This window comes from Balaenoptera musculus, chromosome 2, assembly GCF_009873245.2.
Source record: "Balaenoptera musculus isolate JJ_BM4_2016_0621 chromosome 2, mBalMus1.pri.v3, whole genome shotgun sequence".
NCBI lineage: Eukaryota > Metazoa > Chordata > Mammalia > Artiodactyla > Balaenopteridae > Balaenoptera > Balaenoptera musculus.
Window position 1 is genome coordinate 81,815,772 of NC_045786.1, and position 60,948 is coordinate 81,876,719.

General features: G+C 45.2%; 1 protein-coding gene across 1 annotated transcript; it reads left to right on the forward strand.

Annotated features, from left to right (window-relative positions):
* The first annotated feature begins 20,925 nt into the window (after positions 1–20,925).
* Positions 20,926–60,653, forward strand: TNFAIP8L3 (TNF alpha induced protein 8 like 3). Its single transcript, XM_036843834.1, has 2 exons — positions 20,926–21,120; positions 59,027–60,653. Exons 1-2 carry the CDS (start codon positions 21,069–21,071, stop codon positions 59,587–59,589), a joined length of 615 nt encoding a protein of 204 aa, XP_036699729.1. The 5' UTR covers positions 20,926–21,068; the 3' UTR covers positions 59,590–60,653.
* Positions 60,654–60,948: the final 295 nt, after the last annotated feature.

Genomic DNA, 60,948 nt, shown 5'->3' on the forward strand with positions numbered 1-60,948 from the left:
GAAACGTCAGTGATGGACTATTGGGTGGGTGAGAAATACGTTTTTATTGTGTTTAGCCACTTAAACTTCAGGGTTATTTGTTATTGCACTTAGCCTTTGCTGCCTAATGCAGAATGCATACAGGTTTTTAAGATATCTGCCAAAGAATAGATAATCTTTTTCAGCCTGGGGAGTTTTGTCACAATAATAGGCTACATGGATTGCAGCCTTATTAAGTGTCAGATAAGGTGATAAGCACTTTGCAAACATTACCTCATTCAATCCTCTTGACGACCCAGCAGGGTAAATATTTTACTATCATTGTCTCATTTCACAGATGAAGAAACTAAAGCTTACAGACATTAATAACTTGGAGGTAAGAGGGTCAGGATTTGAATCCAGGTCTTTTGACTAATGGATCCTGGATCTTAATCACACTGAGGTCCTGCCTCCTAAGCCCAGGTTTTGAGGTCAGAAAAACTGGATTTCAGGTTCAATGTGTTAGTTACCTAGATCAACAAAACATCTAGATGACTGACTTACTTCCAGTCTTTATTAAGACCAGTGGTTCTCAACCACTGGTGATTTTGCTCCCCCAGGGGACATTTGACAATATCTGGAGAAATTTGGGGCTGTCACAGCTAGGGAGGTACTAATGGAATCTAGTTGGTAGAAGACAAGGATGCTGCTAAAACATCATATAATGCACAGGGTAGTTCCCTGCAACAGAGAACTATCTGGCCTAAAATATCATAGTGCCAAGGCTGAGAAACCCTGACCTAGACGTCTTGTATCTTTTATTAACAGAGCCCAAAATGTCCAGAATAAATCCACATTCATGCTTGGCATAAGAAGTATGCTTGAAAACTCTGCTTTCTGCCTTAATACCTAAAAGCAGGAAAGGCAGTAGTCAACAAGTGGCTTTTGGTGCTCAGTGGCCAAGGCTCATTGTGGGAGAGAGTCCAGCCCAAAGAAGACTAGCCACAGAGAAAGAATTTGGCTTGGCAAGACCTCAGGAACAATATATGGTGGCAGAATAGAAATTCTCTTGAAAGAATGCCAAACCTTTTTGGTTTCCTAGTAACATAATTTTCCTGAGATTTCTCTTATATTTGAATTTGCAGCATCTCCATACCTATTTTAAATCAAGGCAACAAAAGAATTTTTGTAATGACATAATAGAATCAGAGCTTCTTGGGGAGGGAGGGAAACCTAAAAGACATCTGGCCCACCCCCTACCCACATATCTGGTATATGATGCCTCTGTTTCAACATTATATGATTACGAGGAGGGGATGTCACCAGGATCCCATTCCGTTTCCAGAATTCTCTGTTAGAAAGTTCTCCTTCCCAGGCGCAGAAACCTGCTTCTCTGAACTCGGCTTGTTGCCTCTAATTCAATCTGTTGTTGGAGGTTGGGGTTTGCAGGAATGGATACAAGGGGACAAAAGGGGATGGAAATTGTCCTTCAGTGAAAGTTTACTGAGTCCCAAGTGCTGTGCTCTGTGCTTTACACACATTATTTCTAATCCTCCAACAATGTCTCACAGCAACCTCAGGTTAATGCCCATGCACAGCCTCCCACCCCTGCCTGTTGTCTCTGTTCCAGTAGAAACATCATGAGATCTATTTTCATATGGAAACATCCCTTTGGCACTCTGTTCATTCATTCATTCATTCAGCACATATTTACTGGGCACCTACTATGTGGCAAACTTGTACCAGATACTGGGGGTACAACCTTGAGCAGGTTGGCTTTTCAGGACAGCAGGGCTGCCACATTCTGTCAGCAAGGGAAGCAATCTAGGTGACTATATTGTTATTATCTGCAGCAAAAAAAAGTCCCTAGGCTGGCACCCTATAAGGTAGCCTATGACTTGAGGGACTCATCCCAGAGGTAGTGATGTCTAACTGGGAGGTTAAGCTGAGATACAGAGGGCTTCACCAGGTGATGGGGATGGAGAGTGTTACAGGCAGATGGAGTAGCCTATGCGAATACCATGAGTGCACGCAGTGCACTGAAAACAGGTGTGTGAGGCTAGAATGAAGAGCAAGGACTTGGGAGAGGTGAGAGCAGTGTTGGAGAGGTGGGCCCAGATTGGGGTGGGCCCTCCAGATCGTGTAAAGGATTTGGGTCTTTAACTGAAGGGCAGTGAGGACCACTAAGCAGAGGAACAACCAGACTGACTTCAACTTCCAGGAAGCCAGTCTTGAAGGCCGTGTGGAGAATGGACCAGAAGGGGCAGAGGGACCGGGAGTCCGGGCGGGAAGCCGTGCAGCTGTTCTGTGTCTTACAGTGGGGACGGTGGGGTGGGGCTTGAGAGAAGTAACTGTGGTGGCGGACGGGGTGGAAGACTTTAGCCATGGCCCATCATCTCATCAGCTCACCTCCAGAAGTCACCCCAAGTAAACAGATACTCCAAGTTAAAACAGGGTGTTGGCTCTGCACCTGTAGCTAGGAAACAAGCCCCCAGTCCCACCCCCTTCCACCAGCAGATCATTCCCAAAGTCCCCCACCCCCGGATTCTATCCAGTCTGGAGAAATGGGGATATTTAGGGTAGACAGAACTTGGTATCTGGACATGGGAAACAGAGAGGGAGGAGAAGAAAGGATGACTCTGATCTCCTGCTTGAGCAGCAGGAAGACAGGAGGCAGAAGAAGGAACATGTTCAGTGGGGTGTGGGGAGGATTCACTGGGGCCAGGTCCAGCTGGGGCCACCAGTGTGTAGTTTTAAGTACAAAGAGAAGATTTCGGAGCCCCAGAAGACTCAGGGTGTGAGAGAAGACAGAGGACAAAGAGGTGAGCCTGACAGAAGACTGAACTCTCCTTTGATCTCCTCAAAGTCTTCAGGGACGTCTGCAAACCTCACAAGATGCTTGCCATGATAGGTGTCCCACGGAAACTAGAGTGTGGCTGATTGCCACATCAGGGTAGATGAGAGAGAAAACAGGATGCAGGAGCCAGAAGCTGAGGGGACCACAAGACCATCACACCCAGGGCTTCATCAAGCTGTGGAAATAGGTAGGATGATGGTGGGGGAGGATGCCTAATGATGTCTAGAATGCAAAGAGAAGGAGCTCCCTAATTCACAACTGAGTTCTGTACATCCAGGCCTTTGGTACAAGGGTTCATTGGCAGCAGAAAAGAGCTCCATTGTATTACCATCATCCCCTCAAAAAAAGTTTGCAAATATCACCAGAGGGAATAAACCCTTATTAGTGGAATTTTGGGTACTGCGGCAGGTTATTGGGGCCACACTTGGTGGCAGGGAGGATTTTGGCACCTTCCAAATCACACTCCCTGCCAGCAGCTTACTCCTCCCTTGTGCCCCAAGGTGCCACCTGAAGAAATTATCTCCCCGAAGCACCCCTGGGGACGACCAGACCCTCTCCGGCTGGTCAGGAGCCTCACCAGCAATCCCTGTGGAAGTGGGGAGACCCTAATGAAACAGCAACAGAAAACAAATTATACTGAGATGTCTCTAAATGAACCAAGGGAAATTGTGTACAATTCTATGCTTTTGCCATTACTCCGAGAAATAGGGGGTCGACTTTCCCTACGATTTTTACATCTGGAGACTGAATGAAAACAGACTTAAACAATTGCACAGAAGCTTCAGAATCTCCTGAAAATCTCTCAAAAAACAATGTGAGGTAAATGTGGAAGTTTTCAAAAAAACAAAAAACAAAACAGTTTACTGAAAAATAATTTGCAGTTTGAATGTTCTATGAAAAAATTTTCATATCATCTACATTTTCATTTCAGGCTCATTTTGTTGAAATAACATTGTCTTTAATTTTTATTTTGTTTTGTTTTTAAGCATACAGGTAAGCAAGAAGAAGGCTCTGTTCTGCCTACTAGTAGAGTTTTTTGGGTAATTGTCTTCCATGTACCCTACTTCTCCCCCCACCCCCAATCTAGCTACCTAAGATTGAGAGGGTCTCATTTCTCACTAAGCAGGCACAAGACCAAACCTCACAGGTAATAGGTGCTCAAAAAGAACATACAGATCTGAATGGAATTGTGGGGAAAGGCAGCAGCGTGGGCTTTTCCTCAGGAAAACAGGGACAGGAGGCAGCCATCTCAAAAGGTCCTCTCTTTGGGGTGCCCGTGACAGCAGGGACTGAGCCATAATTAGCTTTGTGTTCCCAATCCTTGGTACCCAGAAGGCGAATGCTTGATGTAAGAGGCCAGGCATTAGGGCCAGGAAAAAGAACATTTATGCATCAGGGGAAGTACTACAAATGCAGACATTTTTCTCTTTGCAATCAGGGAACTCCAGGCCAGAGGGGCAGCATCGTTTTGGATACTGGCATAGCAGAGCCATCACTGGTGAGGAATGGCAGGAGAGTTTCCAGGATCTTCATTCTTGGTGGGCAAACAGTGCGGGAAAGATATATGGATCAGCTCCTCCATGCCTGGAGCTGCAGAACTATCCCTGCTACATACAATTCTCAATTCAAAACCTCTTTCTGAATACATTCAACTCTTATTGTTTTAATGCTTGATTTGGGTTTCAACCAAAACTTCACCACTTACCAGCTGTGTGACCTTCAGCAAATGATTTAGCCTTTCTGAGCCTCCATTTTCTCATCTGTAAAATGGGGATAAAATTTAGTAATACCTATCTCATCGGGAAATCTTGACACATGTAAAGCACAGTGCCTAGCACACACCAAGCACTCAGTGAATTTTCCAAGGGTAGGCGAGGCTTACCCAGGGTGAGCCTTGGACAAAATCACAATGTGGAAGGTGTTTGTCCGCAAGCCCTCTCATAGCTCTTTTCCCCAGCAGTGATTCTGTGCCAACAGGCCAGCCTCAGAAATGGGGTGGCAGGACTGGCTAGGAACATAGTGGGTGGCACAGAAGCCTATACGAGGCAGGGCTGGGGTTAAGAAGAACCAACCTGCAAGGTGGCCTGCTCCCACCCTGGTTTCAGGGGTGGGGGAATAGGGGGTGGCCAAGTGAAGGTTGTAGGGACCATGGTGGGGGTAGGGTACAGGAGCCTGCAGAGGGATGGTACTTGCCAATGCAGAGGGGAGGGGTGGGGTTACAGTTCCCCAATTCAACTGGGGAATTGAATTCCCCAATTCCCAGGGGAATTGGCAGGAAGTTTCTAAGGCCTCCTCCAGGTAAACTGGAGCTCTGGATGAAGCTCCCTGGCTCTCTGGGAGAGAGGCTGCAGCTTGGCGAGTGCTGTCTACCAGGGTTTACCCCAAGCCTTCTAGGCACTCGGACAAGGAATGAGGAGTAAATGCTCCTGCCCACCTCCCTCTCTGTCCTCCTCACTGACCAATTCCCCACACCTCCCCCAGCCTCCAGTCTCCTTGATGGTCCTACAGCACACCCTGTGCCCCTCTGCCTGGGATGCCCTTCCCCATGTCGCTAGCTCACTAGCTGGTTCACTGTATACAGCTTCTGTCCAATTGTCACTTCAACCAAGAGAACTTTGCTGTCTGCCCATTTGAAATATCACACACATCTTTCCCCATTCCTATCACGCTCTGGCCCCTTATTTTCTTCACAGCGCTCATTGCCATCCGACCCATGACACATTTATTGGTGAACTTGTCTACCTCCTATACCATAATGAATGCCCCATGATGGCAGGGACCGTGCTCACTCCAGTATCCCCAGAGTCCAGTCAAATGTCTAACACCTGAGCATGTAGCTGCTCAATAAAAACTGGATGAATGAATGAATGAGTGGGTGAACTGCCAATCCCCATCTGCTGGTAGGTAAAGGTCACTAACATACTGAATTGGCTCCAGAACTGACCAGGATTGAGTACATATGGCCTAATGAATGTCGTATGTACCAGTTACTGGTGCCTTGGGAACAGGGAGGAGGCGCTGAGCATAGCGAAGGCAGCAGCTCAGCTTGGGGCTTCCCTATACCTGCTTCAAGTATTCATCCAGGGACGTTTTTATTGAGAGGCTCTTGTACACTGAAAGCTTCCTCTTGATTCAGTGGCCTGAATCCCTGATGGTGGGACTTCAGGCACCATGGCCAGCAGGGGAGAAAGTGTCTAGTTACTTGGCTCCCCCAAATGCATGTCACCTCATGCCTACTTAAAGGCTAACTCCAATAGCAACCAAAGGGTCATTTATGCAGACACGCCACTAAAGAGATGAGAGAATTTAAGTCATAGTTTCCATGGCATTACCCAGATAAATGACAGCATGTGGCTAGGGCTTGGATGGAGTTCTTGCCCACAGGCCGGGCTTACTTTTCTCTGGTGGTTAAAATCACTGGCTGGCAAAGGACGCAGCAAGCAGGGTATCATTACTGAACAATTCTTGACGCAAAATGCAAGAAGGTCCAGGACCCACCCAGAAGCCCATGGTCACGACGCTTGCCTGATCTCGTGGCTGAATCCATTGAGAGGAATTATTTTGGTACCAAGAACACATTTCTTCAGGGTCCATCCGTATGTGAGGAGAAATGGCAAATGCCTCTCTATGTGACAGTGCCCAGAAACAAGCAGGCTCTCACACTGGTGCGTGTGACAGAAACCTCACCCACAGGTGTGGCCAACATCTGAGAGGTTTTCCAGGGAACCTCCTTGAAGAAGTAATGATATTCTCCTGTGGAGGGTGGGGTGTGGTGGTGATAACATGGAAGGGGAAAAAGAAAACAAAACACCCATTCTGAAAGTGTGGGCTCAGAAAGTGGGGACTGTGTAAGAGGCTGTCCCTTGGGGGCATGTCACTGCTTCCTCTCCTGCAGCAGCTCAGCCTTCCCTGCCTGCTGCACCCCAGGGCCCTGGATCCCTTCTCCACCATGACAAGTTGCAACAAAGCCCCATCCCCACAAAAGAGATTCATCTGCACTTGAACAGTGTTTGATTTATGCCCAGAGAAGTATTCTAACTTATGTGCACCTCAAAGCTGTCATCAATCCCACCATAACTGGAAAGGGCATGGAGTCCGAACCTTAGCTCTCTCACTTAGCTGTGTGACTGGGACAAGTTTATTAACCTCTCTGAGCCTCAGTTTTTTCATTTGCAACATAAGATAACCTTATGTTCATGGCGCTATCAGGATTAAACATGATTAAATGCACTTATGTAAGTAAAGGATCTAGAAAATGCCTGGGAGCTAGTGGATGCTCAATAAATATACTTTCCCTGTCGAAATGCCTCACTGTTTAGCTTACTAAATGATGTTATATTACTCTGTAGTGGATTATTATTTCTTTTAACTTGTGGTCTAGATGGCCCCTTTTAGCTTCTTGTATTTTTGTTTTAGATACGTTTGATATGTAAGATATGTTTAGTTTTTAATAAAGTTATAATAAAGCTATATGTTGGAACTAGCTCAATCTACACTAGCTCAATCTAATAACACTCTCAAATACTAGAGTGATTTGAGGGACATTCATTCCCACGTTAATCCATTTATACTCCACCTTGTTCCAAAAGTATTTTGAGGGGCTAACAAAAATAGATATAGCAGGATACAAAGAGATAAGATTAGTTGTTACAGGTTGGTCACAGAGTTAGTCCTGAGCTTCCTAGAAGCCAAAGCAAAGAGGGAAAGCTGAGCAATAATAAGATGCATAGTGTTTGCAAGATACCAATTGCTTCCAGTAAACACAATTTTTCCTGCACTAAGCTCTAAGTGAACTCTGTCCCATCCTCAACAGTATCTCTACAGAACAGCTGCCTCTGATCCTGCCTGATGGTACAAATCAGGGCACCACACCTGAGGGCTACTCAATGATCCAAACAAGGTGGGTTTCTGTAGGTCTGGCTTGATCCACAGATGGGATTTTACTCACAGGAATCAAATGAAATGCATATCTCTTTCAGTTACTGTAGATGCATAACAAAATTATGACTTAAATTTTTAAGATGACTTAAAAATATTTTATTTTGCTTACAATTTTGTGGGCCAGAAATTTGGGCAGGCTACAACACAGCTTGTTTCTGCTCCACAATGTTGGGGACTCACCTAGTGGCAACTCAAAAGCTGGCAGATGGAGGCATCTTCACTTACAATGTCTGGTGGTTGATTTGGCTGTTGGCTGGAACAGGAGGGCTCACACATGGTCTCTTCACATGGCTAACGCTTCCTTGCATGGAGTCCTCAACATAGCTGGAATTCTTACATGCCAGTTCAGGGCTCTGAAGGTGAGTGTCCCAGAGAGCCAGACAGAAGCTATATACTTTGCATACTTCTTGCCTACCTCAGAAGTATACAAAGTCCCTTTCACTGCATTCAGCTGGTTACAAACAAGTCACAGGCCCACCCAGATTTTGGGGAGAGGACAAAGACCCCACTTCTTGGTAGGAGACCTGTCAAGGTCACATTGCAGAAAAGTATGTGGATGGGAGATATTGTTGCTGCCATCTTTAAAAAATACAATATGCTATAATATCCTTTATGCAATCACCCATAAATACTGTATCTGCAGCCAAGCCTTTGATAAGAATTAAGTAGATCTAGGATTAAGGGCTTAGAGGGTGTCTTTCTGATGCCAAACACCAAGCAAGGAGGTCTCGGCTTGGTCTAAATTGTATAGAGCAGGTTTGAGAGTCACAGTGACCATACACTGAAGGGATCAACAGATCTGGGTCCCCATGTGTATTATTCTGCTCAGGCCCCATAACAAAGTACCATAGACTGGGTGCTTAAACAACAGAAATTCTATTTACTGTTAGTGAGAAGTCTATGACTTCTATGATCAAAGTGCCAGAAGTCTATGATCAAAGTGCCAGCATGGTCAGGTTCTGGTGAGAGTTCTCTTCTTGGGTTGCAGATGGCCACCTTCTCACTATGTGTCCACATGACCCCTTCCTTATGTGAGCACAGGGAGAGAAAGAGGTGGTGGGGAGAGAGAAACAGAGAGAGGGAAAGCTCTCTGGTATCTCTTCCTATAAAGACGCTCATCCCATTATAAGGGCCCCACCTTTATGACCTCATCTAACCCTAATCACCTCCCAAAGAACTCATCTCCAAATACCATCACACTGGGGCTTAGGGCGTCAACATACGAATGGGGGCACAAACATCCAGTTCAGAACACCATGGCTACAGATATGCCAGCATTCAGTGGAAAATGATGTCAATTCCTGAATATTTCCAAATATCCAAAATCTTTAATCAAGTAGACAAATCACCCACACATGTGAATTTTTCACTTTCTTTCCAATTTAGTCTTATAGCTAAAACTCAAGCCAGAGACTATGACACAGATATAAATAGAGCATCATTATATATAATTTGGAAAGGATTTCACTGGTGTACATCTGTAAGCAGTTCAGGAACACTTTCAAGCTGTGTTTACATGATATCAAACATCTGGATGAAAACTGCAAAAAAATAATCAATTTGGATTGGAAACAAAACAGAAGTACAAATCTCAGTACACTGGCCCTTGGAATACTGAACACAAAGACGATCCCCATACCCCAAGAATGAGATAATGGTGCACAAGAAGGGCAGTTGGAATGACCAAGGAGGGAAAGGGGCTTCTGTGGGAAGGCAGACTTTAAAAAGAGAACTCCATTATGCAAACAGGAGATGAGAAGGGATAAAACCGAACACTGTGAAAAACATGAAGAATACAAATCTCAAAGAATCAAACTGTGGGAACCAGGAGCTTTGAAGCTTGAAAGCAATAATTTTAGCTCAACTGAAAACCCAGTTAAATCCTAGCTATCAGGGAAAGGGGCATCCAAGAAACTCAAGCTTCTAGAGAGCCAGTGAATTATTCCTTTCAGCGTCCCAACCTATTTTTACTCCTTCAGGCAGAAACCTTTCTAAAATGTTGTACTTATTTCCCAGGCCTCCAGGAGAGAATACACTATCCCCAGATCACCACTATAGCCCTCAGTGTGGCAATAATTATGTCACATACCCTCATCCCAATGGGCCCTGCTAGATGAGCCCAGGGCCCCGATACTTTAGTTCTTGTCTCTGCCTTTTCAACGTTCTTCTATTTTCTCTTTCCATCATGTCTCGGCCTTTTTGCTTGACATGTGATTTAGGATAGCTTCCTGAGACATGGACCCTGAGATAAGGATTTAAGGATTTAACAAGTTTTTTGTTAGGGTGGTAATTCCAGGAAGCTCCAGCAGGGGGTTGGGAGAGTGACAGGAAAGGGAAAGCAGCCCATACAGGTGCACAGATTACAGGTGGAACTTACTTACCCTTGTGGGCAGCTGGGGCCTCTACAAGACTGTGTAGAGCTGTCCCACACAAGGGGTGGAAACCTAGATTTTATTCCCAAATTCTGTCCACCATTCTTTGAAGGCTGCTGCCATTAGCTCTCCGGCACTCCCAGAAGCCTGCAGGTGTTTGCAGTTGAGAAGCCACCAGGACACAGGGGAAGGTGAGTACCCCTGGGATGTGGGCGAGGACAGAAGCTCCTCCACTCTGGCTCCAGTGCTGCCTGGAGTGGCTGCTCCACCCCTCCCTCTTGTCCTCACACCTGACAGAATTTGAAAAGCTAGACTATGAGTGAGAGTCTAAGGGACTCTCCTCTGACTAAAAGATAGCTTTTACTTTTCTGATAGCTCAAGGGTTTTTACTTTCTGACTTCTCCTGGTTCTTGGTTATATTCTTAAAAGGTGCTGTAAGACAACTGATAATCAAAAAAAATTCTGGCCATTCAAAAATATCCAACCAAATTAATTTCTGAAGCAAAGTAAGAGTCTACAAAGAGTAGCTTGTACTGGGCAAACTCTCTAGAGGTGAAAATTGCCTTGCTCGTGCTACCTCAAGTAATAGGAAGTGGCCAGACCTCAGAGTTGGTGTCGAAGGTGGGGCCACCACCCCAAGAAGAACACATGAGTGCAAATGGGGAAACTGAGGCAAGACCAAAGCACATTGGTTTATACAGTCTGTGGGACAGATCCAAGGGAGAAACTGGGGGTCAGTTAATAAGCAGGGACCCAGGGTATGCTGAATGCCGGGTTACAAACAAGACTCATCCCCCTCCTCATCTTGTGGGGGGAAAGGGAATTGGTCAGGACAGGCTCAGGCATTAGCAGGGAAGTGCGGGATATGTTCAAGGCATGCAGGATGACAAGCTGAAGGTCCTCAGAACTGGCATCTGAAGAGGACTGGGGCACGCAGCCCTGACTTATTTAAACTCACACATTGAGTTCATGAACAGCCAGGACAAAAATCCAGGTGTCTTCACTCCAACATGCCAGAAATTACCCAACACTTAGTGGTCCAGAGGCAAAGCCAAGAAGAAGATGTGGGTTCCAGGAACACCAGGGCATGCTGACCCAAAGTTCCCTAGAGGATAATTCTGGGGACAAGGGCCTGAGGCCAAGCCAGAGAGTCAAAACCTCCAACTATCACAGCACAGCATCCAGGCTGGCAGGAAGGAGACAGGCCTTGTGCTAGGGGAAGGCAGTGGGAGGAGCCCACACATCAGGGATGGAGCTGCAGCAAACAGAGAGCCAGAGAAATTAAGGCAGGAAGCAGGGAGAGATTGAAATGGGATGGACTGGGATAAACCCATCACTGTTTTGATACATAGTCAAGGCTCTCCTGTGCATAGGGAACAGAGAAGGATGGTAAAGACACAAGCTCTCAGATGAAAAAGAGTGATGGTTGAGGGAGCCTGAGCTCTGGCTTGGGTGTAGGGAGATTTGGGCAATGCTGGAGAAGTGCTGCTGCAGCAATCAAGATACGGGTGAAGAGCTGGGAGGAGGGAGACTGTGGATCTGGAAAGGAAAGGGTAAAATCAAGAAACTTGTATAAGAAATAGCATTAGAATTTGATAGAACGGTGAACGCCAAAGTGGAAGTAAGACCCAAAAAAATCACAGAACTAATACGAAGGCTACAAGTCTGGGGAACTGGGAGGCTGTTGGCACCTTGGGTAACTATGGAGATTTTGGAACGATGTGATTATTTGGAACTGAGAGTTAGCATTGCTCTGACCCACCCTCCACTCTATCTAGGAGAGGAGAACATGATGCAGTTCAGATCCTGGTGTCCAAGGCTGCCCTCTTTCCTCTGGGCCACTCCCCATTCCTGCTAACTCTTGCAGCACTATCACCTGGACTAAGGAAGGAGGCGGGTGTCCCCCACACTTGTTTTCTGGGACAGAAATCCAATAGTTGATCCTTGGACTTATCAACTTCATCAAGAGAAATGAAAGTGTGAGCTACAGGAATGTGAAGGGTGAACTGAGTTCTTGGATTCTTAAGTATGTGACTTGACAAAATCCACGTTGGAAGAAAGTAACACAAAATTTGGAAGGATAGAAGAATATAATTAAGCCAACTGGAAATATGGTGTCAATGTGTCTGTCTGGGCGTAGGATTAGTTCATTTGAACAAGGTCATTGTGACTCAAATATTATATTGTAATGATGTTATCCTGAAAGAGCTTCAATAAATCTAACCACTCATGAATGTCTAGATAACACAAATTTGGAAAGATTTAAACACCAGCTAAGATTGATACCGACAGCCAAAAGAGAAAATTGTTGAAACACTGGAAATTCCCATGGGTTGATACGTGTTAATGGTTTGACCTAAAATAAATGTTATATTCTTGGCTATGGGAGGATTTCCCATCTATGCCATAGTGTTTGAGGTGTTAAGATGATCACATCCACAATCAAGAGGCCAGGGAAGTAATCTGGATAGTCCCAGGAGTCCTGCCAAGAGATGACATTAATTTATGGCTTTCCTCAGAGAATGATCAAAGGTTTATAGCAACCAGGAATCAGATCCAGTGTTTGAAAGATTCCTCCCTTGGAAGTGTTGATGGCTTCAATTGGGCAGATTGGCTTTGAACACAAAAGAGAGGGACCAATTAAAGGACAATGCCAAGAGAAGACTTGGTGGGAAAGAAAATGTTGGCTTGAGAAGAGAGAAGAATGGAAAGTCTGAAAATCCAGAAAAGAAGGGGAGTGGAGGAGAAAGGAGGGAAAGGGAGGGAACTGAAGGAAGTTGTTGATGAGATAAAGAAATTAAAAAGAGGGGTTGGTCAAGTCCTGCTTTTGATAATTCCATTCCAAGTGGAGATGGGCTACTAAAACTCCTGGTAAGCAGGAGTTGAAAAGAGGGGAAAGATCGGCATTGGGGGAGAGATTTGGGAACCGAAGGCAGAAGCAGATGGAAAACTGGATGTAGTGAAGGAGAGTAAACAGTAAACTCATACTGCCATGCTCCCATAAAGGATCACGGGAGCTCCTTTATGGGAGCATGGCGGTATGATAAGTATCCTGAACTCACGCCTGAGACCTGGGTTCTAGCCCCACTTCTGCCCCTAATGTTGGGCAAGCCACTCCATCTTTCTGAACCTGTTTCTTTGTATCTAAAGTGATGGGATTAGTGACCTCGAGCATTCCTTCCCTTTTCTACAGCCCTTGATTCAACATAGACATTATGAAATCAGAGACTTACATAAATGGAATATTCCAGATTGGAGCATGTATTTAGCTTTTCTAAGTAAAAAATGCTTTGAAGGGAGGAAAAAAAGGTTCCAGTAACACTTGGCGAGCAGTATTTGTTCTGTAAAATAACTAGCGAGTAAGCATTATTGAACTAGGTTGTCACATAATCATAAGAGAATTAAAAAAAAAAAAAGATTTAGGAGACTCAATTTTCCGTCCTATAGATCAAAAGAGTGATTAATATAATCCACAAGTGGATAGTTAATAAAGATATATGCAGGAAGAGAGAGCCAACATGAAATGAAAAGAGTGCTGATCTCGGGTCAGGAGCCTTGAGTTCTAATCCCAACTCTGAAAATATATAATTTTCAAAAGAGTAACACAGGGAACTAACTACAGAGGTGACAGAAAAGCTGAGAAGCCAGAGGACAGTAAGGCAACCTAGATATTAGCAACAGCAGGAAGCCACTGCCACCCTGGGCTGGAGGGACACAAGGGAGGAGGTGCTGTTACTGGAACCCAGAAGCAGTGGTCACCTGATGGAAGCTGGAACTACAGTGGGTCCATCTGGAAGGAGTTGGAGCCATGGAGGAGATGCAGCCACTATCACAGAACTGAGGGATAGAGGGTTGAAGAGAGTATCCTGGCTCTCCCTTGCCCTGCCCTCCAATCTTCTGCCAGTACCTCACATTGGCTGGATCCAGCTGGCACCTAGCTTACAGGATGGCAAACGCAGCCTGCAAGGGTCAGCCCTTCCTCCATACAAAGCAGAGAAAGGGCACGGATGGATCTGAGGACCAGCAGGCCGAGACTGGCCCTAGATCCAAATTCTGCTTTCTTATAACATCTGTCTATCAGTTCTGTATCAGCCTTGAGTCTAGGTCTTCACACATTTGAGGACATCCATCTGGTCATGTCTTGTTTACTTTCTTTCCCAAGCCTGACACTCAAACCTCCTTATACAGAATATTCTCCAAACCTCCTTCACTGTTCTGGTTCCCCTCCTCTGGGAGCTCCCTGGTATGTCTCCTTAAAATGTGGCACCAGATGTTCACAAGACCCCTGGTGTCCATAATACCAGCTCAAATACGGAGGACTATTCCTGCCCTTCTTGTAGCAATGCAGCTGTTATTCCTCTGTGGACTCGTGGAATTCACGGACAGTCAAGACCCATATACCTTTTCCATGTGATTCCAAGTCTTCCCTGACCTGTCCTAGCAGGGCAGCTACACATTTGATAAGCACAACCAAATTCATCCTCTAAAGCACTGATTTAAAAAAAGCAAAAAAAAAAAAAACAAACAAAAAACAGATTAGACCAGAGCCAAGACAGAGCTCTGTGTCACTCCACTGGAGACCTCCCTCCAAGTTAACTCAGAACCATGAATCAAGGCTCACTGGGTAGGGCTGTTCAACCAGTTCTAGATCTACCTAACAGCAAGGGAATTATGTTAAGACTTCAAATTCTTTTTTTTCTTTTTTTAACATCTTTATTGGAGTATAACTGCTTTACAATGGTGTGTTAGTTTCTGCTGTATAACAAAGTGAATCAGCTATATGTATACCTATATCCCCATAACCCCTCCCTCTTGCGCCTCCCTCCCACCCTCCCTAACCCACCCCTCTAGGTGGACACTGATCTCCCTGTGCTATGCAGCTGCTTCCCACTAGCTATCTATTATTACGTTTGGTAGTGTATATATGTCAATGCTACTCTTTCACTTCGTCCCAGCTTACCCTTCCCCCTCCCCGAGACCTCAAGTCCATTCTCTATGTAAGACTTCATCAAATTCTTTACTTAAATCACAACATGTAATATCTGTGGCAGTCAGTTCCCTTCACTTTGCACCTGAAGCACAGAGGATGCTTAACTAATACTTGTTGCCTCGAAGTTGAATAAAATTATCTTGATTTATACACCTAATGACCCTGTTTAAAGAAAGTTAACATGGTCATTTTAATGGGACATGATAATGTTGGTTGCTGGTGATCACCGCTTTCTTCTTTAAACGTCTATAAACCTGTTTGTTTCAGACTTTTGCTAGAGAGTGGCAAAAAGGCCATCAATCTGTTATTCCTGAAATCCACTCCTTTCTTACTTTTGAAAACTGGAGCAATATTGCCCCTATCCAGTCTTTGAGTACTCTCTTATCTTCCTAAACTGTAAGGAGCTCCTTACAAGGTTGCTGCTTGAGCCTCATGGGTCTTGAGTCCCTCTTCTCCCCAGTAGGAATAAATTGACCGTTTCCACGCCACAGAGCTGTGTAAGGATCCAGGAAGATGGGAAGACATAGCACACAGCTAAAACAGTCACTTAGGGTGCCCACATACGAGCCCTGTGGATGGTTTTAAGAACAGCTCCAATACAGCACAGTCACGTCCTGCAGCCCCCAGAGTGAATGCCACAGGGGGCCCAAGACACCATATGCGGCAATCCGGGAGACTCCCAGCGGTGCTGAACCTATGATCCTGGTCCTGTTTGTAAGACAATTTGAAAGGCTTACAAACAACCCCATAGGAGGCTGAGCCAAAGCACAACAGAGATTGGGCCCATGGAGTTTTCCTCTTTCTCCCTCTTTCTCTTCCTCTTCCTTCTTTCTCAATTTCCCTCTCCCTCTGAATCAGTGCTTTACAGTCACTATCACTGCATTCACTGCTCAGGAAGCTGTCCTGTAGGCAGCCCATGAGGGCAGAAGCTAAAAGCTTGGGAGAACAGCCTGATGCCCACATTGCCAGCCTCTCCCACCCCTACCTCCCACAGGTGTCTGGATGTGGATGGGCCTCTGCAGAGGACATACTGCCCACAAAGAAATGCAGAAGGATGTTTTCCATTTCTCTCCTCAACCTATAGGAATGCCCTCTGGGCTCAAGCAATGCTTGATAAATTCAAGAATGAATTCAACTAACCCCCCCTCTGCCGAGAGGGATCATGCTCATTAAAATTCTTGATAACCTTAATGTCTCAGCATAGATATAGCAATTATCTTGTTAGCTATAATCTTCTGTCTTGTTTCTTTCTCCCAAGAATGAAGGAGACTGCTGAAGGTTCACAAACATTGATTAAAGATGTGTGCAGGGCTTCCCTGGTGGCACAGTGGTTAAGAATCCGCCTGCCATGGGGGCTTCCCTGGTGGCGCAGTGGTTGAGAGTCTGCCTGCCAATGCAGCATACACGGGTTCGAGCCCTGGTCTGGGAAGATCCCACATGCCGCGGAGCGACTAAGCCCGTGAGCCACAACTACTGAGCCTGCGCGTCTGGAGCCTGTGCTCCGCAACAAGAGAGGCCGCGATAGTGAGAGGCCCGCGCACCGCGATGAAGAGTGGTCCCCGCTTGCCGCAACTAGAGAAAGCCCTCTCACGGAAACAAAGACCCAACACAGCCAAAAATAAATAAATAAATAAATAAATAATTAAAAAAGAATCCGCCTGCCAGTGCAAGGGACACGGGTTCAAGCCCTGGTCCGGGAAGATCCTACATGCCGCGGAGCAACTAAGCCCGTGCGCCACAACTACTGAGCCTGCGCTCTAGAGCCCGTGCTCCAGAACAAGAGAAGCCACTGCAATGAGAAGCCCGCGCACCGCTATGAAGAGTAGCCCCCGCTCACCACAACTAGAGAGGGCCCACAGCAATGAAGAACCAACGCAGCCAAAAATAAATTTAAAAAAAAAAAAAAGATGTGTGCAAAGATTTGGACATGAGGATGTTCACTGATGCTGTCTATTTTACCAGAAAATTGGAAACAACCGGTATGCCCAACAATAGAGGACTGCTGAAATACCTTACGGTACACCCATACAAGAGAATACTGTGCACCTATTAAAAATCATATTGTCAGAGAGTAGATGGAATGATGTTCACCATCGTTAAAAGGAAAAACAATTTACAAAAGCAGAATACTGTACACACAAACAAGGAAATTTTTCAAAAGATGTTAATAGTTATTGCAACTGGTAGAATTATGAATGGATTTTTAAATTTTCTTCTTTCTTTGCTTATAAGTTTTTCCATTTTTTTCTACAGTGATGTGCATTGCTTTTGAAATAAGGTGGGGGGCAATAAAACTTATTTTTGCTAGCCAGGAGAAAAAAAATAGGAAAAGCCCCCTCTTTCAAGGCTGTCTCCCAGCATCTTGTTCTGCCAGATGGATATGAAGCCAGCTCAGACTCCCCTGTCCAGCTTGCCTAGAGCCCCTTGGAGGTCACCTTGGCTCTGGGCAGAAGCTTCCTTGGCGCCAATACCCACCTTAAGACAAGTTATTAAAAATGGGGCTATCCTGGCCAAGATCTCATTCCAAAGTACCAAGGGCCACTTCAGCCCAGAAACACACCAGTTCCAGAACCCTGTGGGCTTTTGAAGTAGAACCACAGCCCTGGTTTGTGAGAGGAACCTCCCTCCCTCCCTTCTCCCGGCTGCCTGCCGAAGGTTACAGACAGCTCCCTTTCCATCCCACAAGAGGAGACAGGCAGATGAGTCATAGCACTGGCTTGGATCAAAGGAGTATTATTGTGTTAGCAGAAATGGATCTATTTTATGATCTGTTTCTTGACGCCTTACAAAGAAATATGCTTTTCCCACCAGACAGACAATTTCCTTAAAAAGCCACTGATTTCATTAGCTGAAGCTAAGAAATGACCAATAAGAGTTAGAAATTTTTGTGTCTGAAGAGTAGCCAGGCTGAAAAGATGTAGTGGAAACACTGAGGAAAGCGGTTTATAACCCTCAGACTCTAGATTCAAGTCTGCAAAGCGATGCCATTCTTCTAAAAATACACAGAGGAACTACGGAAGTCCTTTCCTGTTTTCTAAGAGCTTTCTCTTTCTTTCTTTCTTTTAAAGAAATATACTAGGATTGGTTTGTAAAGGAGATTCACCACCTCAGATTTCACTGTTTTCATGGGGGTGACAGCCGTGGGATACTATTTTAAGGGCTTCCTTCTCTTATACAGATTTTTCCACACTGGGAGGACAGATAAGGTACGTTCCACTAATGTTCTTCATTAAACACACATGCGTGCCAGCAGTCATTTCCCTTTGTCTTGCTATCCCATGACAACAGATTGCATATCATAGGAAATTGGAATGGAAATCTTATTTAGTTTGGATCTCTCTTCTCCATTGTTTAATTCCACATTCAATTTTTCATTCTACGTCTGCCTCCTTTTGAAGAAATATTCTATGACTGAACACAGGGACAGACAAATGAATAGGTGCTGTTTATTAAAGACTCACCTCATAGACCTTTCAGGAGCACTTTGACTAGCCCTCCCCCTCCCTCTGCCCCCAGAATTTCATCTCTGGTCTAAAGTGTACTTCGTACTCAGTAAAGATCTGATGACTGATGGGCATATCTGTATTGTGAACTGCACTCCCAGTACTTTGTTTACTGTTGATCAAGTTCCAGTAGTGAGCTTCCCTGTTTTCTCTGAGATACACAGATGTCTCAGTGGTATTTCTGTCTTCAACCCAGACCACCTGTCCATTAAAACAAACACACAAACAAACAAAAACAAAAAACGCTTCCAGCAAGTGCCGGGAAAGGAGGTCTAAGGGAACAGAGAAAGTTTTACATTTCCTGTTGTTGAATCTAGGCAACAACTTCTTAGAGGAAGCTGGATGACTTTTCAATCCAATATGCTCTGTTCTCTGACGCTATCATCGTTGTTTTTCCTCAAGACTACAAAGCTATGATGCCAAACTTTTTAAATGATCCCAGCTATTTTTCGAGTGTCAACTTTTAACCAAATGTTGCTGCTACTTTTTTCTTTTCACTTAAAAATGTGATTTTAAAATATTTTGTTTTTCTAAATGGGACCCATTAGATCTAAGAACGTTCTTTCCATTTATCAAACATCAACAGTGTGCCAGGCATTGGGTACTAGATTCCACACTCATTATTTCATTCACTTCCTTACCACCACCCTATGAAGGAGATGCCATCACCTGAGGAAACTGAGGGAGGTTAAGCCATTTGCCCAAGATCAAACTTCTAGCGTGGGGTTCTTCTCACCCTTCCAATCCATCCAACTTTTACCAGCTAAAGTCCATGAGTTTGGCCATGCAAAAAACGTTTTCTGAGAACACAAAGGAGAGCTGTATGTGCACTCTGAGAAGCCCAAACTGTCACCAAAGGAGGTAGACTTCAGGTAGCCAAGAGGCCAAACACACTTGTGACACTATATCCTAGCGGTCAGTAGCAGGTCCGGACATCAGACTAGATTTCAAGGCCCAACTCACCCACATACTGGACCTGAGACCACAAGAAAGTTATCTACTCTGAGACAGCTTCCACATCTCAAAATGGAGATAACAATATAGGTTAAATTCTACGAAACTGCCAACTTTCAACCATTTTTGACCACCAAAAAAGCATTTTCAAATCATTCGACCTAAATTCCTCACTAGGTCGTTGCAGAGATTAAATGAGTGCACAGAGGAAACAATAAACGGCGCTTTTTGGTAGACTTTTCCCAATTTCATTTTGCGCAGGTCAATAAAGTGTGTTTGTATTCTCTGCCCACAATTTGTATGTTGAGAAGCCGGGCTAAGGTTATGTAAGTGTTGGAGCTGATAATTCAGGGAGAAGAGAAGACTGCGTGGATAATCACGAATTAACAACAAAGGATCCCCTCAGGCCTTACTGCTCCGTGCATTTCCCCCCTAGTTTAGTCTCTTAATTACTAAATAAATATACAGCCGCTTCTCTCTCTCTTTTTTTTTTTTTTTTTTAAGAAAGTGGAAGGAGGGGATATTGAGGAAGCTTAGCACTCTGTGTTAAAGACAAAGTAAAGGTTTTAAAATCCGTTCTTGCCCCTGAGTCGGGGCCTGGAAGTGGCCTGGCTCCTTGACTGGCAGCAGGGCGGTCCTGCCTGGGACGCCAGCGAGGGCTCCCCGTCCTGGAACCCGCTCCACAGCGGCTTGCCCAACCTGCCCGCCCCCGCCCGCGCCGGGAGAAGAATCACCAGCGTCAGCGTTGCCTCCGCGCGTCGTTTACTTCCTCGCTAGGTGCCAGGCCCTGCTCTCGGCCCCTCACACGCATGATTTATATACTCCCCTCACACGCTTAATTTATATACTCCCCTCACAACCTCCCGGACAAAAGGGAACTCTGTCCCCATTTTCCAGGTGAGGAAACAGGTATAGAGAAGTTAAGTCACTCGGCCAAGGTCTCCGAACTGTGGAGTTACACTCGAACCCGGGCAGCCCCAGCACGCCCACTCTGAACCTCCCCTTTTCCTACTTGGGTAGAGGCGCTTTTTCACTTAAGACTTCTCCAAACTTGGCCACCTCCAAGGGAAGGGGCTCAGCCTCGCCGACTCGCACGACCTCCCCCGGCTCCACAAGTCCAGGGCTCCGGGCGCCCGATGGGGGCGCGGGTGGAGGAGCGGCACCGCCCCCCGGGTATTTAACCCCAGGCTGGAGCCCGCGGGGCGCCGGACGCTCCTGCCCCTCCCCACTCGCGCCTCCCCGCCCTCGTCCCCGCGCTCTCCCGGCGCGCCCCACCCTCCGCCCCGCGCTCGCCTGGCAAGCAGGCACCGGCCGGCGGGCTCGGGGAGCGGGGAACGGGGTGCGGGCGGCGCTAGCCTCTGCCGAGCGGCCCCCTGGCCGCGGCCGCCGCGCACTGCCCGGCCAGAGTGCGACGCGGCAGCCCGAGTCCGGACGCCGGCCGGTCCCGTGCGCTCCGCGGACGGGCGGGCGGCTGTGGACGCCCGGCCGGCAGCATGGATTCGGATTCCGGCGAGCAGAGCGAGGGCGAGCCCGGGACCGCCGCAGGTACGAGGGGTCGCAGCAGCCCAGCCGGGAAGGCTGGGGCAGAGAGGAGGGGAGGCCGGGGCGGGAAATCGCGCGTATTTTCTCGGAGCGGCCGGGCGGGAGGCCGATCCCCAGCAGCCCGATCCCTTCCGGGCCGGGACTGGGATGGCTCTGCGCTGTGAGTTTGCTTTGGGGCTTTCTCCCCTTTGCACTCGGGCGCTGGAGGGAGAGTAGGTGCATTTGCGGATGGCTCTCGGCGCTGCGGGACTCCGGCAGCGGGCTCCGGTCGCCGGGCTGGTGGGGGTGGGGCAGGGTTCGGGTAATCCGCGTCCTGTACTTTGCTGCAGCGAGGGTTGCTGCATATCTGCTTTTGGAAAAAACTTTCCGAGCGCCGGCCGGGTCCTCGAACCCTGGGCGCCAGTGACGCTGCGGAACAGGTGACCCGCTCTGAGGGCCTGACACGACGCTCTGGGAAGGAAAGGCCCCCGCGGGTGGGCGGGCAGGAGTCAAACCACAGCTCGTGGTTGCGGTTCCCGAAGCTGCTAGATGAGCCGATGCAGAAGCGTTGGCCCATCGCTGCCCTGCATGCGTGGAGGAGGTCCCCACGGAGGGTCCGGGAAGACAGACGCGGCGGCGGCGCGCGGGGTCCCGGCTTCGCCTTTAAGGGGCGCCGCCAGCTTTTCACAGTCGATAGTTATCGAAGCGACGGGTGGATGCTTACTTAGGAAATAATGAATGTCCTCCCCCGCCTCTCCCTGATACTGAGCAACAGAAGGAAGCCACCCACAGCCTTGGGTCGACTTACCGCGGGCTCTGCCCCCCTCCACCAGCCCGCTCTGCCCGCCGCCTGCAGGTCCACGGGCGGGAGACCTATGGCCCTCCCACGTGACCGTGGCTGCCCGCGCCCGCGTGGCCCTGCAGGCTAGCCCTGGCCAGCAGACCTGTGACCTGAGAGCTGGGACCCTCCTGGTACAGACCTGAGGGCCCGGACTAGTCCCCAATCTGCCCAGTGTCAGACCAGTGTCCTGAGGGTGGGGACCGGGTGACCGCAGGCACCATCAGCCCAGGCGTGGGTGTAGGAAGGCAGGCTCAGGAACCAGGCGGGACAGCGCCAGGAGCTGTACCAAGGGCCCTACGTATATTATTCTCCTTTATCCTCACAGCACCTAGCCAGGTGGTTATTTCCGTTTTACAAAGGTTCAGAAAGGCTAAGTGGTTTACCCACGAATCAGAGCCAGGGAGTAGCCAAGGGCGGAATGACTCCCTTTTTACTGCATCATACCCCTCAGCCTCTCACAGGGCGGCTGTGGTCAACACCTACAGCTGGGTGGGAAGAGATGAGGATGGAGGAAAAGAAAGATGGCATCGTCAAGATGCCTGTGTGTGAGGATTCCTGTGTGTGTGCAAGGGCCACCTGCTTTGTGTAGGTATGTGTGGACACAATTAATAAACATGAGCCCTTCTCGAACCTGTATGTTCCTGTGACTGTGAAGCACCAAGATTTTGTTTCACAGGTGGCTTGTGGATCTCTTCACATCATTTAAAAGTTCCAGTGGGTGTTTTGTGTCTATCTATCTCTAGAGCTCAAAAGGAGGGGGAGTGAGTACATTGACACTGACACTTTACTCTCTCAAAATCCGAGGAACTAACATGCGCTCCCTGCTCTCACCCTCAGATCTTTTATGCCGGTTGATAGAGAAGGGGAGGAGGATAAGGAGGCTTTGAGAAAGAGGAGGGGAGGGGAAGCAGGGGGGGGTGGCAGGAGACACTCAGAAGAGTTGGTACTTGGATGAAAGGGGAGGGAAGGTGTTCTTAAGGGTCCAGTTGCTTCTCCCCACAGCCTGCCCAGCAAGGAGTATCCCAGAGTGTTCATGTGTGTTTGTGTCAGAAGACCTCTGCACAACTAACAGCAGTCATGACTACTGAGGTCAGATGGGTCTGATGAAGAATAGGGCAGCCAGCTCTCTGACCTGTCACCATTTGTTTGTGCCTTACTGTTTTCTACAGTCATTTCTTCTTCCTCTGTGTGCCTGAATCTCAAGTTGAACATTTATTTGAATGTCACAAGCCATTCTGCTAAATGGCATTCAGTCTCCCTCATTATTTTCAGTCTTAAAGTATTCTTCGTGACAAAGCTTCAAAACTAGTTGCTAATTCATCGCCTTGCTATGGATGCATCCTATCAAATGGAAACTCCTGTTGCAGCTTCAGATACTGGTTAAATTATCCATAGGAGTTGACCATTGTCCCTGTAAGTAACAGGACATTCATCTGTGGACCTGTATCTGTGCAAGCTGGATGGGTTTGTAACTGAGAAGCACAGCAGAGGAAGTGGGATCTCTTGGAGTATTCATGTGTGTGTCTGTGTGTACCTACCTCACAGGGAGATAAGATGAAGGGCTGCTTCCTCCTCAGTGCCCTCCCCTTCCTGAAGTTGTGAAAAAGCCCTGCCATAAGACAGACCTTATTAAGGTCCTGAGCCTGGACTCTGGAATCAGAAAGACCCAGGTCTCAATCTCTACCTGTTGGGCAAGTTACTTAACATCTCTAAACCTCAGTTTCCCCCTCTGTAAAATGGGGATAACAATAGTACAAGGGGGGGGGGGTGAGGATTAAATAACACATGAAAAGTATTCCTCCTGGTAATCATTCAATAAATGGCAGCTGCTATTTTTATCACCTGATTGGATTATGTTGTAAGAATACTGCTAAATAATGTACCCCAGAGCTTTGTAAAATGTAAATCACTAGGCATGTGTAAAACAATTAGTATTATTGTCATTATTATCACATTAACGTAATTGCCTAAGGAGATTTGTTTTGAATTTTATCCTTTTCACTCTCTCATTCTCCGCCCCCCCACCTCTCTCTCTCTCTCCCTCTCTCTCTCTCTCTCTCTCTCTCTCTCTCTCTCTCTCTCTCTCTCTCTCTCGTGTGTGTGTGTGTGTGTGTGTGTGTGTGTGTGTGTGTGTTTGTGTGCAGATGTGTTTGATTGTTTCTTTGGGGGAAGTTATTTTTAAGGTACATCTTCTCATCCACATCATCTTCCAGCTGAAGTCATAAAGGTGGGAACATTCAAAACTACTGCTTTCACCATCCTTTTCTTTCAGCTCTAGAGAAACTTGCACAAAGTAGAGAAGGTGGCCTTACCCAGTCCACCTGATAACCTGGAGGTTAGCCACTTTCATGCCACTTCCAATAGAAGAAGACGGGTTAATTGCCCCTCACACACTGGTGCACCTTTTCCCTTCAAGGTAACAGGAGGAACAGGAGGTACTCACCATTCTCCTCTCCATTTTTGCCCATCTCGTAGCCTTCCCAGTCAAAGATTGGCAGAGTGAGGAAATCTCTGAGCACCACCTACTCTTTACTGTACACCTTTCAAGAGACTTTTCCAAAGATCTCCCCAGTATCTGCTGTGCAGCTCTCTCATCAAGCAGTACCCTGCATAGGAAGTAAAGGGGGTGTGTGTGGATGAGATTTGTCTTAATCTGCATTTTCTGTTTTTCAGGAAGCACAGGATGGTGCTTCTAAGTCATTCTGCTGCCTGCAGCTCTCCTCTGCCTTTCTGTCGTTTTATGGTTCTTTCTATGATAAGGAAAGAGACAGGGTTTATGGAACACTGGATTCTTTCCAGAGACCCAACTTGGCAGTCTCTCCTTTGACAAACCCACCATCCATCTCTCACAAATCCTAGAGCTCGGTGTATTAACTCGGCAATGATTTGAGTCTTTCCTGGGAAATAACAAGCGAGTAAACAGCAGTGTCAGCTTTTTCCCTTTCTGACTTGTAAGACAGAGATAGTCTACCCAGCTCAAGAAGACAAGCTCCTTCCACCCAGAGCTAGGTGGTCTGGGGCAGTCAAGCTGACGGAGCATCCCTGTGGCTGGGTAGGTGCTACAGAAAAGCATTTCTGTGTGATGGAATCAGGATGTGGTAGGGAAACTTCAAAATGATAAAAGCAGTAGGAAAACAGCAGGCCCCTGACTTTGTCCTTCCTGTCTTTCCCATCGCCTCGGTCCTAAGCTTGGTCCTTGTGAACAAAGTGGCAAGGAGTGGGTAGGATTCAATAGTTGGCCAAAAGGAGAAAAGGCGTTCCAGAAGTCAGACACCATTTAGCAAGGCACAGATAAACAGGAAGGTGACTGGAGTGGAGGACATATACTAAGGAGTACTGGGAAGTAAAGTTAGGTGAGTGTAGGGAGAGCCACTGACAACAGGGGGTCTTAATAACTAGTACCTGATGGTGCCGAAGGAGCCCCCGTTGAGCTGATAGTAGAGCAGAGACATGACCGACTGAGATCTGGGTTTTCGGAAGCCGCATCAGACAGAAATGAAGTGCAGGGATGGCCTAGGCTTGGAGCCTCGTGGCCACACAATCGGAGGGGATGGTAGCACTAAGCAAGGCAGAAGAGGAAGGATGCAAATGCCATTTCAGAGAAACAAACAACAGAAGTTGGTGACAGATTGTACGAAAGCAGTAAAAGGAGAGGGAGAGTGGAAGGGGACTGGCATGTTGAGTTGGGCTAAGGCAGGGAAATGCAGGAGACTGGCTTCCCCACCCTGCCAGTGCTTCTTTTCTTTCCATCAGACACCTAATAGTGATTACTTAAATTTTCTTAAAGGTGCTTTTCCCCTGTAGACAATAAATTATGCTGGGGCATTGGTTTTGGAGGATCATGAAGGTTCTGGAGCTTGTTGATTCTCATTGTTGGGTTATTCATGGAGGCTATTCAGTAACCTTTGTCAACTGACAGAGTAACCTTCGACGATTGATGGACTGGCCCACCAAGGGCAGGGACCACCTGGGGATGATGCACTACTTGGCTATTAGTCATAGTCCCAGGTCTTGTTCTTATTTGTGGGCATTTTCAGGGGCCTCTGCCTCATCCACATAGTGGGCTGCTTTGAGGGTCAGGGCCTTGTCTTGTGCTTTCATGTTGCCGAGGTTTTATGGACATAGTAAATGAATGAGCATCTTGAGGAGCCTCCTGAGAACTCTGCACTAAAAGGCCAGACAGGCAGCCAGAAACCTGCCCTATAAAGTAGAACTGCCAACGCTGTCCTGCAGTGTTTTGCTTCAGTGTTTTAAGATGTCTTGCACTGTCTGGGACTCTGTGTTGGGAAGTATGGGAAGTGCAAAGAGAGATAAGGACACAGTCCATCCTGTCTCCAGGGCTTGGGATCAGATAGGGAGATAGGAAGCATATACCGATGGCCACATCTTAAGCCAGTGCCAGAAGACTCTCACCCCCTTGCCCTGGGATTATACCCTGGCTGTGTCTCTGTTTATATGTTCTCTCTTGACACCATCCACTTTCCACTATGTGCTTCACAGTTATTCCTATACATGTCTCATCTCTTGTACTGGCCTTCGCTCCCTAAGGGTAAAGACTGGGTCTTTTTCACCTGTAGCAGCACCCACAAACACCACCTGCGTGCCCTAAACACAGTGGTAGGTTGCTGGCTGGCTGGCTGGCTAGATAGATGGATGGATGTATAGATGATGTTGTAGGTTGGTTCCCCAGGAAGCAGACTCTGAGATGGAGGCTACCATGCAGTGTGTTTATTTGGGGATGCTCTTGGGATCAATACCTAGGAAAGAGAAGGGGAGGGGAGGGATGCCAGACTGGGCAGAGTGAGAAGCTGAGCTGCAATGCAGACCCAACAATAGCCTCGAGCTCTGGAGCTGAAAAACCCTTCAGAACTGAGTTGGGGGACTTCCCTGGTGGTCCAGTGGTTAACATTCCACAGTCCCAATGCAGGGGGCCCAGGTTCGATCCCTGGTCTGGGAACTAGATCCCACATGCTGCAACTAAAGATCCCATGTGCCGAAACTAAGACCCAGTGCAGCCAAATAAATAAATGTTAAAAAAAAAAAAGAACTGAATTGGGGTGAGGGGCCAGGCCTTTATATCCCCTGACATAATGATTAGTCATTAGATTCATGCCATCCCTGCATCTTGGGCGAAGCTGTTGCCTTCAGCTGAGGGCTGTCTGCAGGCATCACTACCAGCAGCTTGTGAAGTGCTTAGTCCTTCATTCTGGAAGGGAACCTGGGAAGGGAACCTGGGCCTTACGTACATTGTGCATTCACCACAGATGGCCTCCAAAGTTCCTCAGGGATGTTTCATGATGGATGGCAGCCCTGCCTACGGGCAGAGTTCAGGGGATAGTTGGTGAGCTATAAACATTATCTAGACCTCATTAGGGCAATTTAGATAGCCAGATGGAATTAGCCATTTTAGACCTCACAGATCCAATAGATATTGGTTGATCCTCTGTTTTGTGTTCAGTGTGTGGAGGTGCTATGGTAGTACACCGAAATGGAATTAGATGTGGCCCCACCCTCAAGAGGCTTGCAGCCATAGGGAGAGAAAACACCCACCCAAAAGGAATCTGCAAGACTGGGCGGCATCAGCAATAAACAGTGTTGGCTTTGGAGCATGGGGCATCGTGGCTTGGGGTTCTGGTGGGAAGGCTTCATGGAGGAGATGGGCCTTGAGGATAGCCTGGAAGGAGTGAAGGATTTAGATGGGGGAGAAGAGCAAGTCAGGGGAAACAGAGGAGGTGGCAAGGACAGGAGCCTGTGAGAAGCATGGCCTGGCGCAGTGGGGCCCCCTTAGAGGGCTAAAGGGAGGAGAGGGCGGACCTGCTCAAAACGTAACACTGGATGTTGTGGTGATTGTGACCAGCATGTAAGTTTCTGGGAGCTGGAGACAGAATGTGTGTGTAAATGTAAAGCTCTATTTCCTACTTTATTTTTCTCTAAAAACATGGCACCTGCTTTTTTATTTGTCGTCAAAACCAAATCATAGTCACACTTCCCATTAGCACTTTTCTCTAACTGGTTCATTGTCCTCCAGAGTTACCATTGGCTCCCATTTGAATTCACATGTAAATCTCTATAAAGACACTATATACATAATTTTGTTTTGTTTTTCAGTCACTTGGCTTCCAACTCTTTCTGTAAAATGCCTGTGTAGGTGGGTGTTTGGGCTGTATTCTGTACAAGTATAGAAATAAAGGATAGAGAAGAAGAATTTAAAAAATAAGTTTCCTGTGATACCTCAATTCAAGAAAACATATGAGAGTGAGTACCTTTTCCCCAACATATATTAAGACATGCCCCCAAAATATATTATTTTTTTATACATCAGACATGCTCTTTTTAGGCAACTGCATAACACAAATTCTGAAACTGCTTTAGAACAATCTTCACGTTCATATTGGGTTTCCTAAACATCATTGCCTGGGAATAAATTTGAGCCTGTTCATGGAAAATCTAGTGTGCAGACTATAAACATGGAAGGCTTGGCAGCACAGAAAGTGCTAGACACACCCTAATAGAAACCAGTATTTTGTAATTCAGTTCTCCAGGAAAAAAAAGGAGACACTTTGGTCGTGTCCAAATACTGGTTTAAACAGTTGAAAAACCACAGCAGCAGCCACTAGCTTCTAGGTTGTCTTCTGGAAAGTAAAATATGCTTTCCGGGAAACTTTTCTAGCCCCGAAAGGAAGCATTTTGGTGATGCGTAGCTTCATGGAGACTCCCAGTTGATATCTGTATGGTAGAGGCATCCAGTTTCATGTGCGGGAGGAAATTCTGTAAAAGGTTGTTCTGGTGAGCACACATGTCCTGCATCCCTGATTTGGGGCCTGGGAGTTACGCTGGGAAGGTAAACAGATTTTCAGTGAATAATATGGAAGGGAAGTGATGGGGGCTGTCTGCTGGCCTCTGCAGCAGCTTTCCTACCACATTTGAGTCTGGTTCCTTGGAGTAATGTTAAGAAAGTCAGGGAGAGAAGACTGGGGTTCAGGTTACAGGGTAGAGAAACTAGGTTTAAGAAGTTGTGCAAATATCAAACAAGATGAGAAATTGTGAGGATAGTCTTTCTTTGCCAGCCAGAGTCCAGCCCCAGAGGGCTAGTACTGAATGTAAAGTAATAATGATGTTTTGAATTTTTATTTAATTTTATATTAATTAAGCACATACAATGTATTTCAGACTGGGTTAACTGTTTATATGGTTTTTAAGCCTTATATAGGCCTTCTGGGCTAGGTACTATAAACAACCCCATTTTATAGACCAGGAAACTGAGGCACAGAGAGATTAAGTAATTTGCTCAGGGATGTGCAGCTTCTCAGTGGATATGAAGCCAGTCTAACTAACTCCAAAAACAGTGCTCTTTACCAGGTAGGCTATGTAGTTAGATTGATGGATGCCACCAGGCTCCTTTACATCCCCCACCAGCTCCCACAGGGCCCTCAGACCATTAAGTTCCTTCATTAGGCTCCTTCTGGTAGGTTAGGACATTATATCTCCAGAAAGCCCTGCTTTAAGCTGCAGACATTACCTGCAGTGGCCCAATAACACATGGGCAAGGATGGGCTGTCACAGGCTCCAGAACAGGGGCTGGTGAGGGGTGGTTTGGGAGGGAAGATGAGGGGAGCAGCACAAAGCAGCGTTCAGAGAGAGAAGGTCCTGGGAGGACCCTGCAGCCACGTGCATGTCTAGGGTCCTGGGAACCTGGTGGGTGGTGAATGTGGCAAACCCCAAGAGGAGAGAAGGGTTAAGAAGCAGAGTCAAGAGAAGTGCAAAGACAAACAAACGTTCCCTCTGTCAGCGTGTACTTAGGTTGGGTCCTAAGGCACTTTTTCCACTCCAGCATTTAGAATCATTCCAGATACACAGTCCCCAGGACAGGGTGACCAGTTGGATTCAAGGGCAAGAGAAAACTCGAAGATGAGACTGTAGTGCAATGAAGAGAACTTGAGATTCTGAGCTGGACAACTGCGGTTTGAGTTTTTAGTGCTGTCTCTTACGTATTGCTTTTTAGTAACATTTATTTTCCACCAAAGGAATGCAAGCTCATGGTAGAATATGTGAAAACAGTACAAAGAAGAAAATCAGATTGAGCCCTAAGAATAGATGTGCTTTTCCAGAAGAATATAGTCCAAAAGCATTCCTGAAAAAATGCAAGAGACCTTTATTTGGGGAAGAAGGGGTTTTGTAAGAAAACAAGAGTCCCCCTTCTGAAATATTTACTTGGGGACACTAAGAACATTGGCTACACTGCCAGGCAGCATCAGAACCAGAATTGGAAGCCACACACTCTGGCTCCTCTATCGTTCCCCCAAAACATATATAATTTTTAAAAAGGATCAGAGTTATTCTGGGTGTTGGGATATCTAAAGGACCCCTGCTATGTTTCCTTCTGACACCTTCCACTGTGTTCTTGACACCCCTCCCCCCTTTTCCTCTCCTGAGCTTTTTCCCTCCCAGCACAGCTGCCCAGAGGTCAGACACTACAGGCCCACACCAGGCCCTTCCCGTGTACCCAGCCCACTTTCCAGGTCAGGAGAGCCCTACACGGAGCCCTCAGAAGACTCTTACATTTTTTTAATACCCGAGAGGAATTTGGCAGGTTTTACAGACGCACAGTGACAATTGCGAAGGTTAGTTTACTTTAATAGCTTCCAGCTTCAGGAATAGATTTATTGGCCTCTAGTTCTCCAATTATGTTTTTAATCTTTGTTTAAATTGATTTTTTATTTTGTAAGGAAAGAGGGAAATTTATTCATCTGTGTTAGCCTCTCTTACCCTTAATGTTTAATTCAGTGATTCAATCTCAGTCAAATGAAGCAGGCAGAGCTAAGTTAATACAGAGTCAACTTTTAGCGAGCCCAGAGCAGTATCTGATGGGAATTAAACCTGAATTTTCTTGACTTTTTTTTTTCCTTTTGATTTCTCTGACTTTGTATAATCCTGGTTTCCCTGCACCCCTCCTCAATTGCTCCTTCTGCATCCCTCATTAATATCTTTTTCCTACCTGTGTCTCCTAAGGCTGAGCTCTTGGCCTTGTTCTTTTTTAACAATACACTTTCATTTGGAAAAGACCACCCGTTTTTCCAGCATGAAGCTAAGGATTCCCAAAGCTGTGGTCTAACCCGTTCCTCTCTCCAGAGCAAGAATCCTGCCTTTCAAAGTCATCTGGACCTCATCTTCTCACTGTCCAAGAGACACGTCAACTCAGCACAGCTACACCCGGACTGTTAACTTTCCATCACTTTCTCTCAACTCTTCTGGTGGCCTCGCCAGCTGCCAAGTCATTCAAAGTTAAATTGTGAAGTCATAAGAACAATGAAATATCCTACACACATGATTTCATAGCAAAACCAGGACATGGAGAAAGCAGGTATTATTTACAGTTTACAGATAAAGAAACAGATTCACAGAGATTACCCCAAATCACAAAGTAAGTGGTAGATTTTCACTATTTAAAGCTGCTCCCCCCAAAGGGGGAGCAGAAACAAATCTAAATATCCAACCTAAACATATAGGTAAATATTCAATTAAATAGTTATTGAATTACTAAATACATAATGACATTTCCACACAGAGGAATATTACTCAGCTGTTAAGAAAAATTAATTTGAAAAACATATGTTATAGGTGTTTGCATTATAATGTATGAAGAAAGCTTGATAAAATATATACATGTATATTTATTCATACATATATACCCACACACCTATATATACATATACATACACCCCTTTTTTAAAGATTTTATTGAAGTGTAATTGATTTACAGTGTTGTGTTTAATTTCTGCTGTACAGCTAAGTGACTCAGTTAAACATATATATATTCTTTTTCATCCTTTTCCATTATGGTTTATCACAGGATATTGAACATAGTTCCCTGTGCTATACAGTAGGACCTTGTTGTTTATCCATCCTATATATAATAGTTTACATCTGCTAATCCCAAACTTCCTCTCCCCTCTCCCCCGGCAACCACACGTCTGTTCTCTATGTCTGTGAGTCTCTCTTTGTTTCGTAGATGATACACCCCTTTCTTATAGAGAGAAGGGGAGGAAAATCTCTCCCTCACATTCACATACATGCATTTTTTTTTTTTAATGCTGGAACAGAATTAACCATTCTATATGATGAGTTTATAGGCAATTTTAATTTCCTTCTTTGCGCTTTCCTTCCAGATTTTTTCTCAATGAGTATGTATAACTTTCAGCAGGTTATTATTTTAAAAACAACCACTGAATGAGATTCAGTGGACTTATCCATTGGTCGTCCTTCTGACTTTCTTGCAGTTTTGTCCCAAGTCCCTCTATTTTCTTTCTTGAAACTCATTCTTCCCTCCGTCCCCTGTGATCCACTTCCGCATCAGGCCAGGCCTCAGTGGGTCCTTCCTGCCCGCCCACTGGTGGGGGTGTGATTCCAGGCTTCTCTCTTCAGTCCTCTTCCTACTCACCCATTAACCTGGCTTCGGCTCTGCACTCTCTCTCTCTCCACCTCATCACACCCTCCCCTCTGAGCTCACCTGGCCTGGGCCCTCAGGCCAAGTAGAGGAAGTGTAAATAGTCAAGGTGGATAATGAGCTCATAGGTTTGAGGCCAAGGGCACCAGAGCCTCACCGGCCAAACAGACCTGCTGGGTGAGCTTGCTGACTCCGCCATTTTGGCTCTAGACTGTGGCCTTACCGTTGCTCACTGACCAGCAGTGTGTATAGCTGGCGTCCCTGATGCTCACTCCCTCCCTGACCCCCATCCCAAACACGAATGACTTTCACTTTCCACTTGTTCATCTACACATTGATTTTGTGTCTTTATTACTTTTACAATTAAAAAAAAAGAGGGGGGCATTTAAAATTCTGTTTAAAATAACAGGATTATTCGCTTTTAGGAGGTATTGGTCTGCCATCCCCAAGTTTGGTCTGTCTTTGCAAAAAAACTCATTATTGAAAAGTTATATGAGGGACTTCCCTGGTGGTCCAGTGGTAAAGAATCACCTTCCAATGCAGGGGATGGGGTTTCAATCCCTGGTCAGGGAACTAAGATCCCACATGCCGCAGGGCAACTAAGCCCACATGCCACAACTACTGAGCTCACACCCCTCAACTAGAGAGCCCGCATGCTGCAAACTACAGAGCCCATGCGCCACAACTACAGAGCCCATGTGCTACAACTAGAGAAAAGAAAAAACCCGCACGCCACAACCAGAGAAGCCCGTGCACCGTAACGAAGAACCTGCACACCGTAACGGAGAGCCCGCACATTGCAACGAAAGATCCCGCAGGCCTCAATGAAGATCCTGCATGCCACAACTAAGACCTGTTGCAGCCATAAATAAATAAATAAAATTCCTTTAAAAAAAGAAAAGCTATATGATAATATTATATGTATCTATTTCTGAAGGAATTAGAAATGTATTGAGGTCTTGTAATAACCTATAATGGAAAAGAATCTGAAAAAGAATATCTGTAACTGAATCACTTTGCTGTACACCTGAAACTAACACAACATGGTAAATTAACTATACTTGTTTTTTAAAACAAGTATTTTAAAAAAAGACAATGTATTGAGGATTTCTTGTGCATCTCGGAGCTGAAGATAAGAGATATCATGGTCCCAGTATTCTTCACTGCCTCCCTGTCTCCACCTTATTTTACTCTAGTCCATCAAATAGGGGTAGCCCAGTCAGGAAGCTTGTAGAAAACAGAAGTGCTCACCCTTTAGACTCACATTTATCAGAGTTTCTAACCTAGTTTTAAATTAGCCCCAAGCACCCTTAATGATTGATATTCCCCATCAGCCAGGATTTTGTCTATCTTTACTTTCTTGATTTATATTATAAAATATAATTATTTTACCCCTTTTCAGATTTAAAAACATAATATATATTAACTATGCATTTTCAACCCTTCCAGAAAAGTTCTTCCTTCCATTAAAAAAAAAAAATTACTTTCTTAATCTTCAAGTGGAAAGCAGTATGAGTTTCCTTATTAAGCAGCCATATTGTCTTATTAATTGCAAGTGGGTGAATATGACCACTGTGATTTTTAAGGGAGGGATAAGAGGATATGAGAGGCAGAATAATTGAGATAGGAGTAAACTCTTACAGAAAGCAGGTGTTTATGTCGAGAATGATGGACGGTACATCCTAAGACCAGCAGGTGTAGTAAGCACCCAGGCATTATCTCTAGAGAGTTGTCACCCAGCTTTCCCTTCACCCCAGGAGGGAAGTCAGTGATGGGCTGATGCTCATGCATGAAGAAGTCTGGTTCCAACCACCCTTGGTTTTCTTTGTTTCATTTTTGTTAAAAAAAAAAAACAAACCTCTCCACATAAATATAGCTCTGCCATATTGTTGTAACCCAATGAGAGTGGCTGAGGTCTGAGCCAAGTCTGAAGACGGGTGAAGGTTGGTGATCATTAGGGGCTGAGACTGTCATACAGGCAGGATGCAGGCCAGGCAAGGAGTAAGTGCAGCTGGTCAGGGGGGTCGGGTCATGTGGCAGGGAAGCCAGAGGGGCAAGGGGCTGTAGGCCAGGCCCATTCTCTTGAGGGTCACTTGGCCTGCAGCAGGTCTGCCAGTCACAGCTGCCCCAGCCTTCTTGGGCCTCTCCACCCAGAGAGTAGCCCCTTTTAATATTAAAGAGTCCAAAACTTTGAGAAAAGCTGGCTTCCAGCAGAGGCCCTCTGACCTCTGACCTCCACCCCAGGAGCAAGTCCTTCTCCTGACCTCCCTTCCAGCCCGGCTCCGTGGCCCCAGATCTCTGCCTCATCCTTGGTGCCTCCCTTCCCTGCAGCCCCTCCCACCCAGGTGCTCCTCTCCATTTCCTCTGCCTTGGTCCCCCCACCCATCGCATGAGCCCTCCTGGGTGCTAGAGGGACTAAGGCAGTGGAAACTTGGAGACGGAGAAGTATGGCTGTGAGTGGAGACTTGTCATGAAGCGAAGATCTTTAAAGCTTCCAGAGAGAAAAACCGGGCCCTTAACCCACTAGTTTTCTAAATAGCAACGCCGAGGGCTAAACAACAGTGGTGCAGTGTCTTTGAATTCTCAAGGCGAATGACTGGTGATGTAGAGTTCTGAACCCAGTCAAACCATCAGTCAAGTGTGCGGCTAGACTACAGCAGCAGTCCCGAACATTTTGGCACCAGGGACCGGTTTCGTGGAAGACAATTTTTCCACAGACCTGGTGGGGGTCGGGGGGAGGATGGTTTCGGGATGATTCAAGCGCATTACATTTATTGTGCACTTTATTTCTATTATTATTACCTTGTAATATATAATGAAATAATTATACAACTCACCATAATGCAGAATCAGTGGGAGCCCTGAGCTTGTTTTCACTTGCCACTCACTGATAGGGATTTTTGGGGGTTTTTTTAAACATCTTTATTGGAGTATAATTGCTTTACAATGTTGTGTTAGTTTCTGCTGTATAACAAAATGAATCAGCTATATGCATACGTACATTCCCATATCCCCTCCCCCTTCCATCTCCCTCCCACCCTCCTTATCCCACCCCTCTAGGTGGTCGCGAAGCACTGAGCTGAACTCCCTGTGCCATGCAGCTGCTTCCCACTAGCTCACTGATAGGGTTTTGCTGTGAGTCTGCAAGCAATTGATTTATTATGGTCTCTGTGCAGTCAAACCTCTCTGCTAATGATAATCTGCATTTGCAGCCGCTCCCCAGCGCTAGCATCACCGCCTCAGCTCCACCTCAGATCATCAGGCATTAGATTCTCATAAGGAGCATGCAACCTAGATCCTTCACACGCATACTTCACAGTAGGGTTCGCGGTCCTATGAGAATCTAATGCCACCGCTGATCTGACAGGAGGCGGAGCTCAGGCGATAATGCGAGCGATGGGGAGCAGCTGTAAATACAGATGAAGCTTCGCTCGCTCGCCTGCCACTCCCTTCTGCTGTGTGGCCTGGTTCCTAACAGACTATGGACCGGTACCAGGGGATTAGGGACCCCTGGACTAAAGTCACTGTATGATAAGTTAGATCTCAAAAAAATTACCTTACCGTGTTCCCTTCCTCAGGGAGCTGCCAGGTCAGGAGTCAGCCAACTGAGGCTCCCAGGCCCAGTCAAGCCTGTTGCCTGCTTTTGTATGTCCCACAAGCTAAAAGCATTTTTACTTTTTTTAATGGTTACATTATAAATGGTTTTATAGGTACCTTTTGATACTTTGGGCCCTTTATTCTCTAGCCCTTTAAGGTAGTTTGCTGATGCCTGTGCTGGACAAAGTGTTCCACTGACATGGAGAGCAAGTTAAGAAAGAGGAAGCCGTGAGACCCAAGAAGCAGGAGATGGACACAGGAGAGAAGGGATGAAGGAGGAAGGGAGAACCAGGCTGAGAGCCTGGAGCAGGCTTAGAGGGAAATGCACCCAGATTTGCGCCAGAGCAGAGAGCGCTCCCAGAAGAGTCTCCAAGAAAGAAAACTGAAGTGGTAGATTAGTTGATGTGTTTGAACCTTTTGAGAAGAACCTTATATTCTGCTAAGAACTTTAAGAGTGAATTAGATAGAAAACTAATCAAAAGAAAAACAAGGCAGTGTTTAACGCCTGGGAAAAGAAGATGAATAAGAGAGGAAATGCAGTCATGGAAGTTATAGAACATACATGACTCAGCTATGAATGGTATCTCAATCCCAGTAATGTAATCACTGAAATTTGATTTAACCAAATATTGAAATAGAATCAAATCGGAAGGTGGAAGGAGAAATGAATGGAGAAGAGAGCTAAATTCTCACCTTCCTTAATAGGAAGTTAAAAGCAAATAAAATCAAGAACTAACAGTATAAGCATGTAATTTAAATATGTAGAGGTAATTATTAGTTGCAACAGCTAAAATAATTTAAAGTGTTTTGCCTCCAAAGAGCCAGCATCAGAAGTGGGCCAGAGGATGCTGCATTTTGTTATAAGCCTTATAGAATGATTTGACTTTTTAAATAATGTAATATTACTTTGAAAATAGATTTTTAAAAATAAAATGAAAAAGAAAAGTGACTGGTCAGCCCAGGGCGACCATGCCCAGGTGGGGAAGGGGCACAGTGGGGCGACCTCAGGCTCCTGCGTGGAGGAAGTAGGCGTCAGTGTCCCGAGGCCCTGCCAGCTCCAGTTATCATTATTGTTCCTGCCATGAGTGTGAGTGCATTTCAATAAAATGTCAAGACTGTTAGCCATTCCTTCATGCAACAAACAGTCTCTATGCTTCAATCCCTGGCTAAAGTTGCAGCAATGAATAAATCATGATTCCTGCCCTCAAGGAGTTCACAGACTGGTGACTGTGAACCAGCCAATGGATGATTGCTCTCCATGGTGATAAGAATATACCAGAGGGAAAGGTGGTTGCAGAGAAAAGTCCCTCAGAGGTCAGAAGTCCTTCAAGGGAGCCCTGGAGGGTGAGGGGGGGAGCCGATGTCCAAGCACAGGGGAACAGAATATGCACAGGTGCAGAGGAGACCCAGGCATAACAGAGCAGGACAGGTGACACCTGTGTGTGGCCTGAAGTCAGGAGCTCAGAGTTTGTGGAGGATGAAGCTGGAGAGGTGAACAGAAGATAGATTACCAGCTCAGCAACCAGCATGCCATGCTCAAGAGTCTGGACTTTGTATTCAAGGCCATGGGAAGCCAGTCAGTGTTCTCACTGGTGAAGTAGCATCATCAAAGCCAATTCTCATCCCAGTGTGGAAATTAGAATGGAAGCTGCGGTAGAGGGATAAGTGAGGAGATGGACGATCATTCAGGTGAGAAATGATGAGGGTCAGTACTAAGGTGGTGTCAGTGAGACAGAGAAAGGCGGATACAATTGAAGATGTGAAGGAGGCTGAATTGACAGTCTGATGCCCCATTAGATGTGGGAGGTGAGAGAGAGAAGGAAGGCAAGGATGGCCCCCAGGTTCTTGTCCAGACACTGGGCAGGTGGCAGGGCCACATATAATACAAGGAGGAGGGTGCAGGGGGAGTGGGAGAAAGAGGATGAGGGAAGTTTTGAGCATGTGGAGGGTGAGAAGTCTGGGGGAATCTAGGTGGAGAGTTCTGGCAAGCAGTAACCTGTGGGGGTGGGTGGGCAAGAGGTGACATCTCACACTCAGGGACAGTGCGCGGCAAGAGAGAAGAGGGCCCTGAGTAAACTCAGAACACCTAGACTTCAGGCATGGACAGAGGAAAAGGAGTCCTGGCAAAGGCTGAGAAGGACCAAGAGGGGAGATCAGGAAAGCAGAGAACAAGGGAGGTTCGAGTGCCACTAGAGGTCAGGTGAGCCAAGGACAAAGGTGTGTGTCTCGGGGTGCCGCTGGCATTCCCTGTCCCAGAAATTACAGGATAGTCAGCATATCTGGCCCCGCCCACTAATGCCTATAGAACCCTCCACTCACGTGCTGTGACAACAAAAATGTCTTCCCATGTTTCCAAACACTCCTCATGGACAATTAGAAGGCACTCGGTGACCTTGTGAGAGCCACTGCCATTGAGTTTGGGGTGAAAGCCAGGGAAGGACAAGAGCACAGTTCCTCTGTCCTACTGCGGCCGTCCCTCCTCAGGCCTCTTCCTGGGCCCCCAGGCTCTCCTCTCCTCAATCCCCATTCTTTTCCCCATGACATCACTTCCTGGGCTGACCAGTCAGTGTTGGGTTTTGAGGTTTAAATCTAAATATTATTGAGCTCCTTCTATGTGCCAGGGACACCATGGTGGACACAGCAGTCCAGGTTCCCCTCTCCTGGAACTTGCAGTGAACAAACAAGTGACACCAGGTGGGAGGTCCTTGAACAGGTCCCAAGTAGAGAGTTTGTTCTGGATAGAGGGAGGGCTCAGGGGAAGGGTGGGAAAGAGGACAGCAAGGGGTGCTTGGATCTGGAGAGAAGATGCACCAAGCAATGGGTGAGACCAGAAAAAGGATGAGCCACTTTCTCTTGGGGGCAGAGAAGTGGGATGACAGGGATGTAAGGCCTGATGAGAAGAACTGGTCCTAGGGTTTTGGATACAACTCCTGTATGCAGCTGCGTCAGCACAGGGCAGCCTGCTGGGGCTGGCCATCTGCAGCTTGGTCTGTGGGTGCTGAGGTCAGCACAGGGAGAAGCCTTGGGGAGAGCCTGCTGACCACTGCTCTGTGGCAAGCACAGGCTGACGTCTGACAGAGGAGTCAAGGGCCCCAGATAGCCGGGGCGGGGGGGGGGGGGGGGGGGGGGGGGGGGGGGGGGGGGGAGGTGATGCATTTTGGAGGAAAGCCAAAGAAAAGGAAAGCTGGAGGCTCCAAGGTCAATGCCCCAGGCTTTCAGAAGGAGGGAAAAGCAGGAGGCATTCCATTGCTGAAGCACTGGCATTTGCAGAGCTGCGAGAGAGCTTGGTGGCTGGAGGGAAATCAGTGTGAGAGAAGGAAAGCTGAGAATCCCTCCCACTGACGTGGGCTCTCATCTCATGAATACCCAGTGTGGTTTTTCTTTTTTTTTTTATAGACTTAAAAACTCAGTTTCTGATTCAGAAGAGGTTATTATTAAATTGAGAATATAAAACAAATTAGCGGAATCATCTAGTCCAACTCCCTAATATAACAGACGAAGATACCAGGAAGGTGAAGACTTGGGCCCAGAGCACACAGTGAGCACCCTCGGGGGGCAGCAGCGGCGGGCCTGGAGGCTGGGCTCCTTCACCCCCTGCTGTGGGCTCAGTGGCGAGAGTCAGGACCAGGGGTTGGCTCTCGGTTTTCCCTGTATTGGGGGTTTTCCCCATACTTGGGGATCGACTCCATGGCCACAGCCCTGGCATCCTGACTCCCCAGGACAGCCATTATCAGCATCTTAGAGCGACTGCACCCAGTGACTTGATTTGAAACGGTGAAACTTTTTGGTGGTATTGTCTTATATTACCATGAAGTGTAAAGAATTTTATTTGGAAGCTTTTACTGCCTTTGAGACAAGTATGAGGAAAGTTTAATTTAGAAAGGAAGCCTCAGAGAAAGACACATTTATGGGCAACTTCCAGAGAGGCAAGTTTCCACAGCTACCCCCCTATTCAGAGTGGTTCCATCAGAGGAAGGCTCCCAGCAGAACTAAGGAGCCCAACCTCAGGGTACCTTGCAGGAGAGCAAGCTATCCGCCGCCCCACCTCCCATCTGCAGACTGGGTCAGATACGACCGTGGCACCAGTGGATATCCAAACTGTGTCTTACTCACTTCTCAGATCTCAGATGCATGAACAACAAGAACAACAAAAAACAGTTACTATAGAATACAGGTAAGGGGTATTATAAGTGATATATTACATATGCCCCTTTCCTGTTGTTTCACTCTCATACTGACTGAAATCCAAAAATGTCATTGTACAAAATTCTTACTTCACTAAAAAGAAATTAAGTAGAACATTGAGCAAGGCATACTGCTGGCTGCCAAATCATCTCCCATCCAGAAGTACCTTCTGGTTTCTTCTCCCTTATGTGTTTCAAGCTCCCTAGTACAGCTAACCGTTTATCTTTTTTTTAAGCTAAACTGAGGGTTAACATATTACTGTATTAATCTAATTATAGCACCTTCCAAGAGCCTCAGTTCTTTAGGCTTAAATACCCACTGTCTCAGGCTATATTTTGTTTATTTTTTTCCAATATAGATTAGAGTTTGTTCCATTTTATTGCCTGCTTTTTTTTTAAAACTTTTTAGGCTTTATATCTATCCAAAAATTGAAGAATTCCAAAGACTGACATTTTTATTGCATCAGTCTATTTACTAATTTCACGTATTACCAAGTTGGCATCCTCCCACGGCTCTGAATTCGGCATCCTGCTGGCATCCTTGTTAGCAGTCTGGTGGCCTGAGCCTGAGTTTTTGAGCACCTGCCGTGGTGAACAGTTTGAGATCTGCCAACAGAGAGAGAGGATCACCCAGAGAGACAGACATGGCCTGTGCTATTCTGATCCCCAAAAGCCCCTGAGTTTTAAAATAGCTTGTAAGCATGAAGGGACATGAATGGGGAGGCTCCGGGGGTGGCAGGAGGGATGGACGCTGCTGCCATGGAGAGAGCGTTCCTGATGGAATTGAGCACTGAGGGTGGGGTGGGGTGGGTGATGCATCTCGGCCCCCAGGTGATGCTGCTGCTTGTGGGGCACAGACAGACAGAGCCTGACTGGGCCAGGCAGGCAGCTCTGTGTGAAAGGCAAGGGACGGACCTCATGCTGAGTTCAGTACATTTGTTTTTTTTTTTTAGTGTGTTTGGTTCAGTCTACATTTTGTGAATACACACCTCATTCCAGTATGTATCCTGAACAGATAGACTGGGCCTCAAAGCCTGAGAAAATCATTCATTCAGTCGTTCATTTAACAGACATTTATTGGACTACTTCTACTTGGTGGACACTGCCCTAGTTGTGAGGGTTCACAAGTCCCCCGAGCATTGGTCCTGTGAGAACTCAGCACCAGCCACAGTGCAGCAGCATGGGGAAAGGACTGTGCTGGAGTCGGGTGCAAGGGCCACCGTCCCCGGGAAGAAGGATGTGAGGGATGGCCATGGGCTCACAGTGGGAGGAGGCCTTCAGCTGGAACAGACAAGCTGTGGCTGTGCTCCTTCTACCTAGGCAAGGGTCCATTGGATTCACCTGTGGGCATGAGAGGCCCCGCTGGTACTATTTGGCTCTCATCTGTCTGACTATCTTTAGCAAGTTGGGCTAGGGCACAGCCATCCTTGTGAAGGGGTGAGCCGCCCTTTGGCTTCTGATTTGAGTATGACTTCTGACTGACATGGACAAGCGGGCCTCTGGTGGGAGGGCTGGGATGGGGGTAGGGGGAACCAAGGGGTCTGTCTGTGGGGCTCCCTCTCAGCATCACCTGCCACCTCCTGGCTCAGGAAGGAGCATTAGGAGGGAATACTGTCATATGCCAAGAGACACCTTTGGACACCCTTTCTCCCTACATGCAGCCTGGTGCTGGGTTATTTGTTACTGTCCCCAGACCCTTTATAGCAAAAACTGGGAACAAATTAAAGTCTATCAGGAGAGGATTGGGAGAGGAAATGGGAGGATTGGGAGAGGAAATGGGAGAATTGGGAGAGGAAATTATATCATCAAGATGATGATATAATCCATTTATTGACAGAGGAAGATATCCGCAGAATGTTGACTGAAAATGCAGATTAGAAAATAGTGTTCATTGATCCCATGTTTGTGAATATTAAAGTGCATATGCCTGGGAGAGTGTTTGGAAGAACATATACATGCTAACCATGGTGCATAGTGGGATCATGGGGTATTCATTTTTTTCCTTTAGCTTATCTGTCTTTTCTGACTGTTCTCAGTGCTCATGTATCATTTTTTATAATCAACTTATTAAAGAAAGAAAATATTTTGAGAAATAGCTCCTCAGTTTCCCCTCTTAAAATAAAACAAGGAGAATGGTATTAAAAATTATGCCAGTAGGGCTTCCCTGGTGGTGCAGTGGTTAAGAATCTGCCTGCCAATGCAGGGGACACAGGTTTGAGCCCTGGTCTGGGAAGATCCCACATGCTGCGGAGCAACTAAGCCTGTGCACCACAACTACTGAGCCTGCGCTCTAGAGCCTGCGAGCCACGACTACTGAGCCCACATGCCACAACTACTGAAGCCCGTGCGCCTAGAGCCTGTGCTCCACAACAAGAGAAGCCACCACAATGAGAAGCCCGCGCACCGCCACGAAGGGTAGCCCCTGCTCGCCGCAACTAGAGAAAGGCTGCGCACAGCAACGAAGACCCAACGCAGCCAAAAATAAATAAATTTATTTTTTTAAAAATTATGCCAGTAGATGGTGTTTATCTATTCCTGAGAGTGATATACCATTCAGAGTGACTACCTACTTTGTGGATGCTCTAGGGAAAGAAATAAAAATCTAAAGATTTTAGATTAAAATTTTAGATTTTAAGCTCTAAAGAGTGGCTACTTGGTGTCACAAGTGGCTTTGTGGACGCATTTTACTAAACTTTCATAAAGCTGTTAATCCTTGTCTAACACATACAGTCTCAGAGAATAGAAAAAGAAAAAGCAACCCAATCCATTTTATGAAGCTAGTTTACTCTGACATCAAAATCAGACAAGGACTGTACTAGGAGAAAGTTATAGACCAATCTCACCTTTGAGCATAGTTGCAAAATGCTGAATATGATATTTACTAATAGAATTCTTCAGTATGTTAAATACATGATCAAGTAGGGCTTATCCTGGGAATGCAATGATAATTTAAATGAAAAGTCTCTTAATAACTGGTTAAATTCACATATTAAGAGAGATAAACCATATAATCATCTCAGTAGGTACAAAGAAAGTGTCTGATAAAATTAGATACACATTTTTACCTTAAAACAAACAAAAGCCATAGCAAACTAGGAACATAAGGAAGATTCCTTAACTTAATAAGAGTATCCATCAAAAATCTACAGCAGACATTATATGTGGTGGGGAAATTTTAGAAGCAACCCTGTTTAAGTCAAGAACAAGACAGGGATCCCAAATAACACCCTTACTATTCAGCAGTGTACTAGAGTTTCCCACCAGTGCAATAAGGCAAGAAAAAGAAGTGGGAGGTAGAAGGAAACAATCATTTTGTGCAGGCAGTGTAGTTGTCCACATTAAAAAACCCAAGCAAGTTAGAACTAATAACAGAACTCAGCAAAATTTTTCAATTGGAGATAAATATACAGGAATCAGTTGGGTTCCTATACATCATTAATAACCATTTAGAAACTATAAGAGAAAAAAATTACACTTAGAGTAGCAACCAAAACTATACGGTACCTAGAAGTAACAATAATGAAAGATGTGCAAGAGCTTTATGGGGATGACTATAAAACATTATTGAAGAACAGAGGAGATGTTCTGACTAAATGGAGAGATATATCATGTTAATGGATGGGAAGCTTACTATCATAAAGATACCAGCTTACCTCAGATTAATACAAGGTGTTCATGGCATTTGGTCAAATGACCCAAAAATTCAGTTGAACGAGTAAAGGCAAGAATAATCAAAACAATTTCTAAGAAGAATAAAATGGGGGGAACTTCTCTATGGCCAATCAAGACATATTATGAGTTACAGTAATTAAGACAGTGTGGTGTTGGTACTGAAACAGACAAATCGATCAGTAGAATAGAGTAAAAAACTCAGACCCATGCAATAAGGGAACTTGTTAAGAAAAAGGTGGCCTAACAGATCAGTAGCAGAAGGATGAACTATTCAATACATTGAATAAATTATGAGGAGAAAAATGTACCTCCTACAACATCCCCAAATAATTTCCAGATGGATTAAAGACCTAAATGTGAAAAGCAAAACCTTAAAACTTTTGGGAAATATATAAGACTCGTTTATCAACTCATGGCAGGAAAGGATTTTTTTAACACAAAATATAAAAACCACTAACCATAAAGGGAAAGACTGATAAATTAGTTAAATTTAACTAGAGTAAAAATTTTAATTTCTATACAGTTAAAGACACCATAAATAAAGTTAAAAGGTAATGCTACAGACTGGGAGGAGATTTTTGCAAGTCATGTGATCAGCAAAGAATTAGAATCCATAATACATAAAAACTCCTACAAATTAACAAGAAAAAGACATACAATCCAATTAGGGGGGAAATGACTACATGAATAAGCAATTCACAGATGAGAAAGACCTGACTGCTCAATATACACAAAAATATATTGAATCTCAGTAACAATCAGGAAAAGGCATATTGAAACAAGATACCATTTTGTACTTAGCAAATTGGCAAAAATTTTAAAGGTGGACTATCTGAAGTATTGATGAGGAAGCAGATCCCCAGGAACTCACACACTGCTGCTGGGAGTGAAAATTAGTGCAATCTCGCTGGAAGCAATTGGCAGCTGTGCTACCGGACTCGGAAGTTGTGTTCTAGGTATAGAACCTGGGAGGCTATTGTGTGTGTGCACAAGGAGACACGACTGTGGACTTATTTGCTTGCAGAAAGTGGAAATAATGTAAATGTCCATCAATAGGAAACATGGATAAAGAATATATTCATATAAGCAATGAAATGACTAATTAGATAAATCTTGCAAGAAAGATGTTGAATGAAGAGATGCAGAAGGATCTGTGCAATGTGACACCTTTATCTGAAGTTTACAAACACTCTGAACAATATAATGCTGATGCATGCATACTCATGAGGCAAACATATAAAAACATGGATGAGACAAAAAGACACCTCGACTTCTGAAGTACAGTTAGATCTGAGGAGATAGAAGGGAAAGAAAGGGAGTTGAAAACAAAAGAAAGGGAATTGAAAACAAAGAGGGCTTCACCCCCGCCTCTGTCTTTGAGGGCAGAATATTAAGATTTGTTCCATCTGGGTGGTGGCCATACAAGTAGAGTTTGTTATATTATCTTCTGTTTTGTCTGTATATTTGAAATGCTTCATGGTTTTTTAAAACACTAATTCTTCTGAGGAAAAAACCAGCTCAATCTCCATCTTAAAATGGGCAATAATTCAAAAAAACATTTAAACTAATTGATGTTTATCACCTCATGAATGGCAGTTTAGTGTGGCAGGTTGAAGCACGGGACTCTGGGGCAGCCTGCCTGGGTCTGAATCGAACTCTGCCACTTCCTAAATGGTAGTTTTAAACAAGCTGCTTAATCTCCCCTTTGCGTGGTTTCCTTGGATGTAAATTGATGATGATGATGATGATGATGATGATGATGATGATGATGATGATGATGGTGGTGGCGATGGTGGTGGTAGTGATATTAGTACATGCATGTTAAGTTGTTGCAAGGATACAATGAGTTACTGTGCATAATGCACTATATACATAGACTCTATTTTTATTTTATTATGCCTGAGTATGACCTACTATTCAGAGAGGCACTAGTTTTTTTTAGATGCAAAAGAGAGTGGGGGAGGGGATGAATAAGCTTTGTTTAAAGAAATCATGTAAGTAGATGTTGTTTTTAGTGATGATTGCTCTTCTACTGCAGTGAGACAAAAATATCTCTCAGATCTCCAAAATTAACCTGTTGGGCTGGAGATGATTCACCCTGCCCCCCCCTCCCAGTGACTTCACAAGTATCTGCTTCAGTTAGCTCTGGTAAGTAAAATTATCACTCATTCACTTTTCAGAGCTAGCTGTAAAATCAATATGTAAAACAGAACCACTACGCAACTCTGTTCAAATATATAGAATGCCCTCTAAAGATGAAAGCTACATCTACCTTCAAGTTTTGATGAATAGGTAGTATTGTTCTATCACATCATAAGACTGGCTTTTTTTGTATTTAAGAAAAAAATGATGAAATGTAAATCTTGTTGCTAGATAGGAATTTTAATTGAGGCATAATTAATGTCTCAAATAAGTGAGAAATCACAGTCATTAGGGAGCCAGGGACAATCTTCTAAAAGCAGATGCAGGAAGGCAAAGATTTCAGGCTTTGTCTAGATTTGATTTGGCCCAACTGCAGCTCTCTTACTTACTAGCCTCGTAGCTTTGAATGAATTACTTAAATCTGCTGTTCCTCAGTTTCCTTATCTATAAAATGGGACTTATTACAGTCTTTCTTTTGCAGGCCTCTTGTGAGGATCAATTACATAGTGTATACTACCTCAGGTACATAATCTGTGCTCAGTAGTTAACATTATCTCTGACATGATTATTAATTGAACTATGAATCCTTCAGTGCGAATGGATGGGTGGATTGGGGGCATCTACGACAAAATGAGATAATGAGCTGGAAGGTCTTACAGCTGACCCTGCCAACATGTCTTCACTTCACCTGAAACGATGTTATTTCAAGGCCCAGGAAATTTTTTTGAAATGAAAAAAAAGAGTCTTCATCTTGAAGGTCATCAAATGCTGGTTTTAAAGTGTAATTACTCAGTGCAAGGTGTCGCAATGATCTGAATCTGCTTTCCTATAAGAAGCACACTGTTTTGTCTACTATTGCTTTTGTATGTCCTTTCTCAGCACCCTAAAACATCCAGTATTAGCTAGGAAATTTCATCATGTCTGGTCCCCCCAAAACACTCCAATCCTCACTCCTGACTGCTGGATGAATGAACCTCTAGGACTGAGCAGCCACCCAGGGCAAAGCAAAACTCTGTGCCTGTTCCCAGGCCTGACCCAAAGGCAAGATTTCAGGGGCACCCGAGCCTGAGCTAGAGGCAGGACGACTGGCCACATGAAGGGAGATGCAAAGTGGTGAAGACTGGCTAATGCAACACCCCCTCCCCTGCATTTGGCTGTCTAGCAATTCAGTCCTTCCTCCTTCCACCCTCCACCCCAATCCTACTGTACCCAAGCCTGCCTCTCACTTCCTACCCTTATTTTAAAATAATCCATTTTCTTGGTGGGGAAGGAGGGGCGATTTGGTGGTGGGCCACGAAGGGGAGAGAGAAGCCCTAGGAGGGCTACCGTGTGGTTCTGACTAACTTGATCCCCAGCAAGCTTTGAACAGAGAGTACACTTTAACCACTGAAGTAGGAATTTGCATTTTAAAGGAATAACCTGTTTATCCCTTGGGATCTTTTTTTTTTTTTTAACATCTTTAGTGGAGTATAATTGCTTTACAATGGTGTGTTAGTTTATACTGTATAACAAAGTGAATCAGCTATACATAAACATATATCCACATATCTCTTCCCTCTTGCGTCTCCCATCCTCCCTATCCCACCCCTCTAGGTGGTCACAAAGCACTGAGCTGATCTCCCTGTGCTATGCAGCTGCTTCCCACTAGCTATCTATTTTACATTTGGTAGTGTATATATGTCCATGCCACTCTCTCACTTCGTCCCAGCTTACCCTTCCCCCTCCCCGTGTCCTCCAGTCCATTCTCTACGTCTGCGTCTTTAATTGGCTAATTATTTAGGGAAACTAGGTCTTTTCACCATCAATTGCTTGATGGATAGACATGGTTTGAATGGGGAAATGGGGAGCTCAGGGTAGAATATGTTGAGTTGGAGGTGCCTACTGTACAGGCTCATGTGCCCATCTCCACCTAGATGCCCCCCCGGAACCCTTCAAAATCAGCGTGCTCAGGACTGAAGTCATCTTCCCCACACACGCTCCCAGATGCCTGTTTCAGTTGGTGCTGCCTAATGTTCCCCACCCCACATCTCCCAAGCTAGAAGCAGCACTCAGCATCACCCCTGACACATCCCTCTCCCCCAAAGTCACACAGTCTGTTCCTTATTGCCTCTCCCCATCATCCACAGGACAAGCTAAGATCAAAATCACAATATGTCTGTCTTGCTAATTGCTGTGGCTTCCTACTGCCTTGGGGAATATCTCGAGGCAAGTAAAAGTGTGTGAAATCCATATTTCAAATCATCTTATTAGAATTTTTGTAATTTTTATAGCCCATTTCTTGTCTGATCTGACTAGATCATTACTTTTACCTTATAATTTGGCTGCGGAAAAGCTCTTACGATGAGGAGGATAATCGTCAGCTCTGCCATTTTCTTGCCATTCACTTGTGCTGGCATGATTAGTGTATTGTCTTCAGGCCTCAGTTTTGTTTCTTGCAGGAATCTTTTGAAATCATTGGTCCATTTCATAAGGGTTAGTTTAGTTAGAACTAAATAATATAATCAGTGAGTCTATTTAACCAAGCACACGCAAACATATGCCAAAAAAAATCAAAACTGCTGAAAAGCAACAAACAAATGAGAGAGACACACTAAAATACTCCCCCACCCCCGGGAAGCAGGGGGACCTTCCCCTCTTTCCTTAGAACGCCACACACCAGTAGGTCCCAAGGTTAGCCTGAATGTTAAATATTAGTAAAGCTTAACCCATCTCATTAGAAAACAAGGAAACAGAAATAAAGGTTCTAATGTTTTCATTTTGCACACCCCCTCAGGGTGCCTGGTGGAAGCTGCTGCCCTTCAAGTCACGGTGACCCACTCACAGGACCCACAAGCTGCTTGCTTCTTATTGCAGGCAGTGGAAATCTGGGGACCTCAGGTCTTCTCAGCAGCAGGGGTGAGCCCAGGGGACATGTCCTCAAGGCTCTCTTGGAGGGTGGGGAACAGACCAAACCTAAGAAGGCCTCAAGGGTGTGCTGGATTAACCCCCAGTCAGAAAAGTCTATTTCCTATCCCTCCTAGGTCATCTAAGTTTTACTGTGATGCCTTTTAAATTATCCCAAAATACCTTTCTTAAGCCTAGAAAATGCCATCTCATTCAAGTATGAAAGGGATTAGACCTAACAGGCATTTTTCATGAGCTGCCGAGCTTTGATCATTTTCTGTGGGGGGAGGGAAGGATCAAGATTTTGCTTGTCTCTAACTCAAAGATCCTACCATCCCTTGACCATTTCACTTCATTGTACCTCCTCCAGTGCCATCTTTCTTCTTTAATATTCCGGCAGTATACAAACCACAGTCTTATATATACAAGGGAAGGAAAATATTTTCCAGTTTGACTCCACTGGAGATGCAACACCTCAATTAGTCTTTCTGGAAACTGTAACAGTGTTAGGTTTGCATTTCAAAAAACTACTTAAGGTTCCTTAATAGTTTTGTCCCCATAGCTACATAGGGACCTAGAACTTAAGCAGAGGCAATGTCTTCTCTAGAAGATGTTGTATCGTTGTCATGGATATCCCATCCTGCAGACCACCTCACCCCCAGAGCCAACCCCTTCCTTATCATTCATCCAGAGAACAGACAAGGAAGCAGGAAGGGAGGGGGGAGGGTGTTACTCTCCCCCGACTCCTGGCCCCTTATTGGCTGTGAAGGATGGAGCTTAAGGGACATGACTGGCCCAATCAGCTTTTCTGGGTGCATGTGCAGGTGAGCAGAAGGATAGGTGCTCATTGTGAAAGTTCACATTCGAAGTAGTTTGTAAAGCTGCTCCATCTCAAGGAAGCTTGCTTGAACTTTATTTCCAACAGTTAAATGTAAGTGATTTGAGTGCCAGAAACTTGGACTACCATAAATCACCCTCTGCCCAGGTCTTCCCCTCCCCGTGCCCCGGAGACTCCCCTCCCACCTTCCTTGTACTCTGGACCTTCGACTTTGACAGATGGTGCTTATTAAGCACCACAGATTGTTTTTCTCAGAGTACCATCTCCACCCCTAACTTCTACTTAACATTTTTAGCTCTCTTCCTTGCCATTATCCTAAGCTGTTTACAGAAGTGAAGTGATACTGTGTGAGTGCTCGCTATTACAGATAACTTTATAATTTTGAAACAGCTATCCATCCTCATATACAAGTTTTCTGCACACTCCTTAACCAGAGGTAGAGAAGTTACCAAGTCCTGAGAGTAAGAAGAGAAGAGCTGAGTCTGTCCCCTAGCCCCTCTCTGCCACAACCCATCCTGGCTTGACGCTCAGAGCTCTTCTCTGGGCTGTAACTGACAGCTGAGAGCCTATCATCTTTCATAACCATCATTTATTTTTCCCAGAATGTATTACCTTGCCTTTACCATGTTGAAGTTCATCTGCCTCTTTTCTGCCTACTCACCCTTGGCTTGGTAAGATCTTCCTGCTGTTTATCACCACCAGCTTGGCATTTCACCAGCCAGAAGAGCTTAGTGTTTTCTAGAAACGTGGAAACATCACTTGTGCTACGGCTGAACATCATTTATAGAAGCATCAGCTCAGACTAGCCCCAGCACTTTTCCATGCAGTGAAGGGCCCACTTAAATTATCTTTTGCTTTCTCTCTTCAAACTATTCACTCCCATTGTCACGCCATTTTCCCAACATAGTCCTGGTACTTTTTCTTTCCTTGTAATGTTCCAAGGGTGCTTAATCTCAGAGCACTGACTCCATAATCCTTTCATCTGAGCTCCTCCATCAGACTTGGTTTAAGGAAGCCCCTGTTTTTTCCTACAAGGATGAACTTTGCAGCTTCCTCAGTCTCGTCTCCTTGTGCTAGTTAGGTGAGCTGCATAATAATAGCTGCATAATCACATTTTTATTTCCATTCTCAGAGATTCTCAGCTACTGTAAACAATCCCTTACTTTTCATGGGTGGGAAATGGGAACTTTTGTTCAAAAATGGTTAAGAGAATCATCGCTGGCTAAAAGAGCCTTCTTAAGGCTTGTATGCAAGAAAAAGAGAATAGTTTTTGCCACGACCTATCCTAGATCTTCTCGGTGTTTCCCACAAACAAACATGTGCATGCCACTTAGGCCTGTATCCCCAGGTATCCCAACTGCACTCCTGACTTTGGCTTCCAAAGCTCACACTCTTCCTCTCAGCCCGTAGTGTTTCTCCCTGATGGGTCACCAACATGGTCCCTCTGCAAAAGGTGGAGACAGAAGGATGGATGGAAGGAAACAAGCCCAAGATTTCCATGTACAAAAAGTCTGCCCCACCCAGCTCTCCCTCAGTGCGCACACTCTCCCTTAAATCGTGTGTGCGTGTTGGAAACAGTACTGGCTCTCCAGCCCTAGCCCTGGGAGTTGTCAGAGTTGACCAGATTGGTGTCTTGATGTTATTTCATCAAATAAATAACAAAACTACACAGGTATCTTTACTACAGGACTTCTCAGAGCCTTTAATAAGCTACCTGGTATGGTGCATCATGAAAAGCCAGCCACAATGTGTAGTCATCTACAAACTCATTTAGCTCATCACAAAACCTTCTCCCTTGGAACATCTGATGGGACTAGTATTCTGTAAGATACACGTTGGGGCATGCCGTGATCAGTGGGTCCTACCTTCAGCATGTCAGAATCATGCTGAATGTTAGGGAGCTTGTGATTACTGGCCCTACTCCTAAAGATTTTAATACTGACAGTCTGGAGTAAGTGTGGGAATCTACTTGCTTGTTGTTTTTTATTAAAGCTTCCCTTATAATTTGATGATCTGTAATTCCTCTGCTCTAGCCTCTTGATTGTTAGGCTTCAGAGATTTGATACCTGTGACCCTCCTGAGCCCTCACCACAGAAGCCTGTACCTCAAATCCCTTTGTAGGTAAATAACATGTTCTTTTACAAGAGAAATAGCTGAGAACATATGAGGGAAACCACCCAAGGCCTTTGTGATTTGGGGAAAATTGCTGGCCTGTTTCGATAACTTTAGAAACCACTTCCTGACATCGTAGCCATCCCCACCTATCCACATTCAAGTCCACCTTCAGAGCCCACAGAGCTTCCCCCAGCTGTTCTCACTCATGCCAATTTGGGCTGTTTCACATGTTTAAGTGTTTTGTTTCATTTGTCTATATCTCGCCTCCCTGCAGGACCATATTCAGAGTAGGACCCAATTAAATATTGGGGGGAGGGGGGAGGACGTCCCCCATAGCACTTCTTACAGAGTTGAACAAATAGTAAATGCTCAATAATTGCAGAGCAACCAAGGGACAAAAGAAACCTTGGCCCAAAAGAGACAAAAAAAAAAAAAAAAAGGTCAAGATTGACTCTAGAATTAAAAAGTAGAGAAGGGTGGTAAGTGCGGCAACAAGAGTATACAGCTTACCCTGCTGAGATGATAGGATCTTCAATATTAGGTATGTATCATCTTCCTCTCTCTGGAATTTTTCCTTTGTTACTTCCCTGTTCTTCATTTTTTAGGTCAATGATATATGCATCACTAGCAGCTCAGGAATAGGGTGACCAACTTGTCCCAATTTGCCTGGACTTTTCCAATTTTAGCCCTGAAAGTCCACCAGGCAGGAAACCCCTCAATCCTGGCAAATCAGGGCAGTTGGTCACTCTACTCAAAAAACACCGTTTTCTGGGACTTCCCTGACGGTCCATTGGTTAAGACTCCGTGCTTCCACTGCAGGGGGCACAGGTTCAATCCCTGGTTGGGGAACTAAGATCCCGCATGCCTTGCAGTGCGCCAAAAAACAAAAAAACAACAAATAAATCAGAGTTTCCTGACCAGATAAAATTGGGAAATGCTTTACCACACTCTACTCACCTGAACTAGTTTCCTAGAGCTACTGTAACAAATTACCAAAAACTCAGTGATTTAAAACAACGTAAATTTATCATCTCACAGCTTTGGAGATCAGAAATCCTAAATGAGTTACACAGGTCTGAAAATCATTGTTGTCAGCAGGACTGCATTTTTTCTGGAGGCTCTAGGGGGTAATCTGTTCCCTTGCCTTTTTCAGCTTCTAGAGGCTGCCTACGTTCCTTGGCTGGTGGTTCCCTCCTCCATCTTTGAAGCCAGCTATTTTACATCCCTTCGATCCTCTCCTCCCATCACCACATCTCCTTTTCTGACTCTCTCTCCCTCTTTCACCGATAAAGACCCCTGTGATTGCATCGGGCTCACTGGCTAATCCAGGGTGATTTCTCCATCCCTAAATCCTTAACTTAGTCATGTCTGCAAAGTCTCTTTTACCAGATAAGATAACACACGCACAGGTTCCAGGACTAGGATGTGGACATCTTTGGGGGCCATGATTCTGCCTACCATACCCACCCCTCTCTGACAGTTGATAAAACACCCTAATCAATTAAAGAAATATTTTTAAAGTCTTACAAGATTCTGTTTAATGTTGCTTAACCCAGTGTTTTCCAAACTTATTTGATCAAGAAAGTTTATTCAGAGAGTACTATAAGAAGTGAAATGAGTCGGTCAGGGAAAGACAAATACCGTATGATATCACTCATATGTGTAATCTAAAACATACAACAACAAACTAGTGAATATAACAGAAAAGAAGCAGAATCACAGATATAGAAAACAGACTAATGGTTACCAGTGGGGAGAGGGAAGAGGGGAGGGGCAAGATAGGGGTAGGGAATTCAGAGGTACAAACTATTATGCATAGAATAAGCTACAAGGATATATTGTACAACATGGGGAATATAGCCAATATTTTATAATTATAAATGGAGTATAACCTTTAAAAAAAAAAAAAAAAAACCTCTTTACTCCCCTCCCCCACCCCCACCCCCCAAAGAACACCACTTAACATCTCATGGAATGCTGCTGCTCTTACGGAAGAGCAGGACTCAAACTGGTGTGTGCACCACGGAGAGACCAGAGACTTTCCATGCGATGAGCAGATGAGAGTTTTGGGGGAATTGATTTATAAATCCAATTCCTCTTTCTCACTGCAATACTCTTTTCTTATATTTATTTATTTTATTTATTTTTTTTGGCTGTGTTGGGTCTTTGTTGCTGCGTGTGGGCTTTCTCTAGTTGTGGCGAGCAGGGGCTACTCTTCGTTGCGGTGCGAGGGCTTCTCACTGCGGTGGCTTCTCTTGTTGTGGGGCACACGCTCTAGGCACGCAGGCTTCAGTAGTTGTGGCACACGGGCTTAGTTGCTCCGTGGCATGTGGGATCTTCCCGGACCAAGACTTGAAGCTGTGTCCCCTGCATTGGCAGGCGGATTCTTAACCACTGCGCCACCAAGGAAGCCGAAATACTCTTTTCTAAATTCATCTGTCAGAGCAACAATCTGAGGTCAAAGGGTGGTGAACCTTCCTTCTTTCCACCGTTTCAGTCATGGGGTTCCCACCCATAATGAATCTTACTGGGACAAATACATTTTCCTGGGTTGCAAAACCTGGTCAAACAAAGGGATGATGTGAAGCTTTGGTGTTGGTGATGCCTCTCTTAATCAAAGCACCATAACCTGCCCCTACCCATCTCATTTGGAGGTGCATTTCCAATAAAACTTTATTTTTTATGTTTAGTATTTATCAAAAGTTTAATACTTGTACCCAAAATAATTAGAATGATAACTCACTCCAGAAGGAATTTTTTTAAGGATTGGAGATTTTGATCACTGGAATCATCTTTTAATTTAAATTTCAATATGTATGGATCCTTTGGTTATAGAGAATTATGACGGGTTGATCAAATAAAACATTTTCAAGCATAAAAACAGATATTAAGTTAAAGTTTCTGGATGTCATAGAATAGAGATACAATTTCAAGGAGAAAAAAGAATAATGTAGCAAGTCTAATTTTTTTTTAACATCTTTATTGGAGTATAATTGCTTTACAATGGTGTGTTAGTTTCTGCTGTATAACAAAGTGAATCAGCTATACATATACATATATCCCCATATCCCCTCCCTCTTGCGTCTCCCTCCCACCCTCCTTATCCCACCCCTCTAGGTGGTCACAAAGCACTGAGCTGATCTCCCTGTGCTATGTGGCTGCTTCCCACTAGCTATCTATTTTACATTTGGTAGTGTATATATGTCCATACCACTCTCTCACTTCGTCCCAGCTTACCCTTACCCGTCCCCGTGTCCTCAAGTCCATTCTCTACGTCTGTGTCTTTATTCCTGTCCTGCTCCTAGGTTCTTCAGAACCTTTTGTTTTTTAGATGCCATATATATGTGTTAGCATACGGTATTTGTTTTTATCTTTCTGACTTACTTCACTCTGTATGAGTCTCTAGGTCCATCCACCTCACTACAAATAACTCAATTTTGTTTCCTTTTATGGCTGAGTAATATTCCATTGTATATATGTGCCACATCTTCTTTATCCATTCATCTTTCGATGGACACTTAGGTTGCTTCCATGTCCTGGCTATTGTAAATAGAGCTGCAATGAACATTGTGGTACATGACTCTTTTTGAATTATGGTTTTCTCAGGGTATATGCCCAATAGTGGGATTGCTGGGTCATATGGTAGTTCTATTTTTAGTTTTTTAAGGAACCTCCATACTGTTCTCCATAGTGGCTGTATCAATTTACATTCCCACCAACAGTGCAAGAGGGTTCCTTTTCTCCACACCCTCTCCAGCATTTATTGTTTGTAGATTTTTCAATGATGGCCATTCTGACCGGTGTGAGGTGATACCTCATTGTAGTTTTGATTTGCATTTCTCTAATGATTAGTGATGTTGAGCATCCTTTCATGTGTTTGTTGGCAATCTGTGTATCTTCTTTGGAGAAATATTGATTTAGGTCTTCTGCCCATTTTTGGATTGGGTTGTTTGTTTTTTTGACATTGAGCTGAATGAGCTGTTTATAGATTTTGGAGATTAGTCCTTTGTCAGTTGCTTCGTTTGCAAAATTTTCTCCCATTCTGAGGGTTGTCTTTTTGTCTTGTTTATGGCGGCAGCTCTAATTTTTAAAGAAGAGCTTGCTCCTGTCATTTTAAAATGGACAATAATGGATGTTGTATCACTGTGGTATGTGGTATGTACATTGGACACTTTTAAAAGAATAATTTAACACATTGATTTTAAAGTATCAATATTTACAATATCTAGACATTTAATCTACTTAGAAATTCTAACTATTTAACCATAAGGTGAAAAATACTTGCTGTCAAGTTAAAAAATATGCAAGGAGGTACTAGCTTTTCAAAATTCTTATGGGGCTGTAAGAGCAAAAGGTGTGATGACCACTGCTCTGGAGAAAACTTTTGGGAATGCTGGTGGTGAAAAGAGCAGGGTTTGGAATCCGGCTAGCAGGGAAGCCTTGGTTAAAAACACCAGCTTCACCCAGCTCTTAGGGTTAAAGCCATGAAGTGCCTGGCACAGAGCCAGTGCTTCCTCATTCAACAACAGCTGCCATGGGCCACCAATGCACTGGGCTTGGGACGTCCAGTGGGGCTTGGACACATATCCTTGCTCCCACAGAGCTTACATTCCAGTGGACACACAGTTGATCCGTTGCTTCTGTGTAAATGCATGTGTGCTGCATTTCCAGAGAACCTCTTCAAATACCTTCTTCTCAAGCAGTTTTTAGGAGTTGTGTCTACAAAGAAATGACTCATTTTTTGATATTCCAGAACAGATCCATCTAGATTCCATTGTTCCCATCAAAATAATCACCTAAGGAGGCATACACTTATTTTGGTGACAGGGCCAAAGCTCAAAGTCTTTAAGTTTCTCCTGTGGAACTGATTTCAAAGCATACAGCACAATCTTTTAAACATCCTTAATGCTGGTAAATATTTGTTTGGGGAAGAGGAATTTGATGTTTTTGGAACAAAGGTTATTTACACAAAGGTCTGGGTGACCATGGTAGATGATCAGACCGGGCAGTAATATTATTTGTCTCAAACTCTGGAAGGGCATAAATCTCACCATAAGGAAAAGTCAAGAATTACTGTTTATTCCCTTCACACTGAAGCTGAAGGGAAAATCCTGGCTGTATCAGGGTCACTTGCTCCGAAGTTGCTTAAAGAGTCTATGGTCTCAGACTTTTAGGAGAGAGCTTCCTGGGGCTGTGGGAGACCCGTGGTGCCTGCTGCTTTAGTTCTGCTGATCCCACTTTAGTGACCCCACTCCAGGCCGTGACCCTGCGGCTTACAGCTGGAAGAGGTCCGTGAGCAGAAGTAGCTGTCCTGGAAAGACCCAGGGCCGAGGGAGCAAGGCTGGGCTGGGAGGGAGGGAGTCAGTCCATGAGGGGATATGCGGGTGGAGGAAGTGCTGGGTCATATGTCTGAATTGTGTTTAAGTGTTTACTGAGTCCCTGTCTGCAAGACCTAAGCACCAGGGATTAATGGCATTCCACTGAGGGGATGGGTCTGAGGTGGGCAGAGGGGGTGGGATATGAGTTGGGGAGGGGCCAGGCAGGATTGCAAAAGCTGGTATGTGGGGCTTCCCTGGTGGCGCAGTGGTTGAGAGTCTGCCTGCCAACGCAGGGGACACAGGTTCCAGCCCTGGTCTGGGAAGATCCCACATGCTGCGGAGCAACTAGGCCCATGAGCCACAATTACTGAGCCTGCGCGTCTGGAGCCTGTGCTCCGCAACAAGAGAGGCCGCGATAATGAGAGGCCCGCGCACCGCGATGAAGAGTGGCCCCCACTTGCCGCAACTAGAGAAAGCCCTCGCACAGAAACGAAGACCCAACACAGCCATAAATAAATAAATAAATAAATAAATAAACCCAAAGTTTTAAAAAAAAAAGCTAGTATGTGTGGCCACCTGTCTGTCAATGCTGCCTGTCACTTCCATGTAGCCACAGAGCACTGGACAAAAACTCTAGGGATCCTAGAGCCATCAGTTCTCAAAGGAAAATTTATTCTTCTGCAGTACTACTCTGGCATTTAACTTAACAAACACCATTCCATCCCTGTGCCCAGAACTGAGCTAGGTGCTGTAGGAGATGTTGTCTCTGTCCTCCAGCGACTTGAATGTCCTTGGGAAGATAAGAACGATGCACACACGTACTGCTGACTGTCAAATATCAGTTCCAGCTAACTGGTGACTTCATGCAGTATTCGATCCAATCTAAGACACCATCGATTATAAGATACCTTTTATGCTCTTAAGAAAGAAGAAAATGCTGCCAATTAGACTGCAAATGATTGCTTTCTTATTGCTTAGAATTTTTATTTTATACTTATTGAAAGATCCCTTTTAGACTTACTTGTACACAGTGTTATTTCTTTTAACATATATTGTTCTCATTCGTTCATAGAGTGGAAAGTAACGGGGAAATAAAGTGGCTTTGGTTTTTCTAAGCTTCCTCACATTCAGGGTACTTCTGTACTCAGCTGAAGCATCTTTGCTTGGAATTGTTTATGTCTGTGTTTCCCACAAAATGTGGTTCTGTGTGCCATCGAGAACATTGGTGAGCAACATTTCTTACAAGAGTACTCATGACTTTTATTCCAAATCTGTCTCCTATTGTGTAAACTGATGTACACACAGGTAATGCAACCACAGCACAACTACCACCTGGCAACAGTGACTATAAGACACATCCCAATTTCCAAGATATCAAACATGAAAAAAAAATACATCTTAGACTCAATGAAATATGAATTCTGAGACTCAGTCAAAAAATACTACCATGATCAACCACCCAGGTCTGTCCTAAGAATGGGGCTGGCATTGGTGCTACATTCTTATCATTAAGCAATAATTTCCTCCTGTAAATTTGCAAAACTGAATAGTTTCCTGTGCAATAATCATTGGAGGGAGTTCTTTGTGAGCAAATAGAGTCAAGGAGGCTTTTTGCATGAACTAAGTCAAAAGCGTGAGATTTGGCCCGGACATGAGGAGACCACGTCTAGAGAGGAAAGAGCGCAATTTAAAAGGTTCAAGAGGGTAAACAAGCATGTCATGTGGCGAGCACAGTGGAGTAACCAGGCTGGGGTGGGGTTTCATAAAAGAGTCGTGGGGTATGAAGGCATGAATTTTTGCTGTAAGAACATAAGTTCAAGTTAGTATGTTTCACTGGTAGAAACATAATAAACAGTTCTAGTATTTCTATAACTTTTATTTCTTTTCTTACCATAGGTCCTGATGTTTTTAGTTCAAAGAACCTTGCCCTTCAAGCCCAGAAGAAGATTTTGAGCAAAATAGCCAGTAAAACTGTGGCCAACATGCTGATTGATGACACCAGCAGCGAGATCTTTGATGAGCTCTACAAAGTCACCAAAGAGCACACACACAACAAGAAGGAAGCCCACAAGATCATGAAAGACTTAATCAAGGTGGCGATCAAAATTGGGATCCTCTACCGGAACAACCAGTTCAGCCAGGAGGAAGTTGTTATTGTGGAGAAGCTCAGGAAGAAACTGAACCAGACCGCCATGACAATCGTCAGCTTCTATGAGGTAGAATACACCTTCGATAGAAATGTGCTCTCCAAGCTCCTACATGAGTGCAAGGACCTGGTGCATGAACTGGTACAGCGACACCTGACACCCAGGACCCACGGGCGCATCAACCATGTCTTCAACCACTTTGCCGATATGGAGTTCCTCTCCACCCTTTATAGCCTGGATGGAGACTGTAGGCCCAACCTCAAGAGGATTTGTGAGGGAATCAATAAATTGCTAGATGAGAAAGTCCTCTGAATGCCTTCCCTCCTCCTGGACTTGGCTGCGTTCATGTTACAGCACCCAGCGTGTTCCAGGTGAGAATCAGGAAAACAAGAAGAAACCCTTGTCAAAGATGCCCATGTTCTGTCCTGTTCATCCCTCTGATGTTGATGCTAGATTGAGCTCAGGTGTGTTTATCACCTAAGCTCTCTGCTGAGGTCTGTACTTCAGTCTCCTTTGTTTGCAAGCCCAAAGGACATCTCATCTATTCTAAGCAGAAAAGCTGCTCTGCTCATCTAGGTGGGCCCAGTTCATCTTGTGGAGTGGAAGGAGCCCTGGACCAGGGGTCAGAGGACATGGGTTTGGTTCCCAGCTCCATCAGTTACAATTTTGTCCTCTGGATCCTGGAACCATCATGCCCACCTGCCTACCTCCCAGGGCTGCTGTGAGGATCAAATGAGATTATGTTCATGCTTTTAAAAACTCTAATAAAAGGTCTTACTAGTTTCTCTTTGGCATGTGGCAGGGATCAACCTGGATCTAGACTATTAAGCAGCAGAGAAAAGAACAATAGTTTCTAATGGGCTGGGTTTGCAATTTGTCTCTAGATGTGCTGTTTCAAACAAAATAAAAATGAATCCAAAGGTGTGAAAAAGTATACCTGCAAATTGGAAAAATGTTTTTCAAGAGCTGTGTTTTTTAGGTCTTAGATGTGCAGGTTTATGGTCCTGCAGAGGGAAACCTTCTGGGGGCGGAGGGGGAGAGTGGAGAGAGAGTTTCCCACCCATCATGCAGAAGCAGAGAAGAACTGTGCTCCCCCTGCCCCTGCAGGACTGGCCTCTCCCCATCTGAGGGGCACCATCCGGGAGGCACGGGGAAGGTTTATGCTGGCATGCGCAGGAGAGCTGGGCAGAATGAAGCCCTATCCGTCTTTCTTGGTCTTTCACAGTCATTCTGTGCTGTTTTCTCTGGTTTGTTAATAAATTGAAATTACCCTTCAAATAAGAGGTTTTGGAGTTGTGATTCAAAAATCAAATTCCTTGGAGTTAGATACAGTGTTAGGAATAATGGGATTAAAAGGAAGAAGACAATGAAGAGTAAGAGCTTTGCACTTAGACCCTAAGGGAAAGTAGCCCCTGGGGGAGCACGTGTAGGATGGAGCCTGTGCCCCTGGTTAGTGGGGAGCTAGTTCATGGACACTGTGACCGCCTTCTCTGAATGTCTCAAAGCCTCGCTTTCACACAAAATATTTAATGCCTTATAATGTTGTCTGGAGGACACCACCTTAAGAGACTTGCCCTTCCAGCATCACCTCCTGTCCTGTTATGCTTCTCCTGTATCTGATGATAATGCAAAAATACTATATTAGCTCAGCCCCATGGTTCATCCCACCCC

Bases quoted from the DNA above. Each gene is read 5' to 3' on its own strand.
- TNFAIP8L3 (XM_036843834.1), top strand. From the start codon at position 21,069: ATGGATTCGGATTCCGGCGAGCAGAGCGAGGGCGAGCCCGGGACCGCC. The intron at 21,121-59,026 runs GTACGAGGGGTC...TTCTTACCATAG, and splicing joins CGAGCCCGGGACCGCCGCAG to GTCCTGATGTTTTTAGTTCA.